Source organism: Glycine max, chromosome 10 (assembly GCF_000004515.6).
Source record: "Glycine max cultivar Williams 82 chromosome 10, Glycine_max_v4.0, whole genome shotgun sequence".
Lineage (NCBI taxonomy): Eukaryota > Viridiplantae > Streptophyta > Magnoliopsida > Fabales > Fabaceae > Glycine > Glycine max.
Window position 1 is genome coordinate 5,881,568 of NC_038246.2, and position 63,597 is coordinate 5,945,164.

At 31.5% G+C, this 63,597-nt stretch overlaps 5 protein-coding genes and 1 long non-coding RNA gene across 7 annotated transcripts; 1 reads left to right on the forward strand and 5 right to left on the reverse strand.

Moving 5' to 3' along the window:
• Positions 1-6,543: 6,543 nt before the first annotated feature.
• Positions 6,544-14,456, reverse strand: LOC100796691 (myosin-11). 2 transcript variants are annotated; one of them, XM_041005660.1, is made up of 9 exons: positions 13,574-14,456; positions 12,457-12,654; positions 12,216-12,338; positions 11,859-11,896; positions 11,606-11,774; positions 7,978-11,064; positions 7,782-7,904; positions 7,466-7,602; positions 6,544-7,094 (listed from the first exon to the last, which is right to left on the reverse strand). In XM_041005660.1, the coding sequence occupies exons 1-9, from the start codon at positions 13,652-13,654 to the stop codon at positions 6,863-6,865; spliced, it is 4,188 nt and encodes a 1,395-aa protein (XP_040861594.1). In that variant the 5' UTR covers positions 13,655-14,456; the 3' UTR covers positions 6,544-6,862. The 2 variants fall into 2 exon arrangements, with proteins under 2 accessions (XP_040861594.1, XP_040861595.1); XM_041005661.1 differs by having other exon boundaries at positions 7,782-7,901; positions 13,574-14,455.
• A 4,104-nt stretch (positions 14,457-18,560) lies between these two features.
• LOC100797221 (carotene epsilon-monooxygenase, chloroplastic) lies at positions 18,561-25,188 on the reverse strand. Its single transcript, XM_003536977.5, has 9 exons — positions 24,623-25,188; positions 23,271-23,567; positions 22,965-23,162; positions 22,059-22,160; positions 21,143-21,283; positions 20,654-20,761; positions 19,753-19,835; positions 19,312-19,474; positions 18,561-18,812 (listed from the first exon to the last, which is right to left on the reverse strand). The coding sequence occupies exons 1-9, from the start codon at positions 25,106-25,108 to the stop codon at positions 18,777-18,779; spliced, it is 1,614 nt and encodes a 537-aa protein (XP_003537025.1). The 5' UTR covers positions 25,109-25,188; the 3' UTR covers positions 18,561-18,776.
• Positions 25,189-28,556: 3,368 nt separating this feature from the next.
• Positions 28,557-32,025, reverse strand: LOC100805175 (probable 2-oxoglutarate-dependent dioxygenase SLC1). Its single transcript, XM_003535185.4, has 5 exons — positions 31,881-32,025; positions 31,282-31,593; positions 30,767-31,014; positions 29,674-30,034; positions 28,557-29,046 (listed from the first exon to the last, which is right to left on the reverse strand). Exons 2-5 carry the CDS (start codon positions 31,567-31,569, stop codon positions 28,795-28,797), a joined length of 1,149 nt encoding a protein of 382 aa, XP_003535233.1. The 5' UTR covers positions 31,570-31,593; positions 31,881-32,025; the 3' UTR covers positions 28,557-28,794.
• A 19,275-nt stretch (positions 32,026-51,300) lies between these two features.
• On the reverse strand, positions 51,301-53,240 carry LOC100500225 (nucleobase-cation symporter1 family protein). The gene has a single exon (NM_001248031.2). The coding sequence runs from the start codon at positions 53,227-53,229 to the stop codon at positions 51,514-51,516; it is 1,716 nt and encodes a 571-aa protein (NP_001234960.2). The 5' UTR covers positions 53,230-53,240; the 3' UTR covers positions 51,301-51,513.
• Positions 53,241-54,610: 1,370 nt separating this feature from the next.
• Positions 54,611-56,578, forward strand: LOC121172866 (uncharacterized). Its single transcript, XR_005886595.1, has 2 exons — positions 54,611-54,821; positions 56,338-56,578. It is a non-coding gene; the product is annotated as an uncharacterized lncRNA (long non-coding RNA).
• Positions 56,579-61,042: 4,464 nt separating this feature from the next.
• LOC100809455 (protein RGF1 INDUCIBLE TRANSCRIPTION FACTOR 1) lies at positions 61,043-63,194 on the reverse strand. Its single transcript, XM_003535190.4, has 4 exons — positions 62,817-63,194; positions 62,510-62,689; positions 62,072-62,287; positions 61,043-61,607 (listed from the first exon to the last, which is right to left on the reverse strand). The coding sequence occupies exons 1-4, from the start codon at positions 62,817-62,819 to the stop codon at positions 61,380-61,382; spliced, it is 627 nt and encodes a 208-aa protein (XP_003535238.1). The 5' UTR covers positions 62,820-63,194; the 3' UTR covers positions 61,043-61,379.
• Positions 63,195-63,597: the final 403 nt, after the last annotated feature.

The window sequence follows — 63,597 nt, forward strand, 5'->3', positions numbered from 1 at the left end:
AGGACGTTACAAGTAGCATTAAAGCTCTTCTAACATTATATTTTTCCCCCAAAGTTATCCTTAATATTAATGAGACAAATTTTATTCTCTTTTCAAATATTACTATTAGTTTTAATTCCTTTAATAATTAGTTTTCATCAATATATTTATTGCTTTAATTTTTGTTAGCATGTAAATAGTTAAAGTAAGGTGATCAAAATAGTTTTTCTGCAAGACAAAGTGCTTTGTTTGACAAAATTAACTCAAAGTTGGAAAGTTAGTCACAAGCTGAAAAACTAACGGGTAACTAGAAATTGAAAAACTACCTTATAAAATTAGAGGTGTTCGGTAAAACTAGTTGTTCAGAAGTAGCTGCAAAATGTAAAATGATAAAAAAAATAATAAAATCATGATTTATTTTAAAAAAGTAACAAGGAAAATAAATAAATATATCGAGAATAAAAATGCAAGAACATATAAAAAGTCAGAAGCTAGAAGTTAGAAGTTAGAAGCTAACGTTTTAAAAACATCACTTCAAATGCTAGAAGCTACTAATAAAAACCTGTTTACCAAACATCTAAATAAGCTTTTAGCTAATAAAAAAATTAAAAACTAGCTAAAATATCTTGCAAACCACATTCAAAATTAAACTTTCAAATAGCACAAGACATTAATGTATTTCATTTACTATTTATTGAAATCCGAAAAATATCTCATAATTAAGGGTATTTTTATATAAAAAAAAATTAATACATGCAACATTATGAATTGATTCTTATGAAATATGTTAGACTTGTACGATTGGAAACATTTTGATGAAAGAATTATGTTAAAAAAATGAAACTATAGAATTGATGAGATTTTTTTTCTTTTTTGTGTGTGTACAATAACAACAATGTGATTCAAACAATGCTATTCAAGCTTAGGACCTCGTGCAAACTATTTTCATCCTCTATCACTAAGTTATTCCTAATGAGTTCTGACGATAAATTCATTTTAAATTGTAGTATGAAGCTAATTCTCTTTTATGCAGTAAAAATGCTCGATATCCCAATGCGAGCTTATATATTGTTCAATCTGCTGGCAGTTTATTGCATGGAGGAAGTACATTGTTATAGCAGTGTGTTAAGTGGAATTTGTATGAAGGTCAACCCGTTCATGATGCACAAATAATTCTGTCATGCGGTTTGGTGAATTATAGACCACTTCAATTGGGGAGCATTGCAGTTTGAGTGGGATGTGGGTTTTGATCGTGCTGCTATCAAAACAGATCACGAATTATTTGTATCTGATTTTTTTTTCCTTGGTTTTTAGGTACTTCTTGTGCTGATCCAATGGATTATATAGTAAAATTTCTTTTGCTTCTCAAAAATAAAAAATAAAAAAATGTACTATGAATTTACTTTTTAAATAAATATTTTTAAACATAAATAATTTCCTTTTAAATGGATTATTAACAATTTTTTTTAAAAAAAAATGAAGTTCATAAACATTAACCAAACAAGACCTTAGTATGAGTATTATTGTACTTAGTCTTCTTGAGTAATTATCCAGTTTGGAAAAGAGATTCACTAACGAAGTGTTTGATAAGAGAGAAGTTTTTGGTTTCTAGGGAATTGTAGGTTAGGAAACTTTTCAAAAAACAATGTTTTTCAAAGAATGATTTTTAATAAGTTCTTGTGAAAATTTTCGGGGAAGCCCATATCTTATTTTCCCAAGTAATTTTTTTATTTAAATCTTACTCTTAATTAAATTATTTAACGTGATATAAATATTGTTTAACTCTTTAATCCCTTAAAAAATTATTTTAAGATTGCAATGATCAACAAAATAAATTTCCTTAAAAACATGATTATCAGGATTTATGATTTTCAAAAATAAAAAAACTCTGTCAAAAGTCTCCTAAAATTGTCTAATCAGATTTTGATGAAGACTAATCATGGTAAAATCAGTGAATACTATACCCAAATAGCATGATAATGAGAAAAAACACACACCAACCAGTGTAAATTTGTTAGGTTTGCGAGGAGTCAGGTGTAGTTAAAATGGAGTCATATGCTAGGGCCGTGTGGCTCTGAATATTTTACCATTAATTTGAACAGATATATTAGGTAACTACATATTTGGCTTTCAGCCGTTCTGAGTCAGACTTTTATATAGCTATTCTTTTATTGTATGAGTGAGATTTCGCATTCTTAGTGACAACAGCATCATCAATTATTATTTGCCTTGCCCTCTTTCTGATAAAAAGTTTGATTAGTTTATTTGCTTGCGTAATGTTTCCTTTCGCTGGAGGATTTGGTCTTTTGAAGAGCACTTTGAGACCAGTCTTTATGTAATTAATTTGGGGGTTAAAATAGATTTCCTCATCGCATGTCTTAATACATGAAAAACATCTATTGAAGAAAGTTTATAAGTGTAAGAGTGTAATAGCTACTACTTTTGTGGAAAAGTCTAACAAGAAAGTGATGTTTTGAACAATGAAGGAATTTTTTAGTAAATCAAACAACTGTTTTTTTTTTTAAAGAAACACAACAGCAGGAATTGGGAAAAAGCATATGCGCCGGTTAGCATCAGTGGATGCTTTGAACAACCAAAAGAGAAGAATATTATTTGATGCCAAAGTGAAACAGAATGATGCTTCTACCTGAATTGCTGTTGGATTTTTCTTTTTCTAGTTTTGGGATCCGATTGATAGGAAAAGTAGTTTGAAAGCATAGAATATATTGGAAATGAGGGCCTAAACAGTCCACCAATGTAGTCAGTGGGAGACATCATGGACAAATTTATAAGGTTTCTATTGTTATTTGTTATGCAGAATAAAAATGCAACTATGACAACTGAATGCAGCAGAAAATTTCTTCTATAATGTTTTGATTGAAAAAGTGTGATAATTATTTGATTGATTTGTTAGTCAAAAAAATTAATTAGGTACATGGCTAATTAAGTTTTACTGAGGAAACCAACGAGTGTTCAAATGGTGATAAATAGGTGTAAGATTTGACTTAGTAAGTGACAGGATTGTTCATTATGACACATTCTATCTCGACATATAATGAAAGCAAATATGAAGTAACAAGAGTAATTTAAAAAGATTTATTTTACAACACAAATAAAACTTCTCAACGGAATAAAAGGTTTACGTTCACAATTTAACAAGTTAAACTTATCGTTAAGAATATAAAAATAAGTTTTGATTCCAAACAGACCGTACCTGTATTACAACTAAAATTCCAATGAGAAACATAAAAGTAAATCATGTTCAACTACATATCTCTAAATAGCGTATGATAAAAACAACATAAAATCCTAAGTCCTGATGTTACATCCTATTAGAGCATAGTATTCCAGCATCCTCTAGCATAAGATTCTCCATAGTCATCAACCTAACCATCTACTCTCAAGAATACAAGGTTTAAAATCATCACAAGATCCAAACATAAACAACATTAAGAGAGTGAGTTATCACATTCCTAAACATATAGAGATAAACCAAAGCACATATGTATAATATAAGTATAACAAGCTCAACTTAGCACAATTCACATTATTTTACCACTCATTGCGTAACATCATTTGTCCTAAGGATTTAATCTCAAAATCAGATTTCACACTTTCACATTAATCACATGTTCAAAACAACACATCTCAAGTACAATACAACATCTCACACTCACACTATTCATTATCCACCATCACGTAACAAGTCATAATAATCATTATTCAAACATTATGCAACAAATACACTAAGACTCAATCTTATATACAGTATGATACCATGTCAGTAAAAAATCTCGTTGGACACCTAGGAGTACATGACAAAATAGACCACACACTGATAAGTTAGGTCACTTTCACTAGGTAAAATCATAGGGAGACAAGCCAGGGTCACGCTATTTTGCGAGAATGTTCCAATCATGTGAGATCGACACAGGCTTAAAAGAGCTCTCAAACCAGGTGTATTTACCCCCAAGGCCTAGACTCCGAAGAGTTTGTCAAGGTCTCTCCTACCTGATTCAGATCCAATCCAAAAAATATTTTAACACAGAATCTATCTATGAACTATACAAAACACACAACTTCTTAATTGTTCTCAAAATAACTTCAACTCATCGGATTCCCAAAATGGATTCCATCACAATACTCGTCATGCATTAACTCATCGCCCTTGAAGTGTATTACAGTCGTGTGATTGTACACTTCATAGCTTATAACTCAATGTACACAAAAATTCAATACACATGTATCTTACAATTCAACACATACTCAATTTATCATATACATCAAATCTCAATCACAATGTTATAATCTAAACACAACATGTTATCCCACCTCATGAAGCATATAAACATCACACAATATTAATATTTACATGACACAAAACATGTATATATTAAATCGAACTATATTATTTTCAATTAAAAAGAATTAATAAATAATTAAACTAAAAATGCATTGAAAGTATTTATCATTGAATCTTAATATATTAATTTCCTTCAATTTAATTTTATTATTTGAACTATTAATTACTAATTTATTTTAACAATTCATACACATATATATGTGTTATAATCATCAACATGTAATAAGCTTATGAGACCAAAACATGATAAAAAATGTTTCCAACAATCTAATTCTCACGCTAATCTAGTAAATCCTATCCAAAGCATAAACGAATTATATAGAAATGTTTCTCACAACACATGGGAAGTAAAACCCCTCAAATAATTTCACATAATATCAAAGGAATCAAAATCATAGGTTCAAAAACACGAAAACATAAGTATCACTCAATTTTATCAACCAATTCGTATTAGGACATCAATTGGTCCGCCAAACATAACAATCTCGTGATCATAATCATAAAGGTAGAATTACAATACAATAAGCATCCTAAAATAAATCTCAATTTGATCCTCTAATGATCTCTACACATGTTTATTCTAACCCCAATTACGAAAAATTCATCTCTTACCTCTAAGCGAGTTCACGTGTATAGTCTGATAGCAATAGCGACCTCTCTAGCGGTTTTCTAAGATTTTTCAAGTTTTTCCTCTGGTTGTTCTGCTATGGTTTCCAAGCGTTAGAGAGAATGAGAAGGAATTGGAGCCTCAAATTCATTGTCTTTGTGTGAATGACATATATCTCTCTCTATATATATTATTTCATAAATCCCAACGGTAAAGATGTACGAAGATGAGTTCCGAAAGTGGTGTCCAAATTTTAGAACGATCCAATGGTTAACACGAGTCTGAGATCGTAGTTTTAATAGAACATGTTTGGGTATATGTGGGAAAAAGTGAGGGTTTTGAAAGAGGAGGAAGGGAGAATGAATTTGAGTTAGAAAAACTAACTCAATGTGTTTCTATTTATGACTAGGATACTCTGAGTCTATTATTTATTATATTTTTATTTTATTTTATTATTTTATAAAAATTAACTCTATTTTTCTCTTTCATTAAATAAATAACCAATTAAAATATCCCTTTATTTTCTAAAACATCATTTTACTCTATTTATTTTCTAATACTATGAAACCCTTATTTTAATTAACAATTTTTTTTCTCTCGTTTATTTAATTTCTAAAAACTCTTAATTTTTAAATAAAATTCTTTTTATTTATTTTATGAAAAAACGGAGTGTTACATTCAATAGTATTCACCAACAATATTCAAGGACAAGTTGTAATTTGTGATTCAATTTGATTAGGCTCTCTTTTGATCAATATTTTCCTCTTTGCAATTGCCTAGTTCATCCCAGGTTTCAAATGATTTGTTGTGTTAGCTCTTATGTTTGTATTGTTTGTTCCAAAGATACTAATGAAATTTTATCTATCTTTGGCAATGTGTTTGTTACTTCATGTGTGTTTGGATTAGCATATGTGATCCATGTTTGATCAAATTTTTATGTCAAAATGAACCAAAAGCAACTAAAAGTTACTTCTGTGGTGCTTCTAAAGTGGGTCAGGATCATGGATATCAAACTCTCGAGTTAAGTCGCTAACTCTTACGAGTTTACAAATCCACCTACCCTCTGTGAGTTGACTCGTATGTAAACTCTTTTTTTAATAGAATCTAGGTAGACTCGACAACGAATTAGCAAATTATAAAAATTAGATCAAAATATAAATTATTTTGGATTATTTTCTGTCTGTTTAGTGTTAACATACCTTTATTTAGTGTATTGTTTCCGAATAAAAAATCTCACATTTAATAACATCAAACCCTCGATAGGAATGATCTACCACTAACATCTACAAGTTATTATCTAATAGTGATACATTACTAGATTTTGTTATTTAAATATTATGAAATTTATAATTTACTATTTTGTTTTATGATGTTATTGAAATATTTAATTAGTATGTTATTTATAGATATTTTGTTATTATTTTTATATGAAGTGAATTTTTACGAATTTACGAGTTAAGCCCAGGAGTTGAGTATATAGAGCTCTCATGATTCAGTTTGATAACAAGGTATTTCTAAATTCTAATTCCATGCTCTCGGTTGTTAGTGGGGCGCTCTGTTAGTCACGTGGCACTATGGAAGAGACATTTGTTTATTTTGTGTGCACCTTTTCTCTGTATTTAATAATAGCAGCACATATAACAGCCCAAATAATGAATGGCTGCGAGTTTGAAACTATGTAATCACAATAATATCACTTGCTAAGTGTAATTCTTAACTTCAAAATTTCTATATTTACAAGTACAATCGACTATTATAGTTTTATTACTATTCTCCTATTCAATGAATGAGTCATTCCCAAATCATGCATCCTATGGTGGTGGATTGAAAACTCTGACACTTCAAATTCGTGAAAGGTTACCCGATATTGGCAGCCTCAAATTCGATAAAGGGTCATCGAACTGATCATAATTCTACGAAAGCCATCCTTTTTTCCTGGTTGCCTTGAGCTTCATCACAAGTTCTTCACGCTCAGCTTCCACCTCAGCATATTTAAGGCTCATGTGGAAGTAGCGCTCCTGAATATCTCTTAACTCTGCCTCTAGCATAGATTTTGTACGTTCAAATTTTTCTTTAGTCACTAGTTCCTCAGCCATTGGTTTTACTGGGCCATTTGCTTGGTTGTTTCGGTCTTGAGATGGCGACCTGCAGGATAAATATACAAGGAGTTATGTAACACAAATTACTTCATATGAGCAATAAGGCACGTGCAAAAAAAAAAAGGCTTCCAAAATTAGCAGCAGAGTAACTACTACATCTTTGATATTAATCTGTAAAGCAACCAATGTGATGAACATATTCAATTTTGAAACATATTGTCTTTCAAGACATTGGAATTATCCTTTCAAATGATTTAAAATAACCCACCTCGTGGGAAGACAACTTTTGTTGTTATTGGATTGTTCACAATAGAAGAGAAAGCTTCAAACTAATAAAAGAATCAGCATAAGGGGGTTATATAAACAGATTAAAAGCCTTTTCCTTTTAGCTTTGAAGGTACAGTATGTTCCTCTAACCTGTCGAACTGAACTTCATAAATGTTCTTGACTTCTTTTTCTTTTGCTAGTTCATTCTCAACCAATTGAGTCTTTGGTAGTGGATCTACTTCAACAGCATGAACATTTTCATCAAGAAGTCCAAGTTCAGTTTCTACCTATTTAAGAAAAAGGAGACATGAAACAGAAACATTGTAAAGTAAGGTGTCATTTCCAGTTAGACTACATTTATTTTATATTATCACTTTGCACCACACAAATTGTAATTATAAAATATACTTTGTAACATTTGACACGGAGGTAAATTACAATATAGTCCATATTCAAAACATATTACCTCACTCTGATGTTTGATGCTGTAACCAGGGTCCTGCTGATCTTTCATGACTTCTCTGTCATTCTTTAATGACTTTCTCCTATTACTGCGATATTGAATGGTATTTTTCACCACAGGGTTCTGCTAAATCATAGAAAGAAAATTACTAGTATTGTCATCACAATGTTCCATGCCATTAATGAAAAAGAGCACTAACTTTTGAGGCCTTCAGATCATCGTGAACAGGTAAACTTTTCCTGTTTAACTTTGAAACTTGATTTCTCTTTTGTTCCTTGATCAGCTTCAATTCTTCTTCAAGGACTTGGGCTTTTGTCTGGAACTCAGCTTTTTCTTGTTCAAGCAGTTGTATGGTCTGTTGATGCTGCCTGTTTATTCTTTTGCTGTGACTGAGTTCAGTATCCTGGACACATCTTGTTTCTTTTGCCTTCAAGTCATTCTCCAACTGCAGAAGTTTTTCTTCCAGGGACGCTCTAGTTTTCTTGCAGTCCTCCAATTCAGACGCAGCCTGCTCCAAGGCTAATATCTTTAGTCCAGATGATATCTTCTCTGCCTTCAGATCTTCACATAGTTCAGATGTTAGGCACAATGAGGCTTCCAGTCTCTCTTTCTCGGAATTAGAAGCATCGAGCTCATTCTTTAGAGCTATAATCTCATTTTCAAATTGATGGGTCTGCTGCAACTGAACCTTTAAAATTCCAGATTCATCCATGACTTGTTGTCTTTCATATTCAGTGACTGTTAGCTTTAATTCAAGGGCATTTATAGTACTTTTGAATTTTAGCTCTCTTGATTTGTAGTCTTCCACCAGCTTCAACAACTTTTCATGTTCAGTCATCAGCATTTCCATTTTAATTTTGTATTCGGCAAGCTGTGTTGTTAGGTCTTCCAGCTTTTGTTCATATTGAGACTGTATCATATCAACCTCTTTCTTAGCCAAACTCACTTTAGATTGAGCTTCTTCAAAAGCAGATTCCAGTTTGGCTTTATCAGCACGTAATGTGGATACTTCAAGCATAGCATTGGAAGCTATTCTCTCTTTCTCATCATGCGCTGCTGAAAGTTTCAGACTGAGTTTCTCAACTTCTAATTCAAGGTTCTGAGTTTCTACCATCATCTCCATTTGCATCTGATTCAACAAGACTTGAGCCTGCTCCATATGTTTCCGATTTTCATAAAAAAAACCATCTAAATCTGAAGTTAGATGCTTTTCTTTTGATGCAATATCTTCCAGCTTTAAATCAAATTTCTTTTCCAAGAGTTCCACTCCTTCAGAGCACTTGGAAAATCTTTCATCTGATTCCCTCAACCTGGCTTCCATATGGGAGCAATATCCCTCTAGCTTCAAGTTTTGCTGCTTCAAATCTCCATTTAGCTTCTCGAAAGAACTGCATTCTTCTGCAAGATCCTCAATGGTAATTTGTAACTTCTGATTTGCTCCTCTTAGATATTCACATTCTTCTTGTGCTTCTGACCAGTGAATTTTTGCCACCATTAATTTTTGTTTCAAGTCTTCTGTTGAAGAATCTATCTCAGACTGCATCTCCATAATCTTCTCTTGAAGTCTTGCAGCTTGTGATCTAGAGTTCTCTAGTTCTGATAAACGAAACTCTTGTTCATTTGTCAAATCTCTCAACTGAGCTTCTAAAACAGAAACACGAATTGACAATTGTTGTTTTTCCTGTTCTATGTCTAATATGTGAAGCTCCAGTTCATGCTTATTTTCTTTTATCAAGGTATCCATGTGTTTCTCTAGTTGACTTTTTTCCTGTTCAAGATGATAAACATTGGCTTCCAACTCACTTAGCAGCTTCTGCAGAACCCCAATTTCCTTTTCTTTATGTGATAAATTAGCCTCAAGATTTCCTATCACAGATGTTTTATTAGTCAGTTCCTTATTCAAATCTGTGATTCGGACTTCTAGAGCTAATTTTGAAGTCTCAAGCTCTTGAATAGAAAAATGATCATCATTACTAATCTTGATGTCCTTTTTCGCCTGGACCATGCCTTCTGAATGGAATATTCGAAATAAATTGTTGCTTACCTCAGACCCCAAGCTAGTAGAAGATTGATCTTTGAGCTTGTCTGACAAAAGGTCTTCAGATGCACCACCATCTTTCGAATTTTTCTTTGCTTCTTTTAGCTTGAAAACGAGCTCAAGGTTTTCGTCTGTCAGCTCATTGCAGTCCATCTCAAGTTCCCGAACTTTCTCTTTCAGTGCTTCGATTTCTCTCAAAAGATCTGTATCACCTAAATTTCTGGACACAGTCTCCACATTATTACAACTTTCGGGGACAGAATCAAATAGCTTTGCTTTCAAACTTGAAATTTCTTTATCTTTAGCAGATAATTTGCTTTCATATTCCATTTCAATATCTGAAAGTGTTCTGTTGTTTTGAATCTTCGCATGTTCAGTGCCTCGCATTTTATCCTCTAAGGTCCCTTCCAGCTCTTGCACCTTGACCAGCAGACTTTTCTTCGATTCCTCCAATTGTTCTAGTTGTTGCATTAAGTGTTTGTTTCCTTCTATACTTTGTTGGAAAGATTTATCTAGATCACTGAATTTTAAGGGTAATGATGAAAGGTTTTCTATCTCAACTTTCTGCTGTTCTATGGTCTCTTCCAGCTCCTGGAGAACAGAAACAAGCTCTATATTTGCTTCTTGGCTTTTCTTCAGTTGCAAAGACAAGTTGGCATTGGATTCTTTTTCGAACTTCAGTTCCTCTTTTAGAGCATTTTCAATTTCTGGAATACCTTCAACTTGAGACACTGAATCTTCCAATGCTTTCTGTCTCACTACTGGATCCTCAAATGACAATTTTAACTGTTCAACTTCTTTTTTCAAACCATCGCGCTCTACCTGTGTCGCTGAAAGGTCCATTTCTATACCAGCCAGTTTTTTGGATTGATCTGAGAATTCTGTCCTCAACATGTCTAAATCACCCATTAGCTTTCGGGCGTTCATCTCCCACATCTTTGCTTCTGCCCGTAGCTCTTCACTTGTGTCCCCTGCAGCTTCCAGACGGTTATTAGAAGCATTGGTCTTCTTAGAAGATAATGCACCAATGTGTTGCATATTCTGGGAATTAAATGATGAATTATTTGGCTGAGAAGTATCATTCACAGGGTAATTGTGATGGGATACACTTTTCTGGGAACTGGTTGAATCTTGTCTTGCAGTCGGGCTCTGCCCATCACTGATAGATGGGGAGATATTTCCCCTTCCTGTGGAACCCTCAGTTGAGTTATGGCTGCAGTTTGATACAGATCCAGAGAAGCTTGTTGCCTGCAGCCAAGGTGCAAGTGCAGTGTGTTATTAGTTTCATGATTAAGGCAGGCCAACAGTAAATTACGACACAACTCGAACATAAGAAAGCTAATGGCTCTACTGCATAAAGAAATTCTTTTGCTTCCTGGACCGTGATAGAAGACAACTCTGTACAATGAATGACTTTTAAAGTACCCTCTAGGATGAAAAAGCAGTTACCATCTAGCAAAAATCTCTCTAAATTAGTAGAACTATTTTTTGCAAACTTAAAGGACAGAAAAAGCCAGTTAAAATTGGAATTGGTGGAGATGATGCAATGTCTTTTGTGCAAAACTTTCCGTGTATAAACCTCATGAATGTGTTCCTGATAAATCAGGACCCTAAATCTAAACAAACAGTTAAACTAGAGAATTATCTGAGTCTGGAAAGTTCATCCTGATAATTGATTAAAGGCGCACAAAGAGAATTATTATTTACCGATATGCATATGTGGGAAGAAATCTATAACCATTTATGCAACAGAACAGATATGATTATAGGGAAAAAGTTGTACATTTACCATTGTCTCAATTTCTCCGGGGGATAAGATAGAGTCGAAATCTTCAACAGAGGAAGATTCAACACTCTGTACATTTGAACAATCTGATTCATTGGACTTGACAGACAGATCATAATTACTTTCATTGATGGCCTTCAAATGGAATTTTGTCTCACTTGATTCTTGATCCCTGGAAAAAGTGTAGGAGATAAATACTTACTAGAATAATTGACATAATAATACAAAAAGACTACCCTCCAAATCCAATACAAACCTGAGTTTCGTTCTTGGTGTAAGGCACTGCACAGTTACCTGCAAAATGCATAACCACTGAATTCCCAACTCTAAATTCAATGATATTTTTCTGCAATATCATTATTTTGTTAATTCAAAACGACAATTATATATTTTTAAGCATCAAAATTCAAAAGGAAATATTTGTTAATTCAATTCCAGTCAGCAAAATATTTCATATATCCAGTGCTATATTTTCCCTCTATTTGAGAAAAATCAACTTTGAATCTAATCCAAAATGACACATGACCATCCATGAAAGCAAAATAGCAATCCCTTCTCACTTTCTAAAGCCAGTCAGTCACAAGTAAGATATTACTTCAGTTATATGACTTACATGCAAAACTGTCCCATGGTTGCACTTATTCAGTGGGATTGAAAGTGGAATAGCAGCACCAGAACTCATATAGCTGGTCAAACTAACAGTGGCCTCTCCCAGGATGCCAGATCTTGATGACCCCTGTTAAGTGATACAGATTATTAATTCAGTAATCGAAACTGAGAAACTTCATGCTAATAAAGATAAAGGAACAGAAGAATAACAAAACGGTTGTGCGTAGCAGCAATAGTGATGATACCATGGCAACAATAAGCTTGAGGTCACAATCATCAATCTCCTTGGAAGAATTATCTCTCGAAATCGATATAGATTCTGAAAAGTTATCTGACCATTGACAACCTCCATTACGCACTGACACTTTGCTCGACTTTGCAATAGTTTTACCATTTTCTACTGAGACAACAGAAACAAACAGCTTGTCCCACCCTTTGGGTACCTACTAACATTAGAATCAGCATTCATTATTGACTGAACCTGCGTTATTTTATAGCCTCGTATTGAAACTTTAGAAAATTTAAAGCATTTGTATGTCAAATTCTGAAAAGAAATTTTGCCACGATTCACGAATTTTTGTAATGTTATAACAGATTAACAGTACCGTCTGGTCTTTAACTCTTAAACGCAAATAATTTTACGATTTGGCTCTTTATTAAAACATACATGTATCGTTGTTCTGCATTCCACGAGAACAAAACAGAAACCACAAAGCTATTGCACCTAGCTATTCATATCAATTAACAAGACAAATGCTAGTAAGACAATCTCTACTATACTTTTGGTTATTAGCTGAAATTATTGCAAATTACAAAATTACGTGAATTTCTCTTCTTATTTAGTGAGTTTAATTTGTAATTTTGTATTCTCTAACAAATTTTAACCAATGATAGAGAATATGTTAGGAGCAAGGTTTTAGAAAACAGTCCTGTGATTTGGGCAGCAACATAAAGGTTTTTGTAACTGTGCGCGAGTGATCCCAACTTAGACCGCATCGACCGCATTTGATCGCGAACAAATGCGACGAAACTCCAACGCTCGTCTCAAACAATATAATACGAAGCACTTCATATAATATAAATTTCTAATTTAAAAGAAAACAACTTCACTATACCAATGCTCGTTAATTCATTTCCATATTAGGATCTAAGTTTTCCAGCTGCATTGCACAAACGAATTATCATTGCGGATCAACAATTCTAAAGACGAAGCAGATCAAGCAACACGGAACCACATACACTCATACAGACACTATACTACACCAGTCAAATTGATCAACGTAAAACGAAACGAAAACGAGAGAGATATTGAGATAAAAACACGAGAAACCGAATTAGAGAAAGAGTGAAGAAGAAATAAACCTGAAGCGCCTTGAGATGAGAGATTCTGAACTCGATTTTGTCCCCTGACTTCTCCGCCCTGTGCTTATGCAACCTAAACATTCTCTTTCTCTTTCTCTTTCTCTTCTCACTGCGTTTTTTTCTCAATCACTCATTCTCAGCAATTACTAAAAATGACGTTTTTCATGATTTTCATGAGCTTCTCCGCAACCACTGTCACCAACTGGCGAAAGAGACGAATATAGAGAGAGAGAGAGAGCGTTAGCTCAGTGGTCATTGTTTCGAAGGGTGTTATTTTATTGTTCCTTCAAACAAAACCATCGAGCATTGAGAGAAACGGAAAAAGGCGCAACAAAAAAAATAAAAGAAAGTAAAAACAGAAGCGCTATTGGTATTTATTTATGCGTGCATAACATCATGCAGTGTAGCGAAACAGAAAGAAACGGTTATGACCCAATCCCCTTTTTATTTTTCTCTGTTTAATGATGGGAAGGGAAAGTCATCGAAAAGTTCTGTTTGATGACGTGGCACACGGTGGTTGGCCAAGAACCTGAAAGGCGTTGCTTTCACAACTGGGAGAGGTTGCAACTTACTATATTATTACTGCTGCAACCACCACCCTAAGCACTGAACTGAAGCAATATCAAACAAAAATGAACAACCTGTTCCCCAAGGATGCCAGGATAGGAATAGAATAATTTGATAAACTAAAAATTTAGGAGAGAGAGAGGTATCGGGATTCATTAATTAAGGATAGATCAGACCTCAATGCTCAAAGATCATTTGTAGTAGGAGTGTTTATCAATTATCTATCAGCAATGTCCTCACACTGATAACCGAAAGTTGAATTCATGTTTTTGTAAGATATGAATTTATTTTTTATGAATCAGATCCATCTTTGTTAGCATCAAAGCCTTGTTCTGGTACTTATATTAGTTGAATATAAAAATTATCATAGTATATAATTATATTTTAAAAGTGCACTAAAAAGACATCATATTTATTGTTGAAAAATCATTTTCAAAAATAGTAAACCTAGAAGAATGAATACTATTGTCCGAAAGAGACTTTTCCTCGTTCACGTCGTGATTTCGTGTGTGTGATATACATGGGGATTGGAACTTTTTTCGTGTATGTGTTTTGGTGGGGGAGGGGGAGGGAATTGGAAAAGAAGGAGGGTGAATATTTTGATACAAGGTCAATTTGAGTTTGGTATTTGATACAAGTAGTTAATGATTCAAAATTAAGTCTTATCCTCTTTATGGATGTAATATATAGAGGTGTAATTCTTTTATTTTTAAGAACTAGTTGAGTAATTATAACGGGATAAAATTAAGTAACTATGACTAATTAATCGGATGTATTAATTAAGTAGCTACAATTAACTAAAACTAGTTGTGGTTTAAACTTATAGAGTAATTTTTTGAGTGAGTCTTTGTTGGTAGTTGCATCTCATGCCATGCCAATGTCATTGACACTTTGTTCGATGGTATTAGAGTGTCTTCCGGTTTTATGAAAATATTTTAATACAACTTAGGTTATACAAAGGATATGAAATGTTTTTGGGGCAACATATTCAACCTGCGCCTGTTACCATAGATTAATTTAATTTAACAAGTAACTAAGGTATTATTTGTTTCATTGAAAGAAAAAAAAATCTACCTCTTTCATTTATGTAAGTTTTTGTCTTTTCATATTTGTTTGGGGTTGTTGATAGTTAAATAGGAGTTTTCCCAACACTTCCAATGAAAAATTAGGATGTATTTTGCATTTAAAATATACAACAATAAGGAATCTAAATTTGTGTATCCAAATGGACATTCTTGAAGTAAAAAATTATTCTTTAAGACCCATATCTATCATCAACTCTTTGATAAATGGAACTCTAGAGAGCGAATTCGTTTTATACTGGCTTAAGCTAGGCTTAACATTTCTAGTTTATATGTGGTGCTATTAGGTAGATACTTCAATTTATAATATTAAAGAGATATGAATTTAGACATACTCGAAAAAGGAGATTTTATTTAAAATAATTTCATATCTCTCTATCTTTATGTTTGAAAATAAAAATTATGTCATACATTTTTATCCTAAGAAGGTTCCTGATATGATAAAAAGATAATTTCTAAATAATCACATGACTAATTACAATAACTAACTAATCACCTGATATCTTGATACGTAGAATCTTATTCTCATTCTATGAACAACTTCCACATTTATAAAATAATATCACGGAGATAATAAAGAATATAATAATATTTCACTAAAATATTTATTTGATTAAATTAAATTCTCTAATCTAATTATCAAATAAATTATTTTCTTTTACAAAGATTGAAACATTTGTTTGTTTGTAATCTCGTAAGTTTAATACTAAACTGTAGTAAATTAATCAAAAACCAATGGAGGAATAATGCAATACTCCTTAACGTTCGTATAAGATAGGCGTCTAGCAACACTTCTTTACGTTCGAATAGCGTGAAATAATATTTTTTACCTTCAAGAACCAATAGAATAATAATATAATATTTTCTTCCATCATTACCATTCAAGATCAACTCTAGGATATAATATTACTGTCAAACACTAATAAGTTAACACATTATATTTAATCAATGAATGATTTAAGAAACTCTTTTCTTCTTTCATTCAATTGTCTTGGTTAAGGTCTTAATTCTATCATAGAGTTCAAACTCATTACCTATAGAATTAATGGATTTCTTCTTGATTAATCATTAATTCTACAAGTATTTAATCATATTCAATATTCATTCAACTAGTGTCCTAAGTCATTAGGTGTCCGAAATTAAAATATAAGAAAATAACTTATTAATTACTATGATAAGCTAAAAGTCAAATGAAACTATTATATTTCTTCTTGAGAACTTCCTATTAACATATCAAGATAATATTAATTATTAAAAATTCTCAATTGAGTGAATTCAATGATAACATTCACATATACATCATCTATATATACAATTTAATAAATGAGATCTATTGATTTTTAACCAATAAAGATCGTTACATATATATCGATTTATCTAGATTATTGATGTTCTATTTATAATAATTTTACAATTAAAAATAATTTAGATTAAAATTATAAGAGACATATTTCTCATTTTCATAATCTCTATTATGATAATAAATCTTTAATTTTAATTAATGACTTTATCAAATCAACCATTTTTATCAAATATTATAAAAAATAATAAAAAATTAACAACAATTTATTATTAAAATTAGAATTAATTATATGATATATTAAATCTTACACAAATATAATTATTCCCAATAGTCACATCTATCGGAAAATGTTAATCATCACTTATCGGCCCCAAGGGATGTGTAAAAGTTGCTGCTTGTAAGAAAAGAATTTCTCCATTCCCTTTCCATCAATACACGTTATAGAAGACTAGGGTGTTAATTATGGTAAGTTTTGGCCATATATTATTTTATGTGGTAGGTTTGCATTGGGTCCTATTGTTAGTTTAGCCATGGTACACTTACTAGTTACTAGTCACCAACTCTTCTCATAAGTCAATAATAGAGAACTTTTTTATTCTCCTAACTTTTAACTATTATTAAAATACAGTTTCAAATTTTAAATACGTTTGTTGAGTTCAGCGTACTATTATATGTTCACTTCACTCATGGGAGAAGAAAGAGGGGCCTACGAGCTCAGCAAATGAACATGACATGCCAAAATGAAGTGAAACGCAAGGCAATTATGGATGACGGGTACATTTAGAAGTGGTGAGGAGATGATTGAAGAAAAAATGTGATCTGATGGCAACAAAATAAAATAGTAATGTAATAATTTAGATCCAACAAATGGTCAAGTCATTCATTCAAGCCCAATTGTTAATTTTGAAAATGTCTCGGAAACTAATTTGTCGTTAAATAATGATGAACATTTAGAAAGCTTCGTTGTCTAAATATGAGATTCATTCAATGACAAATCAGTTTGTAAAATGTGGTTAGAACTTAGAAATATTATTTATGATATTTTTTTGCTGAATACATATTAATTATGAATTATAACATAACATTTTCGTTTAAAATTTAAAATTAAATTTAAATATGAAATTATTCAAATTTAATTAGTGTTTCAAATTTGAGTCCTAAATATATAATTATGTTAAATATTCATAGGAAGAATTTCATCATTCATAATGGTCCTATCCAACTTAAACAAGATTATCTCATAGTAAAAATATTTGTGATCTATATAAAAAAGTAAATGTTTTTATGTCTGTTGGGTATATCAAAAAACCAAAAAATAGGGAAGCTAAGCAGCACTATCTTTGCATGTTTATCATTTTCTTATTTAAAAATTTGTTTGAACTAAAATAAGAAAAATTATCAAAATAAAAAAGAAGAAAGTTAACTACAAAGAAAGTAGGTACTAAAGAGTACAAGAAATTGACTCCTCTAGTGGATTATGATTTATTCAAACTTAAAAAAAATGGTTGTAGAGTTTAATATACATGTATTAGGGAAAATTTACATCACCAGCCAAATAAAAAAAATTATATAACTTTTAAGTTAGTTGTTATAAAAATTAACAAATTTATTAAATATGATCATTTGCAATTTGATGTCTGTGAAAAAATGACCATATAAGAATATGTATTATTTGTTCATTATTTTATAGGTTTTTTAGGAGTTTAATTTTCATGATTTGCCCATGTAAATATTTTCATATTGTTAATTGATTGAAAATCACCTTAAATATGTCTTTTAGAGTTTTTTTTAAAATAATATTCTTATTATACATATATACATAATTACATTAAAAGAAAAAATATATCTTTAAAAAAAATAAGAAAAAGACACATTATTTTTAAGAAAGAATAACAAGTAATTAGATCATTTGTAATTCCTTGTAAATGTACTCTTCTATATTATTTTTTGAAGGAATGGGCTCGGTTCTAATAAAGATTGATGGATGGCAAAACCCGCAATGAAAATGGAAACATGGTTTCATAACCCGGACTTGTGTCTACACTAGTTCTTCACTTTGCAATTCATTCAATTAAACTTCTTTACAACATTTAGAAAACATGAATAAATGATTTGACTACGGAAAATAATTGTTATCAAATACATATTTACTGATACCTTGTGGTATAATAGCTAGCTAAAAATCGAAAGAATTTGATAGGCTGATAGTTATAGACAATTTTGCAGCTTATGCAAAGATGAACAAATGTTACTATTTCAACCGTCGGCTCAGTTTCATGTACAAGCCCTGCAAAAAAAAAATTCTATTAGGACACAGTAGAAAATACTGGTTAAATGTGAGTAGGACACAGTGAAAAATCTTCCTCTTAACAAAAATAAAGGAAAAAATATGAAGCTCGTGAAAACTTAAATAATTTAGGAGTCATTTGGCATTTTGGCTAGCAAATTTTTTTTTCTTTTAATTATAAAAATGTTACCTTGTTTTTATTTGTCTTCTGTTTTCAAAAGTTTGTACTGTTTAACTGTTTAAACAAACTTCAATTTTGAAAACAGGCAACTAAGTGAAAACAAGTGATATTTAAGCAATTAAAAGTAAAAACAGAAAATAAAATAAAACATTTTCTCGAATTGAATGGCCACTTGACATTTCCTTTTACTCTCATTCCCCTCTTGCAAACACTGAGATTTGCAAAACATAGAAATAAGTCACTTATAGAAAACTCGTTGTTCCTGCCTGAATACCTATTCGGTATACTCATCACAAAGAAACAATTATATAATCTTACATTTGTTGTATGTATTGTTGCTCCTGTAGTCATACTGACATTCTGATCAGGAACTAGTTCGAAGTTCATGTGCTGTAGAAAGATTGCAAGAGCAACTATAGCTTCCATTAAAGCAAACTGATCACCAACACATTTGCGGGGACCTCCACTGAATGGAATGAATCTGTAGCACGTTTTGACTCAAAATCTAAGCAAACTATTATATAGAAACAAGAATATTCCACAGAAGAAAGAACCAGAATGAACCATCCCTTCTCTCCACACAAGAAAAAACTAAGTGATAGGACTTACTGATGCAGTTTAGTAGGAAAATATGACTCAATAGGGAGAAGGGAAATAAAGAACCACCAGCATGTAGGGCACACGTAACTTACTACCACAGTGGTGTAACTTGTCACTTTTGTGGAGTGCAAGAATTATTACTGTAACAATAATACACACCTGAAATCTGTATTTGTTTCATTTGGAACTGGACCATCCAAATCAAATCTTTCTGGTGCAAACTCTTCAGCCCTATCCCAGACCTTGCAAAATTATGAAATTTATAGAATATATAAAAAAAGTGAATTTAGACGGCGAAAAATAACATTCTGACAGTGCAACAACTTGCATATCAGATTTAATCTACCAAAATAACAAATAAAAATAAAAATATACATCAACTGCAAGATAGAAATAACTTGTGTTTATCATCACAGCAAATTGCTTTTAATGATACTATTATTTCTATACTGAAAACAGAGACAGAAACAGAGGATAACTTTTTGATGCCCTAGAATCAAACTTGTTTTGTTATCCAAAGTATTGTTTTTCTTTCTTTTTCTCCCCCCATCCATCAAAATAGAAAGGGAAAAACAAGAAAATGAAAGCTTCTTTTTGAAATGGAACAGAACAGGTTCTAACCATTTTAAATTACTGTATTAAATAAAAAATTGAAGGCTCTATGCAGTCTTCACAGGTCTCGTAACCCTGATTGCAAAAGACATAGCCTTAAGATGTGGTTACTGTAACAAAACAGACAGTTGACCGTGGCACAATTCAACTACTTCAAGGAGCGGTCATAAAAAAATGAAGGTTAACAAAAGCAGAACAGTAGAGAGGCATTCGTTTAAGAGGTTTTATCACACAATAGGCCATAGTAAATAAAACTTTTAGGCAGCATATGAAACAAGGGATCTCCTCTGCTGATTACTCAGCTACCCAGTACTGAACAAGACTGTGATTTAAAATTCCATGACCATATTTTATAACAAAGTATACAGATTAAATTCAAAGAGAGAGTGAGAAGCTGCATTTGACCCACAAAAGAAAGCTTTTCACATTTGAAAACACCAAGTAATACCTCAGAAGAACGATGTATGTTGTATACAGAGATCATAATATCTTGACCAGCATTGAGTTTGTAACCACCTGGAAGCTCATCCGGGACTTGAGCTCTTCTTATCAATACCTTAAGGATGCATAATGTTATATAAGAACAGAAGTTGTAACATTAGCGAAAGATATTTGACAATGCCAGTTCCAATAAAGCATATTTGAGAGAGTAAGACTATAGCTGTGAACTTAAACTGTTCAGAGATATAATAAAGATCATTTAAATAAGTGTTTACTAACTAACTTAGAATTTATTAATTTTTTGTTTGATACTGATGAGAATTAAAAACATGGAATTAAGCTTGTATGTTAATGTTACCATGCTAACTAATTTTCATAACAAGCATAAACTATCACAGGTCTAGACCTGTCATACACAAAAGATGATACAAATATTTTCCATCTCAAATATATGTTCTTACTATAAATCATTATACTGAGAAACATTGCAACCTACGGGAGGATGTGGATAGAGACGGAGTGACTCAATAATGCAGCGTGTCAAGAACTTAAGATTTTTAATATCTTCATAGGTAGGTCGCCTTCCCTGTAAAACTCTGTCTACCTCTTCTTGTGCTTTTGCCAATGAGGAAGAATCCTACATAAATAGAGCTCATAATTTGAGGGGCAATATCACGGTGGAGCTCTTGCATTTTCCTAAATACTAACAATAGTACGTTATGAGACATTTCTATAAACATACTAAATTGAGTAAATTCAAAACAACAATCAATAAATGTTCAGTCCTTAAATAATGCTGGAAGCATAAAAATAATTAGATGGTTATTAGGTCCTTGAACAATGTTATTGATATTAACATCTGTAGTAGATTACATTAACACCTCCCAAAGTTTCATTAAATTTCTCCCCATAACCCCTTCCTTTACCCCTACACTAACCCTGCTTAATTGTTTGAAAAACATTACATTGACATCCAATATATACATTACATTGACACCCCCTGTTACTTAAGAAACACAATACATCGCATACTCCTATAAGGAAGGTTGTTATAAATATTAAAAACTAAAAAGTAAGAGGTTGAGTGCAATCTCAAGAAATCCCATGGGGTGTCAGTGTAATTTGGTCTAATATCTTTGAACTAGGTTAAACTGGTTTTATAATTACCAAGTTTCCACATTAACAGCTAGATTAATTGGATAACTAATTTGAGGTTCAAAAGGAAAACCAGAAACAATGCAGCAGGAGGATCATGAAAATCATGCAATAATCAATTCTCACATTACCCCATGAAAAACATACAACAGCAACTCATTGATACTGATGAGAATGAGAAAGAAGCTTTGCAGTCGACTCATAAAGTTGGCGTAACAAAGATGTTACACAAGGAAAGAAATATAGTCAAATGATACCTTGCTTAGAAGATAAAGTGTCCAGGTCAGCACTGAACCGGTGGTCTCATGACCAGCAACTAATAGTGACAAAAGATCATCCCTTAATTGCACACTGGAAACCTACACGTAGAACCATCTAATAAAAATAAAAATGGAGAACAGAGATCCAAAGAAAAAAGTTCTTCGTACTATAAAAGTAGATTATACATGGTTGTGATGATCAATGACCAATAAAAAGAACAGAAAGTGTCATCATCAAGTGATATGGCAAGTAATAAGAAGTGGTGGCAGCATAGACCTTCATATTTGGGACTTAGGAGTGCAAATAAATTATGCTGATAAACTCAAATGATTGAACAGTAAGCGCAAACTACACATGAAAACCCATAATTTATCTCCTTATGGAATATGTCCAAACCATAAGTCTAGAAATCAGAAATATTATGGTTCAAAACTTTTCAGAAAGTAGCATAATGAACAAGAAAAATATGGCAAGACATGAACATTCTTAAGTAAATAACAAAGAATTACAGGATGACATTTGCTTGACTGTGTTATGATCAATCAACATTACTACCTTGACAAGAGTGTTCAGTATTGGCATACAATCATTAATGCTCCCATAAAATTATGAGTAAATAGTTTATACACTAACAATGAATAGTTTTTACATTCTTATTCAATCACAAACTATTATGGATGGTAAATTTATTGACTTTTACAATAACTACATTAAAAGTCATACCAACAATGATTTTTTATTGATTGACAGTGTACAAACAGTGCATAGAAATTTATATTTCATTTAATTCACATCAAATCTCTATCTGTATTATTATACATTTAGAACATACAGCAACCCTCACAAGAACACTGTTAAAAACACAGTAAATGTCAGCAATAAAATACAGGCATACAACAAACCTCTTCTCTGCTGGCAAGCAAGAACCGAAGGATACTAGGGTCACTGTCATTCACATATTCCTCGACATCAATTCTTTCACCCTCAGATTCTACAATCTCTCTACACTTTTCAATAAGATCTTCAACAGTTTTCCTGATAATGCTAACAGCCTCTTCAGCCTTTATTTGTCTCGGAATTATCTTACAAAGAAATTTAAACTACAACAACAAAGAGAAAAAAAAAATATGTATATACACATGTACGCATGACATCACAAACAAGGAAAGAAAATCCATGTCATGAATGTAAGATTGGAAAAAACATGCCTTCCAATACGGTAAAAGATCAGTTGATCGAGCCTCTGCCTCTTTTAATGCAGTGTAAACAGCCTCAATAACAGGACTGTCCATGTTGAGCGAGTCAAAGTTATAATTAAAAACAGATAAACCAATAACATCAAGAGTCAACTGCGAAAACTTTGCCTCCATGTTAACAGCAGTTCCATTAAGTGCATCAGGTTGTAGCTTCTCCACTAATCTCTCAGCACATCTACAAAACACCCTATCCACTATAACAGACAAGTACCGTTTATGAAGAGATGGAACCACAGCCCTGCGCCTTGCCTAGTATAGATCACAAAACAGTTGTAACAAAGAACCTGTCGCCCAAAATAATCTATAAAATCATGTCAAGAAGAACAATTAATACTAATTTAACCATATATGAGTAAATAGTTTATATCTACTCCTATACTATGAATTACAATATATAACTTGGAGAGTGAAAACCTCATTTTTCCCTCTCTATTATACATTTTGAATATTATCTTTTCTCTCCTTTGGATGTGCATTTCATGTATTACTTCCACAATTAGTAAAAAAAAAATCTCTCAAAATATTCTCCCATTATTTTAATCTATATACTTGATCGTATTTATTACCTCTTCTGTTACTTTCAATCTAATTTCTTTTATCTTTATTTTTAAATTGAATTTCAATAGTTTATTTTCCATCTAACTTCTTTTATCTATATGTCGATAGTTAAAAATAATCTTACATCGCAGTTTAAATTTTTCATTGTAAATTTAAAATATAATTTATAAATTCAAAGATATTTATTTATTATGAATTTTAATTATAATATAATTTATATATTCAAATTATTTATTCATTATAAGTAGAGTAAATAATATATCTGCACATGCTCATCTAATCAACAAAATTTGTCATATGCTCATCTAATCAACAAAATTTGTTATATATGATACGATTGTTAACTTTAGCCTGAACTATCTTTAAAGGTCTTGTCAATGATAATTTCTCATTAATTGATTGACATTATTTTTTGCACATAGAAATCAAACTCATAAAAACCAATATTTATCTTATGTATAAGTCACTAGAACCATCCAGATTTAGTCATCGATAAAGCTGATATATTCCGTATCAATAATATGATAACCAAAAAAAACAAGTCACTAGCTAAATATTACTACTAGTTATAAACATTGACACCAGGAGAAAGGGGTTTCAAGAAAGAAAATGAAGGTATTGCCACCAGCACCTCATTGCTACATTGCTATAATAAAAAGTTAACTTCAGAGTTTTCCCATTCTCACAATTCAAAAACACTCTCACAAACACAATTGAAGCAATATTTGAAAAAGCGAGAGCATTACCGTCCAGAGAGGACCTTCGGCGATGGCGAAACCGGACCCAAACAGGAACTCGGAGACCTCGGCAACAAGACCCTTGGCGTATTTGCCGTAGTTCCTGAGCACGTGCTTGGCGATGGCGGGGTCGCTAACGACGACGAAGTTTCGGGGGCCGGCGGCGAGGCGGTAGATGGGGCCGTAGTCCTGCATCCACTTGAAGAGAGGGAGGAAGAGCGCGCCGCCGAGGAGATCAGAGACGTCGTCGAGCTTGGCGGAGGCGAGGGGAATGCCGGAGTCGTCGTTGCCGGCGGCGAGGGAGCGGGAGAGGGAGGTGAGCCAGTCGGGGCTGAACCAAGAGCTGGGCTTGGAGGTGCCGGTGCCGGTGTCGGGGGGTTTGTTGATGGAGGATTTGACGGAGAAGCGATAAGGTTTTGGAGTGGGAGAGGAAACGGTGGGTCTGCGGGGAAGGAAGAGAGAGAGAGGTGTGAGATGGGAGAGTGAGGAAGACATTGTTTCAAGGAAGGATTAGCTTGTGGGAGTTTGGCAGTTAAACAGTGCGCCACGCTACAATACAAGGGTGACTCAACTACTACTCTTTGTCTCATTATTTTTTTTTTACTTTATCCATTCCTTAACAAAAAAAATTAACTTTTCGATCTTAAACAAGATGGTACGGGTGTTTCTTAATGTATTATATTAAAGATTAATTTTTTGTGTGTGTGTAATTATTACTATTTTCAACCCATATACTAATTCATTCATTTTGCGTGATTATCACTAATTACAAAAAGAATCAATTATGAATTGATCCACTATGTATGAAGAATTGGTGAAAGATCAACACCGGTGGATGCACAAATTTTTTTAGTGAAGATTTCAGTCAGAGATATGCAGGACTTACAATACAAACACTCTGGCTTTAAAGTCAAAGGCTGTAGAAAGATGTGTAAAATAAACAGCTTTTATTTGTAGGCATGAAATTCATGCTTTATATAATACTTGTTGACATTAAGATTTATTCAAATTAGACATGTATTTCCTCCTACTTTCCGTACTACAAAACCCTTCTAACTTTTTCATTCCTGTTATAGATGCATCCTCTCCGTTAAATGGTAGTAATTCCGTTTTTAAAAAAAGACACATGATTTGTAGGTAGTTATTTAAAAAATAAAAACCCAAAAATGGCCTTTTCTTCTTCAGAAAAAAAAAATACACATCCTCAAGATTAAGAAAGAAAGAAAAATCCACGGAAAAAATAAAAAATTCTTATCTATAACTATTAACAAAAACAATTAGTTTCTTTGGTGTAAACATTTTATTAAATGATTTTATTCTTAAATTACTTTGTAAATTTCAACTTTATTCTAACTTAGATTAACTATTAAATTTTTGTATTCTATCATTTTATTTTTTATTAGCTATATTTAATTTCTATTTTTTTATTATTTAAAATTTTTGGAGAGGTACATTCCCCTGGTACAAGAACAAAGAAGAGGGAAAAAAATATCAAACAAAAATCAACACTAGAAATCAATATCAAAAATCAAGATTGGGAACAAAAGTATTAGAAAAAAATACACATCCTTAGATTAAGAACACAAATGCTAAACTCAAACTACACAAACACGCACGCACAATGGTCGAGGAGGGTGGTGTGCAATGCGGGACACTCTATTGGAGAAACATTGTTTCGCGACATCGTATTATTTGACTGGGTGAAGGCGTTTTGCCCATGGTCTTCAAAGGCGTAATTAGAGTCGCATGACGACACTGACGGAGGCCTCGTTGGGGACGATGTTGAGGCAGACACGTGGCGGAAGGCATAAACGTTGTAGTCTGAGGAAGAAAGAAGTTGGGGAAGTGTGAGAGAAGAGAAGAGTAGGCTGTCAGCACTAGGGTGGAAGTGAGGAGCGAGAGTCTGTGAAATTCCATCAAAATTAACTAGGAACAAATTTCACAAATCATCACTCATTCATATGTGAAATTCGATCACCACTAACTTAGAATAAATTTCACGAGTTATCACTTATTCATAGGTGAAATCCAACATACTTAACCTCTTTGTACTTTGTGCTTGAGGCTAGAGAGTTGTGTACCCTCTGGGTTCGGTTTCAATCTGATCCAACACATATTTAGTCTCTTTGTACTTTGTGCTTGAGGCTCGGGATTGTATATCCTCCGAGTTAGATTTTGATTTGATCCAACATATACTTAGCCTTTTTGCACTTTGTACTTGAGGCTCAAGGATTGTGTACCTTTTGGGGTCAAGTTCGATTTGATCCAACACATACTTAACCTCTTTGCACTTTGTGCTTGAGGCTTGAAGGTTGTGTATCATCCGGGGACCTAGTTTGATCCGATCACCCTCTAGGGTCCTAGTCAGATTCAATCACTCTTTAGATCCTAACCCAATCTAATCACACTCTAGATCATAGTCTGATTTGATCGTCCTTCATGATGTGTACTAAGCACACCATAAGGTTGACATGGATATAATCACCAACTGGAATCCTTGGGACATGAAGTAACATTTTGATAGGCCATAATGCCTCAACCCATGAATATCAGAGGGGGAGGGGTGTGCAAGCAACTGATAGGATAAAAGACCATCACTTTGACCTAAGACAAGTTGGTTATCTATTACACTTTGCTTGAATGTTATGGAATAGGTTGTCTCTATGAGGCTCAAAATCTATACCTGAATAGATCCCATTCTTCATATTCTAGATCATTTTTAGCATTTTACTATGGTTATGATTTATGAAATCATAATCTTGTGATCCACTGGGTATGGACCATTTGGCAGTTGATTAGCTATTTTAGATAGTCATAACTCGTCCTGAGGTACTGAGATTCATTTAAGGAAATGATATCTTGCAACAAATATTTTTGCATACGCACGAGTCAAAGATCAAATTCATGACCATATGCTTAAAAAAAATAAGATTATCTACCAACCATGTCATACCATATTGGTGTTACTCTCATTTGATTTATGCCCCATATGCTTACACAATTGGGCTAAAATTTAATGAATCCTAACCTTGTCCAACTAATTTTGGGTCAGTCATGAATCTAAGTGTCTATTTATTTTGTAGCTCCCAATATGAATCCTACACCTCCCAAAAAATCTCAATGGTAAAAAATACCCTTAGGAGAGAACAAAGTTAGGATTGGGATAATAATGAAGGATGGTGGTGGCTAGGCTTGGCGACAAGGTGGTGTACAATGGCGCGGAGGTGCAAATGTGGCACACGTTGGCAAGATGGCTTGACAACAAGAGTTTGAGTTTGAAGAAGGGAATGGGGTCTTACCGCCTATTTCGGAGCGACTATTCTAAAATAGAATACGTTTCCAAAATAGCTATTTTAAAATACAAAAACCTACATTCCTGGAATATGAAAAACTATATTTCAAAAGCATATGCTATTTAGGAATCGCAATTCCAAAATGGGGGTGCATGCTAAAGGGCTTTTTTTGTCAGTTTAATTCTTTTTGGAGATGCAGAATACAAAATGGGAGGTGCAGGATATAAATGCCCTTATGTACTATCTGATCGGTTGGCCCAAATCAGCTATCAGCCCAAGTAATTTCTACAATCTTAATAAGCTGGTCCAAAATGATCCTTAAATCTAATGGGGTCCAATTATGCTCCATAACAGAGAGCATCCATTTTATGACAGTGCGAATGCGAAGCAAATCTCCCAAGATCTAAATATTAAATATTGCCTACTTTTACATAATTAAAGTACCATGCATTCGTCGTTATCGAATTATTTTCCTTTTACGTAGCCAATTACTTTTATCACACTGTCCAAAATTTCAGAGCTAGGACATGCTAGCATCTTTGCTCACGAGACTTATCACGTACAAACATATTACATATAATAATAACAAGTTAATAATAATACAGAAAAACAGGGCGAGACTGCAAGTCTAGGATCAGTGACAATCTAAGTGGTCCAACCAAATCAAGATTAATAATATATATGTTACACACATAATTTTCCCCTAATAATCAATTAATTATTGTGTGTCAGATCAATATCCTAAGAGATCAGTCTTTTACTCTCGACCACAGAATATCTGAGTTCACCCAAAATTATTGTAGGTCATGACACTTCACTTCAATTTATATAATTTTTTGCATTGGATGAAAAAAAAATTCATTTATTTTTCTTCTTCTAGACTTCTAGTCATGTAGAAGACAATTTCCTAGAGTCCAGGAATTCCTTTCTCTTTGGCTCTCTGGTGGAAACGTATGCAAGAAAAGTATCAAAATTCGTGTCTGCGTAACGTTTGGGGTTGGCTTCGTCAATGAGTTTGGGTGACGGTCTTACGGTGCAGTTGAAAGGAAGGCTATGCAGCGAAGCCACAGATGTCCTTTTCTTCATTGCATTAACAATAACCCTATGTAACACGCTCTTGTATTTCCCGTTGCTGTATATCTGATTAATAAGTTCACACAACAAAAAGGAAAAAATCAGCATTAAATGGGACCTACAAATATATGATTTTTTATTTATTCAAATTTGCATGTAAGGACAAAACTTAAACGTAGTTATGTGCCTTTTGTGTTGTTTTAGTAATTTGGATAATAAAAGTTTATGTTATAGATCAATATAAATTAAGGCAAAACTCTAATTTTAATACATGAAAAAATAAAATATTAATAATACACATTTTTAAACACATTTTTCATTATTTAATTAATTGTAAGTAAAATTTTAACCAATAATAAAAAATATACCATAAGATGATTGTGTTTACCAAGTGTGTTGCTAGCCATTATATGAAAAAATAGAACACTAGAATACCAACATATGCATGCGAATGAGAAATGTTAATAAATAATAACATATATATATTCTCTAACAAATTCTCCTCATCACATATTTTATTATTAATTAAAATTTATTAAAAATCACATTATTTGATGATTTTTTGTATTGTAAGTGAAGGGTAAGTTAGTAAGAGAATAATAGATAATGTGTTACTAACACTCCTAATTAGCGAAGTTAATGATAAAAAAAGTGTGATACAAGAATGTGTAATGAAGAAAAGAATTTGTATACCTCTAGGTGATCACCAACATTGACAACGAAAGCGTTATTGATAGGTTTGACAGTGAGCCATTGACCTTGGAATTGGATTTGCAAACCCTCCACCTGGTCTTGGAGGAGGAGTGTGAGGAATCCATAATCAGAATGAGGGGGCATCCCCAAGGTTAGGTCTGGTTCAGGGCATGGTGGGTAGAAATTGACCACCATCATCTGGCTCCCATCTTCCAAGTCCTTCAGAATATTATTGTCATTTCCTTCTGTCTCCTCTTCTTGCTTCTTGACTTCTACTTTGATTCCTAGGCTCTCTTGGATAGCTTCCATCAACATCAGAAATAAGTATTTTGTTTCTTCTGAGTAGGTAGCCACCACTTTCCTACATTGCAATTAATGAAAAATTATAAATAAAAAGCTAAGTTTATCCTTATGCTACCCTATTACTTTTTTTCTCCCTTTTTTACAACGATGAAATTAAGGTCGAACTTAAAATCTTACATAACTTTATCTAAACCTCTTAGTACTGGGCCAGTCCTAATGGTTATTCTAGCCTATTATTGCTTACGTACAATTAACTACATGTAATAATTTAGTTTATACAAAGTTTAAAAAAGTGGTTTCTTCCAAGTACAATGGCGATTGCATCATTTATCGATCTATAATATTTTATAGCATTAAAGATCATAACGAAACTACAACCACATAATTGTGACTACGACCACAATTTAAAACATCAAATTTATATTCCAACAAGAAATGAATCTCTCAATATTTTAATTAACCGAAAAATGCTTAAGAGAAGGGAGATTGTTTCATTTCAAGGCAAGATCATGTCACGAGCCTTTTTTAGAGTCTTGGACCTTTTAATCATATTGTTTAATCCTACCAGTTGCATCAATCTCGTTGGCATGAAGTTATTAATTTGTGTATGCAGAAAGCTGCCACTAATCAAATTGACAAGCAACTCAATCTGTGATAAATGGATATTAGAACTTCATTTTAAAAATGTTGTCCAGGCAGAGAGAGAGAGAGGGGAGGAAAGTGAATAGATTAATCATTAATTAATATTTAATTAAAGTTTTATCTAATTAACTAAGTTCATAGTACACACCTAAAGTCTAAGGGGGAAGCAGGCCAATGAGGGAGGAAATCAGGCAAGGGATGGCAGAGGAGTTTCAAGAAGTCCCTCCAACAGAACACACTATCTTTGGTTTGGCTGAAGCTTGTTCCATATCTAACCGGTGCATGCATATCAGTTGTCATGTGTTTGGCTCTTTCCTCAAAAGGAAGATCGAAGAACCTGCCACTCACATCCCTCATGCTGCTTATAACATCATCTGATATGCCATGGTTTACCAGCTGCACCAATCAAACCAAAAAGAATCTTCAATCACGTATTCACATCATCAATTCTATGATAACTAATATTGTCCTCATGATGCTATTTCTTAGCTAGCAACTTAATTGTGCCTCCATCCAAGATTCCAAATGAAGGGTCCAAATTGTTTGAACTCCAAATTTTTATTTATGCATATAGCTCAACATGTGTATATTAATTAGGTACAAGGTTTCTCTATGATCATTAAGTTTAGGAAAATTATGTGACCAAGTTGGTAGCTAGCTCACCTGAAAAAATCCGTAGCGTTCACAAGCATTGGCTAGAGATTGAAGGACTTGGGGCCTTCTTGGACCAATCAATTCAGAAAAATCAATGATGGGTAGCTGAAGGTTTTGCTTGGCAACATTTGAATTTTCTGAATTTGTAGCTGGTCGATCAGAAGGAGGAAGTATGTACTTTTTAGGTATTGTGTGAAGGCCATTCTCAACAAGCTGTTTCACTCCTTTCTGATATTGATTTCCTGGTGTATCACTCTCACCCTTCTCACCACTTCCTACCACCATTGCTGGAGACATGTGTGCTTCTCACTATAAAATGTCCTGCACATGCAAGTAAAGTAAGAACAAGTGCATACCAAGGTGATAAAAAAAAAGTGCATACCAAGAAAGATAGAAAAAAAAAAGTGTACTATGCTTAAATTTATATAATAGTCTAGTAAATGCACATATGTTGAGGGATATCAAAATGTGCTCTTCCACATGATTTGAGAAATTAGAAAGCAGAGCTTATTAATTAGATATATATATATATATATATATATATATATATATATATATATATATATATATATATATATATATATATATATATATTCATTCCCAATTACCTGGATTGAGAAATATATAAAGAAAAAGAATCTTGGGGACTATAAGGAGAAAACCAAAGTTTGGATGGATGATAATGTTGTGTTCATTTTGATGTGTTTATATAGTGTGATGAGAAGAGAAGTGTGGGGTAGGGAACAGTGGCAAGTTTTGGAGAAAACCGGCTTTCAGGTTTGTGAACACACACAGTGGACAAATTCTAATATTAACAAATTCGTTGACAAAAGTTGAGTCAGATCATGGGGGGAAGGAGTAGGGTCGCCACAGTTACATCGACTTGGTGCTGAAAACTAGTATTATTTCAAGTTTTCAACTGTTTATACATTAATTGTGCCTTTCATAGGACCTACCTATATATATCTCTCTATACGCATTCCATGGTACTATTTTGATCGCTGACTTTTGTGTTGCAAATAAAAAAAAATCTTTTTAGGTTTTGACATAGGTTTGTGACTTATCCCTCCATATTCTTGAACTCTTTTCAGTTCAAGAAACCTTACTACCGACTGTAAGGATCTATGTATTGCCACACGGAGTTATTCCAACTTAAAAGGTCTAAATTTTAAATATATAACTATGAATATTAGGAAGAATAATTTTATCATATATAATGATGGTACCCGACTTGAAAAGCATATACCTCCCATGAAAAATTTAATATGTTTTTGTAAAAAACATACTTCAGAATTTTTTAAGGCTATCCTGAGAACTATAAGAAACAAATGACAATTTTTTTTCTTTTGATAAAAGACAGAAATTTTCTTTAAACACAAATCTGATTTTTTTTTTCAGGAATTGAATTATTATTTATTTACACATTCAGAAATTGAAATATAATTAAAAAAAAAAAGAATAGTTTGGGATTGAAGCAAAGTAATATATTTTGAATATGACTCAACTACTCATTTATAAGGATCATGAGCAAATATGACTTTTTAAATCAGAGAACACTACCTTTTAAAAGAACAAAAGCGGTGTATGGCATATCAACAAAGAACAATTCTCTTCCTCTCTCTCTCTCTCTCTCTCTCTCTCTATATATATATATATATATATATATATATATATATATATATATATATATATATATATATATATATATATATATATATATATATATAAAGTTTTTTTTAATCAGCAAACAATAATAAGAATATTACAATAAATTGTAAATATGATTTATCTCAACCTATGAGGGGCTTGCTTTTGGAACAGGATTTCCTGCACTTGACTATTGACTGCTGGTTCTATGCTCATAATATGATATATGGCCCAATTTACCTTATTTATTAGTTTTTTCATGTGTATGTGAATAAATTTTACCCTATCTCTGGTTAATGAGAAAAAGTGGAAAAATAATAAATAAATACATATAACGAAATATTTTATTTTTTTATTGAAGGAAAAAAAAAAGATTGAATTCTATAAATAAAATTATTTTTTTTAATTCAAATTTCAATTTTTTTCTTTTCTTTTTATGATTTTCTTTCCTTCCAACGACGGTAATGGTAGTAATCCTTCTTGCATTCTTTCTGAGTCTCTGTGCCAAGTGGGAAATCCAATTCCCTTACTTTTACGGATTGGAGAACAACAAACGATTTGAGTAAGATTGTTCTTTTTTTCTTTTTTTGTTATATATATATGTTGACTAGTTATCTTATTTTGTTTAATTTATAACTCAAACATATACATATTTTAAATTAATATGGATTCAAGATATGAATATTCTAATTTTAATTAAATTAGAAATTCATATATAATCCTTTTAATAACATTATTACTTCATATTTTGTTTTAATGATATTATCCTACTTCTTTTTACTTATTAGATAAACTTCTCTTAAATTTATTTATTTATTTATTTGTATTGATTAATTTTTTTTTGTAAAACAATGATGACAATAATATCTTTCATACTTGCTTGCATAGATACGAGGATGGATCCCAAAAATAAGGCATGGACTGAAAATAAATAAAACCTAATATGCAAACCATATGATTATTGTTGAATTAAGAAAATTTTATAGATAATGAAAATTAAACACAAATTATCTGGATAAATAAATTGTTATTACTCATATAAATGGAATGAAACAAACCTTATACTATTACGTGAATCGTCAATATTTATGGGTAAGTGATTACAAATATAATAGGTCATTCAAGCAGTATAATGCAGTACATGTACTAATTAATAATATACTATTTTTCCGTATCAATAAAATTATCCATCACTCTTTTTTTTAGCAGGAATTTTCCATCACTTTATGCATCTTACTTTTAGAGGACGTTTGTTTGGGAATGTGAAGATAAAAATACATATTCACATGTTTGTGAAATAGTTAGTAAAAAATATTTATAGAAATAATGCATTTTCAGATATTCATATTATATATGTTTTTTTATCTTCACATTCCCGTGTAATGTGTAAAGGTGTGTGAATCTTATATTCTCATGAAAATATTTAAAATAATTTGTCATTTTTTTCTATTCTACTTCATTTATCTATGTATTTAATATTTTGTTTTTAAATTAAAATAAATTTTAAAAAATTTCTAGAAATTAAAAATATTTACCAAACATCTTTGATGCAAATAATATTCCCAATAAGAATATTTCCAAAAAAATTATTCCAAAAAATATAATTAAATATGTGAAACAAACATTCTCTTATAGTAGATCCAACAATATTTTTGATTCTTTGCTAATAATTTAATTTTTTATCAAATAAGTGGCGTAACAATAAAGGCAAAACTATTAATATGCGGTTCTTTTAATAGCAATTTGGTACAAAATTAGAGTGATAAATTATTATATATAATAAATTATATATGAAAATAGTGTTTTATATAATTTTTATCTTTAAATATATTTTTAATCTCTACAAAATGAGTGAGTTTTGATTTTGGTCTCTTTAATTTTTATTTTCAATTATTCATCTCTTTTATTTTCTTTCAAACCACTAATATTTTTCATTAGGAACAATTATGTTCGAATCAAGTAGAATCATTATGAGCAACACAATTCTTCCTTCAAATATTTAACTAACGCATCTAGGACTTGAACTCGAGACCATTGATGAAGCTTAAACAATCCAATGTCAATTCATTTACAGGCTTGATGATAATTTTTCATCTCTTTAAATCTTGAAATCACTATTTTTTATCCATGTAAATGGGTGAATTTTGGTTTTGGTCACTAAAATATTAATCTTTGATTTCATCGCTTCAAAATATGAAACCACTATTTTTGCTTCCTAATATTCATTTTCAGATAAAGAAGTAATATTTATTTTAAGAATTACGAAAAAAAATTAGAGATGTCAAATGTTGATATAATGCATTAATATTTGGGATGATCACTTAATCTTCTATTTAACATATATAAGCGGTTAATAAATGTCAATGATAATAGGGACTAAAAATAACGATTTCATAATTTTTTAGAGATGAAAATATTTCTTTTACAATAACCAAAATAAAAGTTCATTTATTTCGAAGGAGTAAAAATATCTTTAAATGCAATTTTTTTAAAGATATTTTTTCCGAGAAGCCTTGAATCCACTCCTATTTACGCATATGCATAAAATCTTACTTGCCAAAGGACTTCAACTCTTGAACTTTATCAAATACTTTTGATAACCAAAATGGAAATATGTGCTATAATTGAGGAATTTCACATCATGATAAATTTATGAAAGGCGTCGTGTCATCTTTTTAGTCCTTGTCTTTGAAAAAAAAAAAGAATCCATAAATAAAATAGTTAGTGATTTGAATCCAATTTTCCTCATAGGTTGGCTTTAGAAAAATATTTCAAAATGATTTTTAGAAGCTTAAAGACTATATATTACAAATACAATCAATCAATTTATTCAGCTTTTCTTTCTAGACAAGTTTTTCGGCGTTGCTGCAATAAATGATATAGTTGATTTGTGCAAAAAGTTTGAAAAAGACTGTTTGATTCTAAAGGTGATTTTTGGAAAGGTATATGACTTGGTAAACTTCCTGCCCGCAGTGATAAGGTTTTGTGGAAAATAAAAATATTGAATCAAAATCATACTTCTTTTTTTGTCTTTCTCCTTGGTAATTTTTAAACCAATTTATAGTGACATTTCCTGTAATTTACGTGAATTACACAACGTATTCCTGTGTTTGAAAATATTTCTTTGACACTTCTCTTATAATGGTGATAAGTTAGTTTAGTTTTAAAAGTTGAAACCTAAAATTATCCTTGACTATACAATTACATACACACTCCATGTGTTTTACTGTTTTATGTGTTTTTCAATCTACATTTTAGATTTGGATTATCTATCTACATTGACATTGTTTTTAAGAATACAGATTTGACACCACGACTCCACCATAGATTTCGTCAACATTCCTCACCTTTGTGCGGAGCTCCGACAAGTGCGTCCCAGTGATGATGGAGGCTTTCATTTTCGTTGTGCTCACATGCAAGGCTCTGTTTTTAATTTATTCATTCTGCAAGTGAGGGTTTCATTTTCGATTTACATAATTGGTTTGGAAGATTGATTTGTAGATTTGGTGAAGAAAGAAAAAAGAAAGGGAAAAGAGAAAAATAAAGAGGGAGGCAAAACATTGTCGCCAAAAATTACCTTCCGATATGGTGCACGATAGTCTACGACAATGATGGACATGAAAGGAGGAAAGTGAAAAGTATGCTAAAGGTGTTGCGTTTTTAACAAAAAAAATATAACATAGGGGAGTTTTGTTAAAAAAAAAACAAAGATCACGTGTTAGTCATGTGAACTCTAAACTAGATGGTTTACACAATTTGGTGTAACATCTTAAACGTCGACAAAAACGGGGAGTGATCGTTGATGTAAAAGAGATGAGGCACAAATAATAGGTGATTATTGGCAAGCTTCCAGGGGGGGCGATACTTGAATGAATCAGGTATACACTGGGGGGGGGGGGGGGCGATACTTGAATGAATCAGGTATACACTCTCGAATGAGAAAGATATAAAGGCGGTGCAAGTATAAACCTGTTTAGTTCGTGATGACTTAAAGAAGTAAATTAGTACTACCTATACTAACAAGATGTATATATTTTTTGGTAACTCATTACTTTAAAATTCTACAGTTAAACGTGTTTGACTTGAAACAATTTTAGGATGGATGAATTTTTGGGAAGTTTCTCAAAAAGCTTGTGAGTGAAATCAAAGCACGTTAAAAAGTCTTGTGTTAATTTATTGGGACTATCATTGATCCTGAAAGCAATCAAGTGTTGAATTTGAGACCCAATGGGAGCCACTGTAGCAGGAACACAAAAGTTAGAGATTTTCTATAGGTTGAAAAAAAGGAAGGATGTCTCTTGTAATTCGAGTAAAACATAGGGGGTACCACTATAATTTTCTCAAACTATTTTCCTATTGGGAAAGTTAAAAATCCATAAAGGTTTCAAGGAGACTCGTTATCTTCTTTTCTATGTTGTTGAAGGTCTTATTAGTTTAGTTAGAGATGTCACAACATTGTGGAAATATTATATAATTGCTCCTAAGTAAAAGACACCACTACATAGAGGAGAATCTACATCGATTTTGGGAGGGATTCTACATTGGTTCCAAAATCAATATATTGCTTGTCCTCAAGCAAAAACAAAAATGAGAGCAGACTCTGAATGCTCCAACACTTTCAATAGCTGCAATTTTTCAAATTTTCTTAGCTGAGCCTTCTTGCATTTGTCATGATCTTGCAATAGAAGCATAAACAAACATTGAGATAGAATTGGTTAGTAGAAAAAATCAATTAGGTCGGCTTGCCTCACTTTTCCTCACAAGGCTTTAGTGTTTCTCTCTGCGCACAAGTGTCTTGGGTGAGTGTTTAAATTTCTACAACCTGCAATTAATGTTCCCAGTTTTGCACTTCATCTCAGTTAAAGTTATCCTAGTTATACTTGGTGGATCACTAAGGACTTTTATTAGCTTGTAATGTGGCCTAGCTAATCAAAGAAATTATGGTTTTTCTGGGATTTTAAGAATTAGTGTTATAAGAGAGCATTTATCCTAGAAAAACTTCCACTTATTCAACCTAGGGTTATTTGTTTTTTCAGCCTCAATTTATTGTTCTAACAACACTTATGACACCTATTTATTTTTTGCCCTTATTATTCTTCTCTTTTTCTTTTCCAAGATTTATCTCCTTTTTCTCATTTTTTTAGGAAAAAAACTTTGGGCTTACAAGCTTTTTTGAGGGTGTTTTATTGTGTGTTGTTTTACCTTCCTAAGATAATTTTTACCTTAACCCTCCCCCAAATTAGGGGCATATCATGATTAAAACCCTTATGCTCTCTTAAACCCTAAAAGAAAGGTAGGAGATAATTAAAGTAGGCTTATGGATTTTACAAAAAAAAAAACATGATTATCATTTTTAGCTCAAATAAGGTGTGTAACGACCTGCCTCGTCGCTACAAAATCACCACTCTAAATCACCACTCTAAACCGCGAGAAAGGTAGGAGATAATTAAAGTAGGCTTATGGAAAGTAAATTTGTTCATACAAATACTTAAATCTGTGATTTGCATCCTCAATTCAAAAAAAAATTATGTAACCAGCTACGGAGGAGTTGATTAACAAAACACAACTCTCTCCCAAAATAATCTCAACGTCATCACATCGGCTCGGCGGCTCCACAAAAGAATCTCACTTTTCGTACTCTACTACTGTCATTCTGCTCCCACGAATAAAGGTTTGCGATCATCATAAGTACTAACCACACGGTACAAAAATTGCGAGGGGTGAGTTTATTATAAAAGAAGTTAATACAAAAATCAAATAATCATAATTAGTAAGAAAACATTATCAAATACCATAAGCATACACAAACATCCATTAGTCCAACATACACTCAACAAGTAGTCATCATCCATCCACACGACACTCTCACTTAGGAAAGCTAGGCAGTAAGTGTCGCCCCCCTGGTGATAAGCCTGAGTCTCAAGAGAGTTCCAAACTGAGTGACATGCCTCCAAGTACAAGTATTCCTCCTCATGAGAAACTACAAGTACTTACTGACAAAGTTTATATTATTTCCATGTCATATGAAGTATGAAACATGAGCATCATCAATGCATTGACTATGGATAATTAAATATTTTAAGCCATCCCCCTCCAGAGATGCTTAAAATTCTTTAACCACTCTATTTCCCCCACCAGGGATATCCAACAAGGTCACTGCATCCCCTATGTGTACACACAACATACAACGTATGAAACATGGACACCATCAATGCACTGACTGTGGATAATTAAAGATTCTAAGTCATCCTCTTAGCTAGAGACTCCATGAAACTCATGTATTTTGGAAGCACCTTCCACATCATCGCAAGAGAAGTGTTGGTGATCAAGGAAAGAATGACACTTAAGGCTTTCTTATGTTCTCCATGCATTTTTTCCTTGACAATCAGTTGATGAGGAAGGGTATTGACTTGGATAATACTTTCTTGTTGAATTTCTACTTGTGAGTACTTCTCCCATTGTTTTGTTTTCTCCTCACTTTTCTCTTCATCTTTTTCTTTTGAATCATGCTCTTCTACAAGGCTTTCCTTATGAGCTTCAACCTCTACAAAGTTTTCTTCTCTTCTGACCATAAATTTAGTCACTTCTTTTGCTAGCTTACCAATTTGAATTTCTAGACTTTTAAATGCTTGTTGAGTAGATTCAATGACTTCCTTGAATTGCATCAACAAATTATCCAAATTAGAAGTTCTTTCTTCTTCATATTGATTGTAGGGTTGTAACTCTTGCTCCCACTGATAATTTTCCATGGAGTAGCTCTTACCAACCTGAGTTTCCTGATTTTGCATTGAGTTTTGATTGGTTGTAGAGCTAGGATGGTATGTCGTGAATTCTGTGGACACACTCTCAAGATTAGGAGTTCTTTCTTCTTAATATTGATTATAAGGGTGTAACTCCTATCCCCACCAAGAATTTTTCATGGATTAGAGATGACAGTTGTCATTGAAATGCTTTCCTCCACAAAAATCACAATTTGCCGGTGGTGGGTGATTGACTCTTGATCGTGTGCTGTAAAGATACTCAATCCATCTTTTGAAAATATCTTTCATCTTTAAAATATCTCCCATGGATCAAGTTCTTCTCAGGTTCCACCCTACAAGCATAGACTCACAAGAAAAAGTTTTTTTAAAAGAAAGAAAGTAAAATAAAATATAAAATAAGAAGTGAAAACTAATTACTTTAAAATTGGAATATGCAAATAATCAAGTATGAAAAACAAAGTCCCCGACAACAGCGCCAAAAACTTGTTAACTCGCTGACAGGTGTACCAAATTTGTCACAAGTAGTAAAGTACTCGGAAGTCTGAGTATTGAATCTACAGAGACTTTGTTTGTACTTAGATTAATGCAAATCCAATTTACAAGCAAGGGATAATAAATTTAAAATAAAAGATAAAGAAAGATAATAGAAGATAAAAAAAATAAAAGATTTAAATTAAAAGATGATAAAGATTAAAAATAGAAGATAAAAAAAGTAAAAGATAAAAAAATTAAAGATTAAGATAAAGAAGAAAAAATAAGATAAAGAAAAGAAAAGATAAGATGATTAAAAGATAAGTTATTAGAATGTGGTAATGTTGTTAGGACCTAGCATGTCCTCTGTGCCTAGGATGTATGATTTTATGATTTTTCTTTATCAATTCAGGTGATTTTATCCTACCCACATCTATTCATTTACTTGCCCCTGATTCTTCAAGATGAAAAAGTCTATTTTATTTATCTATCTCCCAAATCCCTTTGAAAAGATTTAACAAATAAAATGCATGAAGTATGAATTATAGATGTTTGCAAATATGCATGGGCATAAAATTATCATTCTATGTCTAGTAATGACTTTCTTATGAAATCTTTTCTTTTTGTTCTTCTATTAGAAGTTACCATCTTTTGAGCATCTAACCCTTAAAACTGATGCACACATACTTTCTTTAAATCTTATTTAGAAGTTACCCTCTTCTGAGCACCTAACCCCTAAAAGAATGAAAAGATGAATAATGCATGAAAAGATAAACATAAAAGATAATAGGATAAGAAAAACCTGGTATTGCATTGATAATAGGCCTGCCATGCCCTAACTAGGAGTTTAGCCACTCATGGCCATTGAGGGCTTTACACTGAATGAGGTATAAGAACTGATGGAATAAGAGGGGTGAAAGAAAGAAATGGAGATAAAAAGAAGGATTTCCCCAGGCTTAAGATGTATTCATTAGGAAGCTCTGAGTCTCCGGGGGTGTGTGTGGTGTCATGGTGATCTTTTCTGCTTGACTCGACTCCTTTTTTATAGTCGTTGTGGTGGACTTGAACCTAATGCTAAAAATCTTCCTTTTTGATATTTTCTCGATATTTTCCTCTTTTAATCTATCTTTTTCATATTTGCAAGCCATAAATAATAAAAATATCAATTCCTATCATTTAAGCAAAAAATAACTGCTAAATAAATATTTTTAAAAATATTTCAATATATTTTTATTATAAAAAATAGCTCATATTCAGCCGTTATCAATATTAATTGTAAGGGTGTGACTTCTGTTCCACCAAGAATTTTTCATGGAGTAGAGATGACAATTGTCATTGAAATGCTCTCCTCCACAAAAATCACAATTTACCGGTGGTGGGTGATTGACCCTTGATCGTGTGCTATCAAAATACTCAGTCCACCTCTTAAAAAGATCTTTCATCTTTAAAATATCTTCCATGGATCAAGTTCTTCTTAGGTTTTACCCTGCAAGCATAGACTTACAAGAATTTTTTTTTAATATAAGAGTGAATAAAGAAAAATTGAAAATAGTTTTTTTTTTTTGAAAAAAAAAGTTAAAGGATAAAATTGATTGCTTTAGAACTGGAATATGCAGACAACCAAGTACGCAAAACAAAATTCCCGACAATGACGCCAAAAATTTGTTAACGGTTTGGAAAGTGTACCAAATTTGTCACAACTAGTAAATTACTCGGAAGTCCGATGTCGATTTCTATAGGGACTTTGTTTGTACTTAAATTGATGCAAACTCAATTTACAAGCAAGAAATAAGAAATGTAAAATAATAGGTAAAGAAAGATAGTAGATAAGATAAAAATTTAAAGATAAAAAAGATTTAAATTAAAAGATGACAAAGATAAAGATAAAAATAGAAGATAAAAAAAGATAAGATAAGAAAAGTAAAAGATTAGAAAAATAAAAGATTAAGATGAAGATAAAGAAAGATAAATTCAAAATGTGATAATGTTGAGACCTAGCCTGCCTTATTTGGCTAAGATGTATTATTTTAGATTTTTTTTCTAAAGATGATGTAAGGATGATGTATTATTCAAAATGTCGAGCACCTAATACCTAAAGATGATGTAAGAATGAATAATACATGAAATTAGAATAAGAAAGGATAATAGGAAAGAAAAGAGAACACCTGTTTGCAAATATAGCTTGTCAGACCCTAACTAAGGGTTTGGTCTCTCATAAACATAAGGGGTCTTATACTTGAAAATGGTATAGAAATTGATGGAGGAGAATGGATGGAAAAAGGACATAAAAAAAAAAGGATTTCTAATATACTCAAACTTAGGATGTATTTATTAGAGAGCTCTAAGTTTCCAGGATGGTGTCTTTTCTCCTTGGTTGGACTCCCTTATTATAGTTGTTGGAGTGGACTTGAGCTTCATGCTAAAAATCTCCTTATTCATATTTTTTATATTTTCTGGATCTTTTTTGCTTTTAATCCTTCATTTTCATATCTGCAAGCTATAAAAAAAAAATACTAATTCCTAACATTTAAACCAAAAATAATTGTTAAATAAATATTTTTAAAGATATTTTTAATATATTTTTATTATAAAAAAATAACTCATATTTAACAGGTATCAATATGTGTCATAAAAAGTATTCATTTTCTACATTGAGTTCAAAATCGATGAAAAAAAAATCACTTTTTACATTGATTTCTATCCTAATCAATGCTGAAAGTAATCACTTTGTACATTGCTTAAAGCATTAATAATGTAGAAGCTAAGTATTTTTTTTTTCTTTACTATTCTTTCTATTTTATGTTCATCTTAACCTATATATAATCATACATAGTATGCCAATTTTAGGTTTCTACCAATGATGTCAGGTTTATGTTCATATATATACATCATATATCATAAAATCAAAATCAAAATCACGATAAATAAAATTATAAATCATAAATTCACAAGAGACACACAAAAATATTTTTAACATGAAAAATCTTTCAACACGATAAAAAATCTCAAGTCGTCCTGATCAAAGAAATAACTCTATTATTATTAATAAAGGATATAAAAAAGTTTCCAACAATTACAAAAAGAATACATACAATGATTCAAAGTAAACCAATCACAAAGCTTATAAAATGAGAAACAAGAACATAGAATATTTATTCACAAATCTCTCGCTAAATTATGAGGGAATTGAATAGAAAAATTCCCTCCCTAGACCCTCTCTAAATCACAAGAGATTAGAGAGAAAATTATTCTGTCGTGAAATTTTCGGTAATTAACAAGGGACCAGCGGCTAACTTTTGCTTACTCATAATTCCCTTGCAAAAGTGGTTCATTATTTTAGCGAGGAGTTAATTCCCTCGCAAAAGCTTCATATATGAACAAGTGCCCTCTCTCTGCAAACCTGCGAAAGATGATTCAACCTTTGAAAGAAAAGAATCACATATGTTGAACATGTTGTCCAAAAATCTATCTCATCTAATGATGCACAAATCTTCAGTTGCAATTCGAATTTTTGCTATTTGGTGGGTATGTGAACTGCACTATGACTTTTCTTCTTCTTTTTCCTTTCTTTGTTTGCTGCTGTAAATTTGCTAAAGTCCCTATTATAAAACAAACTAAATGATTTGCAACAGAAAAAGATGGATTTAACTTTAAAAACCTAGAAAGAACTTTTAGGATAAATAAAAACAACCTTGTACCGCGAGAAATGTTTATGCTTGAAAGAGAATTGGAAGACAAACTATTAAAGACCCTAAATGATACTTAACACACAAAAAAAATACCCAATTTTAGGTCTAAAAGAGTCTAAAATCAATTCCATGGTCATCAATGCACAACATTTTATTGTGTGTCATTTAATCATAACAAATTGACAACAAAAGATTGAAGTTTGATCTTTAGTTTGAGCATAAAATTGCAACTAAATCTATCATTTTATCTTTAAAATGTGTTGTTCTAGTAAGAAAAGAATGAGTTGAATGTCAAATAGAAACCCAAATGTCTCAGGATTAAAAAAATAGTGAGTCAATCTTTTTTTTTTTGTGACAAACTTGATTTATTTTTGGGCCAGTCACGTTTTACTACTTCTAATTATAGAGGGAAACACTGAATTACGTTGCGCACTTTATACTTACCTAATGAGCTGGTGGTCCTTAATCTAATTAACTACGCGCCATGTGAAATGGGTTTATTATGTTTGAGGTGATGATGTCACTGTCTAAGTTAACACCAGCTCAGCAATACGTTGATGACTCCTTTTGCTTGAATAATCTAATGAGGAATACACAAGAGAAAGTGGGAATGTATATAATTAATATATATTTGAAATCAATTCAACTAATACATGCACCAAACCACCCCCTACTTATATATAAAATTCGATTAAATATCAAGCTTGATTAAAGTCAAATGCTATCAACACACAATTTGCTACTTCTCTTGTAAGAAAAATTTCAGTCAACTACATTTATTTATAAAAAAAAACTATATATATATGAAATTAATCAATTTTTAATTTGGAAGAAACGATTCCTTTCCCGTGCCTTAGTTACTTTCCTAGCAATACCTGTTGAAGGTCGTAGGTTTTAGCCACAACAAAATTTCTGGTTTTGGCAACGTATTCTTAACAATTTGCAAGTTGCACATGAGATTTGTCGTCATTAATTTAGATTTAACAATTATTATCTGATTTTTCAATATCGGTTTGGTAATTGTCAACCCATCTTCTACAATTCCAAGCCACATTTATGTCAAACAAGAGTAATCATTTTGGAAAGATGTAATCCTACAAAGAAAACCCCTAACATATATAAAAAATATTTATTGCTACTACTACTAATAATAATAATAATAAAAATAATAATAATAATTAGTAAAAATAAGATTCTCTCACTTTCCCTCTATATCTCCAAATCCCCATCTGTCCCTACCAGGTCTGCTCCATTATCAATTTCGTTGCAACATAATTCAGGGTTGTGTAGCGTGACTTAGTTCATTTTCGTGCATCAATTTATATACTACGATTAATTATTTCAGTATTTCTGAATTATCATTCCCAATGACTCGGAAAAATCAACGAAGTGCATGGAATACGTAGTTCGTTCTGCGCAACAAAACTATGTTCTGGTTTTGCATGACACTTTGCAATTTGCAAGTGGCTTTATCCACGTCAAATATTATATTATGGAGTTTCCTATCGTTGATTATTATATCTTTGATATATAAGATTATCTTTTCATTGCCTAAGCGAGGAGAAGTTGCCAAGTTTGCCTGGGAGTTGAGAGGATGACAAGCACGAACTCCACACAGAAGATAGGATATATTAAAACTTCACAATGATTTTGTTAACATTTTCACAAGATATAAGATTTACATGTGGGCCAGGCATACTTTCCTTGGCTTAAATTATAATTATAATTATAACTATAATTAATAACATAGCTTATACATGCAATGCATTCCAGCTGTTTGAGATTTACATGTCGTATACGTAGCCGTAGGTTATATTATACTTATATACACTTATCAAATAAGAGTTATGTTATCAGTATAATAAATTTTATAATATTATTTTTTTATCTCTTTTTATTATATTAATTATTTTATCTCATTTTCTCCTTCTTATTCCTCTCTTTTGTTGTATAAACATATTTTTTTCATGAAAAAGAAGAATATGCTTGAATATGCGTGTCAACAAATTAATATACTATTAGATGAGGCCCAGAAATAATCAAATGAATAATGTTCTTAGTAGTAGGTGACATAAACTATATAATAAACGACCTAGGAGGAGGCCGGAGGTAATTCAATTATAATTAATTGAAAGCCTGAATGTAATCCCTCAAGCTAGTTTGGCTCTATATCTATTAGCTGGATACCATATTATGTATGAGTGTATAAAGATTTTTCTAGCATCGAACTATATATATTAGGTAGCTATACCGTTTATATATTGGTGCATAATATTATGAGTGGATAAAGATTTTTCTGGCGTCGATCTATATATATTAGCTAGCTACCATTTTTATTGGTGCTTGATATTAATCTTTTTGGATAAATATTTTCTTTTGCCTCGACCTATATCTTTTTTTGATATATAAAAATTTAGGAAAGAGAATACGCCTTATATGAAGATAGGAAAAGCCTCGACACTTTTTTTTTTGTCAACAAAAGTCTCCACACTTTTTTTAACGAGAAATTTGTATTTACCTCAATTAAAAAAGAGAGTAAAAGTTCAAACTAGCATAACAATAAAACGAACACGTGAGTATCCGTTTAACTCTGTCTCGATTTTAATGGGAAAAATCTACTTTGATTAAAGTTAGGAATTGATTTGGATTATTTAGAAAAACGGGGTCTAGTATGTCACTCCCACCTTGTTTTTGCCCCATCCCTCTATGAATATATCTCTATATATATATTTTATATATAATTTTATTATTATACATAATATATATGTAATTATTAATTATATAATTATTTTCATATTTTTTTATTATTTTAGTAATTAAATATATAATATTATAATTATAATACTAATTAAATGAAAAAACTAAATATTATACATTTAACTAAACTATAATTCATTTCATAAATATCTTTACGTTATGGATTCTTTATATATATATATATATATATATATATATATATATATATATATATATATTTTGTTTGAATTAAAATATAATTAATAATTAATGATTTAATTTATAAACAAATACATTTTTAAAAAATATGATATGACCTTTCCGTGAATTTTTTTAAAACCCTTACAATCTAATAAAAATGAGGTTGATTTTTTTTTCCGTCTTTTATAAACTCAAATCCGACCCTATCCCATCTTTTATAAACTCAAATCCAAACCTATCCCACCTTTTATGAAAATGGGAATAATCAAACCTACATAATCTATTAAATACAAAATTTTATCTTACTCCATTGGACTAATCCTTGGAGTTCAAATTCCTCTATATTTTGGAGTTATTTTGAGTTTTCACCGATAAATGTCAAATCAATGATGATGAACTTAGTCAAGAAAGAAAACTTGCTCGATTTTTTTTTTCATGAGATTTAAATCAAGCTGTTATTTAAACGAAATTAATTTTCTTACCATTAAAGTATATCAAGTGTCGGTGCAAATAGGTAAATTTAATAGTAACATAATATAGGTGATAAAAGTATAAAATTGTGAGAAAATAAATTTTGTAGAGACAACATAAAATAATTTTATACTTACATCTAACTATAAATAAAGATGTATGATGATATAATATGTTTGTTGACTTTTATAATAATTATTTTAAAAGTCATACTAATGATGATTTCCAAATGGTTAACAATATAAATTTTTACATTGACATTATATGATCATTAAACTCTTACACTATTTATATAATTTTATTTAATAATTGAAATTCTTTTTTTGACAGATAATAATTTAAATTTTTAAAAACTATTTCATGACATTATGTCAAAATTTTTATTATGGTTTAAAATTTCAATCTTTGTCATTGCCATTTTCATTTTTTCTAAATAAAAAGTTTCTTCAAACAAAACAAATAAACCAATGTCATAACTTTGAAATTGGTCCTTAAAAATAACTTTAAAATTGGTTCATAAAAGGTTAAATTATTATTTTGTTCTTTTATATTTAAGTTTTTTTTTCTAGTTTGATCCTTTAAGTTTCAAAATTTTCATTTTAGTCCTTACATTCAAAAATATTAGATATGTCAACGGAAAAGTGTATTGTATATGTTAACATTGATTAAGATGATGATGTAACAAGTTAATTGAAATAAGGCCATTTTAAATGGTTCTAATTTGGTCTTTTATGTTTTTTGAATGATTTTATTTTGATCTATCAAGTATGTGAAATGGTACATTTTGATCGTACAAGTTACATATGGATGATGTAAGAGTATAGTGTATGTACCAAAATTGTTTTCAATTAGATGTGTTGGATGCAATAATATATTTATTATTTTTAGTTTTTTAGCATTATTAATTGACTTATGTGTAGGTGAAAATCATTTTGAAGCTAGATACATTAGTTATATACATACCTGCACATAAGTAAATCAATTGTTAATGCTAAGAAAATTTAAAATAATAAATACATTACAACATTCAACACAAAAACAAACTTAGTGAACCGATGTTGTGTGTTGTGTTGCAGCATAATCAATCTCTAATGTCTTCTTAATCCTAAGTAAGACACTATCTTTTCAAGTAGGATATTTAATTTTGGCAACCCTCCACAATATTTGCTTCAACATCAAACTATGAAAGTGTTACCTAAAATTATTGTACACACACATGTACCCACTAAGACAAAACCAATGCCACTATTTTTGTAAGAATGTTATTAATTGCATTCACTAACCTTGACATCATATGCAACTATTAAGATCAAAATGTATTATTTTGCAAACTTAATGGATTAAAATGAAATCATTTTAAAAACTTAAAATATCAAAATGAAATTATTTTAAAAAAACATAAAGAATTAAAATGAAATTATTTAAAATGATGTCATTTCAATTAATATGTTACATTATTATTTTAATCAGCATTAACAGACACACGTTGTATTTTTTGTTAATATATTTAACGTTTCTACTTAAAATGATCAAAATAAAATTATTTAAAAATATAAAAGATCAAAATGATACTTTTAAAATTTAAAAGAATCAAAATAAAAAACACTAAAATATAAAACAACAAAATAATAATTTAACCTTTATAAAACAAACACGTCTAATTAACTAACGGGGCCAAATCGGTGCCCTTGTTTAAGGCAAAAGTACTGTTTGCTCACCAATATGCTTGCCCTTCCAAATTCCAATTAGACCAAAGGGGGAGGTGTGCTTCACGATTCCAGTTCCAAAGTTTGGTCAATGTCATAATATGTGTTCCCTAAAACATAAATTATTATTGCTAATCACTAATTATTTAGCTTTGTCTTTCGTCTTATGTGCCCGATTCTTTGCATGGTGTTGTTTCTATCTTGGCCCACCTCATCTTAATATTGTATGAACAATTACAAACAGTACTTCATAATATTTTAAGTTCTGCCATGCATACTATCAAGTCTTCACTGGTTTTCTGTTAGCTATTTCATTATCATTATTATTTCTTCTGAGCACCAAATTAAGTCTTTTCTTATTAACAATTTAATATGACTGGGGAGAGTTGATCATTTCCGTAAAAAAGCGTACAATTAATTGAAAGTGGAAACTACAATTCCTTATCCATATAACTCTTTTATAGTAAAATTCTATTTAACATTATATGGCTAGAAAGAAAAGTAAAAATGTTGCAACCAAATTTATAAGAGAAAAAACATGATAAGATAATTTTTATATAATCATTCAATCATAAATTACATATATAATAAATATTTATTAATTTTTACAATAATTATTTTAAAGTCATAAAAATTACAAATGATAATATATTTCACATAGTAATTCATAGCCATTAAACTTATTTTATAATGTTGAGAAGTAATATTTTAGTGTTGAATCTAATTTTAAACACGTATACAATACATCTAGTAGTGCTTTTTAATTGACTATTCGATGCTTAGCACCTACACTTATTCCTTAACTTCTATTAGTCTTTCTGGCGGCAAGCAAATATGGAGTATTCTATTTTCCCACGCTTTTAGAATTTCAGGTGCTTAGTGCCAATGTTTGTTCTTCATCCTTCTTTCCTTTAACACTCAAGTGCTTAGAAGCTTTTATACTTCAATTTCTTTTTCCCTTGCATGAATAAAGTACACAATCCTTGAGCCATTATAGTTCTCAATTTCGTTTAAATCCTTGGTTCACTAAGGCACACAATTTTTATTTCTAATTATTCTCATTATATATTTCAATTTCAATCAATTCTGATTAATGTCCTCCTAAAAATACCTATAGAAATTCATGAAGATTGTTTGACAATGGCAACTAGTGGATGTAAATAATCTGGTAGGTTGGCGAAAGAAGGGAAGCGATGAGCACGTTCAAATGAGAGTCCAGCCCAATTGCATTTTAGCCCAATCAGTGTAGGTTTCGACCCAAAACCAAATTTCGATGCAAGTAAAGTAACGTAATTGACGGTAGTTTTGCTTTTGTGGTGAACGTGTTAATGAAAAGTGAAATGGTTTTTCTTTGAAAATCATCGTGTCATAAGGGTTAATTCATAATATAACTCCTTAGTTTTTTTTTTTTTTTTTATATTGTAGCCTTATTAAAATTTTAATTTTTCTTATTCACCACCAAAAAGTTAATTTTTCTTAATTCTTTAGTCTTATGAAGCCTATAAAACGATAAGCCTATAATTCAAATCCGAACATTATACAGAAAGTTGACTTCACCTTTATTCTTACTATTATCACTGATAACTAAGATATTTTTTGCTTTTATGTAATATGTGTTTGAGAAGTCATTTTAATTAGATTTTTTTATTAGTTAAAAAGTTTAGTTGATTGTCTGATAAATAGATTTTTTTAATAGTTTTTAGCGTTTAACATTTTTTTAAACATTAACTTCTAGTTATTAATATTTTATATTTTTTTCTTTTTTATCCTTAAATATTTATTATATTTTTTTTAATCTTTTCTATTCAAGTTAATTTTTTTTAAGTTCATATTTTTTCGCTACTTTATAATGTTTATCACACACTTATGCTTCAATAAGATGGCTGGAAATAACTTTTCGGTTTCGAGCTTTTCATTAGCTTTTCAGCTTTCAGTTTGTAGTTTGACTTTATAGCTATGTTTTGTCAAACATAACCTTAGTTATGGGTGTTATTAGTTTTCAAGTTTGAAAATCATTTGTAAAACTTTTTAAGTTGCCCTTCTATGAAACAGAGAGCTGATATAGCACCATAAGTCCATAACTATATTATGACATATTCCAACTATTGTGATATATTTTAGAATGCCTATACCCTATCCATTCTTTTCATTTTTGGGGTCAATTATGAAATCTCATGTATAATTTTTTATTAACAAGGACTACAAAAGCACATAACTCTAGATGAATACTATCATTAGTTGCAGTAACAGCAATAGTTTTTATTTTTCCTTTACAACTGAATTGAAAACAGGTTTTGATATCTATAGGGAAGAGGACCTTGTATATCTAATCTGTCAAGAGTTATATTATATTACAGACATTAGTATTGATATGATCCCATCATTGAAAGAAAAAAAAAATGTACAAGCCAGCTCATAATTACCAGTAAAACAACTCTCATCATGGAACATTTTTCAACCAAAGAATAATGTCTAAATAAACTTTCTTCATTGGCTATATCTCAATGTACAACATTCATACATAGGGTGAGATGGTCCATTCCACAAGCTCCTCTATATTTACTTTGCAGTAGGCAAAAGGGGGTCTCTAGCAGCAGAGTTACCAGGTTTCCCTCTCAAATTTGATAGAACCAAATACAAGAATCCTGCAGAAAAGAAGCTTACAAACCATGCATTGTTGTAGATCACAACAAAAGTGTTAGGAACTGAAGTTGCAATTCCAACTTTCTGCAAGAAACCAGGAACCACAGGTAAAACTCCAACAACTAGTGCCAGAATAGCAGCCACATTAAACCCTCTTGAATACCTATATGCCCCATAAGGACTCCTAGAGTACAAGTCACTAACATTCAAATTTGTTTTCTGTACAATATAGTAATCAGCTAGAACAATCCCTGCAATAGGACCCATCAAAGCAGAATATCCAACTAGCCAAGTATAAACAAAGCTCTCACTTGACTTCAAAAGCCTCCAAGGCTGAAATGCAATCCCAAGTAGTGCAGTTAGAAGTGCTCCTCTTCTAAAGGTGAACCATTTAGGACTTAGATTCACAAGAGCATTTGCTGGTGCCACAACATTGGCAGCAATATTGGTGGTGATAATTGCAAGGCTTATACCAAGGATTGCAACGATCTTAGTTGTGAGGCCACCAATTTGACCAAGAAGCAGAATTGGGTCAGAAATAACTTGACCAAATATCACTTTTGTGGATGAAGTAACAGCTAGACCAACAAATGTGAATGCCCCCATAAAGATGGGAAGTCCAATTTGACCAATAACTTGATCCTTCTGGCTCTTAGCATATCTAGTGAAATCAGGAATGTTAATAGCCACAGTGGCCCAAAAGCTTATATTGGCAGTAAGAGAAGGAAAAAAAACAGACCAGAATTCTGAAGTAGAAAGCCTAGAAGACAAAGAGAGCATGTGACCAATTCCACCAGCTTTGACACAAGACCAAATAAGAAGACAAGAAGTGAGAGCAACCAATATTGGAGCTGAGTACTTCTCAAGCTTTCGAATGCCATCAATTCCCTTCCAAACAAAGGCCAATTGAGCAACCCAAAAGACCAAAAAGCAAGCAAATTCAAGAGGGGAAGTGCCAAGCCAAGGTAGAGACTGAGACAATGAAGTAGCTTCCTTCATTGCCTTCGGCAAGAGAAGGAAAATTGCCTCTCCACCAATCCAAGACTCAATACCATACCAACCACAACCAATAAGTGCCCTTATAAGGGTAGGAACATGAGCACCATTGATCCCAAAAGAGGATCTAACAAGTACTGGGAATGATATGCCATAACGTGTTCCTGCATGGCCAGTGAGAACCAAAGGAACCAAGAGGATCATGTTTGCTGCCACCACAGTTGCTATGCCCTGCCACCATGCCATGCCAAGGTCAACGAGGCTTCCAGCAAGGTAATAAGAAGGGACGCCAACAACTAATCCAACCCATAAACTTGCTATTTCGAAGCCTGAAAATGTCCTTTGACTTGGTGTTGTTGGCTTGAGGTCTTCATTGGTGAGTGTTGGATCATCAGACTCAAGCTCAAAATCTGGTGGTGATGTGTAGCTGGAAGAATTGGAACATTTCATTGGAAAGTGTTTGGTTAAGGAATGGTTGTATGAGGTGGGAAAGGCTTTGTTCAGTTTTGTTTGGAAGGAAAAATGGGTGAAAGAGTAAGACAAGGTTGGAGTTTTTTTGGAGGGTGGGGTGAGAAAAGGAGTACTGGGGTGAGTAGGAACATGGAGTGTTAGACTTAGACATTTTGATACTACCATGTTCTTTGTTTGTGGAATTGTTGTGGTTGTGAAGTCTTAAGGTGGTTTTTTGTAGAATGTAATGGTTTGTGATGGAGATGGATGATGAGTGGTGGGCAATGGCTAAAGGTCACTCTTTTATTTATTCTATTTTTTTTTATTGTGAACGAAATGAATTTGAAGATAGAGGGCAATAAGAATGAGCAATCACCAGCACTCATTAACACAAATGGTAATGATAAGAGAGAAAAAAAATGAATGAGCTGGGTCAATGAATTGCCGTGGATGGATGAGCTAAAAAATGACATCTGGTTATATTATTGATTATTATCTCAAATTGTTGAGCCGATTATTTGTTATGGAGATTATAATCTACTATAATAATGCCGAAAACAATATTTTATTATTCTACACATGGTTTATAAATAAATAAAAGCATTTGCTGATTTGAATTATTGATTTCCTGTTTGCTTAAGATCTTGCCACCGCTAAAACAAATAAGCGGCTAAATGGCAACTAAGAGAACAAAGTTTTAGAAATTACTGTATGAGTTTCTGGTATGAAACACCAAAACAAAAATTATGGGCTCATATTTGAATAGGGTAATGATGATTATTACACTTCCAGCTTCGTTATAAGTTTTGCACATTCTTCGTGTTACAAGAAATTGAAAAGGTTAAAATTAGGTGAGAGGGGAATAATTTAAAAATTGTCAGAGGATGATTTAGTGAACGATTTTAGAATAAATTTAAATCGATTGGGTCTTTGTTGTTTATTTAAATACAATTTATGTTATTCTTTATTAAATTTTACATCAGTCTTTTATTCAATCAACTGCTTATTTGACCACATATCAATCTACACAATACATATCACATGTTTGTTTCAAGCAAACCTTTTTGTTACAGTATATGTTTGAAGCAAACCTTTCAAGTTATCAAAAAGTTACTTTTTTTATTAAAAAAATCTAACTATTCCAAAATAAAAGAGTATATTTTTAAATATAAAATATAAAATCACATTCATGATCGAAAGATTAATAATTTAGATTTTAATAACTTCATTATATATTATCTGTGTAAATATAATTTGTCATAATTTAAATCATTATTTTTTTATCAATAACTCTATTTTTACCCTTTAAAATACACTTCACCTTTCCCTTGAAAATTTAGAATAAAATCCTTTTGAATCTTTTAACAAATCAAAGCAAACGCGTGTATAATTGGAACTTCCATTATTATTTGAGTCTATTTTTCAGAACAATAATTGTTGCGTGCATAATTGAAAGCTCCATCATTATTTTATAATCAATAATCATACAAACCGAATCGCGTGAATAATTGAAACCGCCATTATATATTCGGGCTGGTACGTTATGGTTAAGGCAATTGAATTCTGATCTCTCTTATTGCATCATGCACCTCCTAGTTTTCTTAAAACCCCACCCTACTTCTATCTTCTTCGGATCCTCTTCCCCTTCTTCCTCTTTGTCTTCTTCACCAACTCAACTCTTCTTCCAGGAATGTCATTCCTATTTTGAACAGGCGTTCTGTAAGGGTATAAACTCTTATGGGATGACGGAAGGAAAAATATTATAGAACACCTTTTGAGTAAGTAAAAATAGTGCTTCCAGACTAATTCTTCTGAAAGATACAAAATGCACTTTCTGAAAGGTTATTCTAGATTATAACTTTTGTTATCAAAATGGTTCTTCCATAAGCTAAATAATACTTTCTAAAACATCCTTTCCAGAAGATACAAAATACACTTCTAAAAAGGTTATTCTGGATTACAATTGTTGCTTCCGGAATGGCTTTCCGTAAACATAATAATGATTTCCAGAACCTTTTTCTTGAAATATTCAAAATAAATTTTCAGAAAAACTGCTCTGAATTTAAAAAAGTTGCTTCCAAAATGATGTTTTTTTAAGCAAAAATGCTTCCGGAATGAAGGTAATTCTGAATGCAGCTTTTACGGAAAGGTAATTTTGAAAGCATTTAACTATATTTTTAAAAATTTTAAAATATGACTTTTCTTAATTTACTTCCTGTTAATTTTTTTAATCATTATAATTAATTTTAAAATATGTAAATTTAAAGACTTATTTAATAGATCTGAACTGATAACACTGTCTGGTTTAAACGACTTGCTACCATCCTAATTCCCACTATTATTCTGGTTTGAACACGACACATGCAAGTTTTGTTTTAAGCGCAACTGATATTGCATATAGAATGAATAATTGTTACCTACTCAGTTTGATTGTGGAGAAAAATTTAGGGAGAGTATCTTATCCTTCATTTTTACTGCCAACAAACAGAACCCAGATTTATTGAAATTCCACCGTTTGAAAATGAAATCTAAACCAACCATTACTTACTTCCCTACAACATGTACACTCTAGATGCAACATTATTTTCATGTTTAACCACAGCCTTAAGCAATTCTGGAGTTAGCAAATTCCAGAAATGTTCACACACTTCACACATATATATGTAATTAACATGCTATGTATATATCCAAAGAGATGAACATTGTTGAAAATTTAATGGAAGCCCCACTCGCAACCATAGGCCATTATATATGTTAGATTGTTACCCCTATTGCTATATATCTATATATGCATTTGACATAAACCACTCCCAAACAAATTGTTCACGAAAAAAACATGATTGAGAGGAGAGAATCCATTAAAAATAATCAATCAGATTCTTTGACGAAAATTAATTATATCAGTAAAATTAGTGATCAAGGTTTAAATATTGGTCACGGTTGCGTTGCGATTTTGCATTTGTTGGTATCACAACAACTTATGAATAAATGCAGCCGATGCGATCTCAATTACGATCGTGTTGCGGTGATGAACTGTTAAAAAACCTTCATATTACGGTCTAAATCACAGTTGTATACTCGTGTATCATTTTTAAAATCTTACCAGTGATAGATACTATGTATTAATAAAATGTTAATTAAAAAAATGACCAATTTTCATTTACACAACCTAGATAAGTGATGATCACCATCAACTAGTGGGTAATGATTTGACTGTTTTCTCCCTCAAAATTTCAGCATCCCACCTGGGTTGCTTCGAAACACTGATCTGTTTATGTCGTGTTGCTCATGGAGCACAAGCAGGTTGCTATGGACATGCACCTGAAGAAGTCCTGGTCTACTGCATATGGACCCATTTCATGGTCATAACAGTGCATCGTGGATACAATTGCAACTTTACAAATAGATCAGAAACAAAGTTCCATAGGATGAGTCATTGTATGTATAACTGTAAAGCATGATCAGTAAGGCATTTTATCACATGCAAGCTTTTAAATTGTAATTATGGCCATGATATATACCTACATTTATGGTACGGTCATTGCTTTAAATGGTGCTGGTTAGTGGCTATGATCAACTTTTGAAATGTTAAAATTATCTTATCCGGATCGTATTTTAATTTATTTTAAAATTTAATTAACTGGCATGGTCGTGGAAAAAAGTTGTTTCTTCGGATATATTAACATTTTTAAAATTATCTTTCTTGGGTTGTGATATCACCTCAACCTATAGTTTAATTAGATGAGTTTGTTAAATCTTGAGAAATTTGTACACACTATTAGATTAATCATCCACAACAATGACAAATTTTACATTTTAGATTCCATTTTTTTGGTAAATTGTGATAAGTTCCGTTTATAAGATTGTCATCTTGACCTACTCTAATTATATGATACCATTTTACTTAAATTTTATTTTATTTATTATATTATCAAGATTAATTTTTTTATATAATATAATTTTTTACAGGAACGGTCCAATGGTAAGTGAGACCTAAAATAAAATTTAAGAGATATATTTTACTTTAATTGTGATAGTTATATAATAGGTTTTTTTTGTTAATATAGATGAACTTATCAGCATATGAGGCATCTTTGTTTTATAAAAACTAATAATACTAATTTTTTTTGTCAACCTAAAGTTTAAAGTTTAGTTGTTTTATCCTTAAACTAATCATGATCTCTTAACTCTTTTCATAACAAAAAAGGTGATGAAACAAGCGATAGAATTATTATAACTAAAGCTAGAATAGGCCATTGTCATCAAAACTTCCACTCAAGTCAAACAAGAATAGAAGATGAAAGATGAATTCATAAAAGGTATACAAAATGATCTCTAACCCAAGGGTACGGGGCTCTATCATAAAGAGCAATTATGCAGAGACGGCGGAGTGAAACAAAATGGATGTCACTATTTCTAAAAAGAAGGAAATGTAAGAAACCCTTAAGCTTTGTTCTTGTTCTAGTCAATCTTAAGCTCTAGACGGTCTCAAAGTACATCATTGCTTGGCCCATTTGTCTTTTTTCATTGTGGGAAGGTATATACATGTGAAGGGTGGGGGGATGTCTCTAACTTAGTATGGTGTATCAAGGGTTAATTAACATATTAGAGATTGATTGACATATTTAGTTGGTAAGAATTTAGGCTTGGTGTCCATGTGACATGATTGATATACCTATAAGCTTAGTGTCCAATAATTGTGGACTCGAATCTAGAACTCAACCTGAAATCTAGGAGGATATGCAAGCCTCAGGTTCAAGTCTGAGAGGTGAATAAAACTTAAAGATAAAAAGAAGAAAATAGATCATAATTAACATATAACTTAGCCTAAAATTGAGAGGATACACAATCTTCCCTTAACGAGTCAAAGGCGTGTGCAATGCTTAAAAAACTAAATTCATGTTACTACATTATACTTCCATGACAATTAGTCATCCATTTGATGAGCACACGACTTGGAATATAAGTTTTAGTAATAGGTCAACTTACAACGATTCTTCGTCATCTATCTTTAGATGACCTTGAAATGATGTTTATGTTGACTGGATATTCTCAGTTTGACCTCTTATTAGGCACAATATTTGTCATTTGCATTCGTTAAACATTAACTTAATTTGCCTTCAACTATGCAATATACATTATTCATTTCTCATTGGATCATGAAGTGATGTGATTGCGATCACATTTTATTAGGCTTAGCAAAGTCCCTAGGGTCATAGTTGTAAAGATCAAACCTTAAAAACTAGCTAGTAACTTCAAATTGGGATCTACCTCATTATTTGGAACAAGGAGACTAAGACACACTTGATGCTAAATGTTCCAACTAACATTGAGTTCTAGTCGATCACATAGCTCGACATTGTCTAACTTATTTTTTTGTTTTGTATTTTTTTATTGTGAGATGGTCTATATTTAGAGGTATATCTTTAACCCGATGGTGACATATCAAGGGTTAATTGACATATTATGGATTGATTGATTTATTAGGGGTTAATTGACATATTTCACGAGTAAGAGTTTAGGCTTGATGTATGTGATCTTGGTGTGTAATAATTAGACGTAAAATTCAACTCAAAATCAACAGTTTCAAAATATAAAAAGAAGAAAAATCAAGATTTTTTTTGAAAAAATCAAATGTCATACCAACATATTGATTTGAGTGAAATTGGACTTAGTCTAATAAAAAAAAGTCTTAAGTTTAAATTTTGTGGATGGTAAAAAATATGATTGGGATGAGAGATTTAACCAATAGTGACTAGTTAGGTTTTTTGACAAAATTTAATTATATCATCGAAATTGATGGATATTCCACAATAACATGATGAAAGAAAATAATCAAAACCCACTCATTTTAAAGAGACAATTTTTTTTATAAACAATTTTGTTTTTATAGATTTGGTGATATCTAATAAATGAATAACAATGTTACGGAGCCTTTCATTTATTTGATTGGTTATACATTCATTGCATTCCTACTCCGAAGTTACTTTGAAAACGCCTTACTAAAGTACTACTAGCTCCAAATACACAAGTACATATATTAATTAGAATAAACCGTACATGAAAAGGAAAATCAATATTCCCATGAAATGGGTTCAATGACAGCTAAATGTAATAATAAGGACTAGTCTTGGGATATCTACTATGTCAAGAAAATGAATACTGTAGTCGGCATAACATGCGTAGGAAATTCCCCATTTTATGCTACTCTTTCTGAGACATTGTGACAAAATAAAACACCTAAATGTCTCTCGAGAGTTTGGACATCTTACACTATTTTTTTTTTAAAAAAAATTATAGTGTCCAATGATCATTCTTTTCTTGTCAATTTTTTGTTACACGTTAATTCCATGATCATTTTCAATACATATATTGCAGGTGGATGTTCCGGAAAAGGAGATGAAACAAGTTAATTTGAACTTAATTGTTATGATGGTTTAGTGTACAGGTTGAGTAAAAGAACGACGGGCTTGGGGAACTGAAAAGACTAAGAAATGGTGACGTCACATTTAATATCCTAAAGTTATAGGTGTACTTTAAATAGGAAATTACATCGTTTACAATGAGGAATTTCAAACAATTTATAATTTAATAAAATATACTGTACATTTTGAACAATATATTATGAAAATGAGAAAATCCATTATATTAATTGTCTCTTAATAGGAAATTAAATAAAAAATTACAATTTAAAATGTATTCCTCACTTTAAATTATACAAATTCCTTAGTTACCATCCAGTAAATCAGTCAGTGGGGCCTGTTGTAATTTAGTTGATAATTTTAAACTATTCAGCAAAAAAAAAAAAAGTTAGTAATTTTAAATTTGAATCTTAAAAACAATAACATTAAAACTCAGTAAAAATGTCATTCTTAATTATATTTCCCAACTCGAGTTTAATGGGTGGATTAAATCCAAAAAAAAATACTAATTCCATGAATTTAATGCTAAATAGACAAGGTTAAAGTTAAAATAAAAATATAATAATATGTTAAGGTTAATTTCTACATATCAAAATAAACCAGTCTCTAACTGTCTTTATGCAAAGAAAAAAGTGTAGTTAAAGTTTATTTTTTCTTAGGAGAAAAATGTAGTTAAAGTTAAATATATGGCCAAAGTTAAATCATGTAGTAGTAATACTGTAACAACAAAATCCGTACTGATTGAAGAACATTATGTTATTAAAAACTTAAAATATCTTAATTAACGTACCTAGTCTATGTTAAATTTGGAAGACACGCGTTTTCAGAATCGATAACTTTGAGTAGCGATCAATTCAATATCTGCTCTACCTAATTGGCTTAGCTCATGGAATTAATTATGTAGTAGAGAGAAAAGGACACTACCTAATTATAAAAACAACGAATGGTTCACATTTGTTACCCTTTCCATTTTCATAATTTCCATGACGATAAATCCATCAAGAAAATGAAAAAAATATCGATATGGGATAAAGAGAAAGACAGAAACTACAGAAATTACAAGAATAAGAATAGAAGGGAGTAGAAAAGAGGGAAATCGAAAGAGACAGAGAGAACCCAAATCATTGAGCTCTCAAAAATTGGTAAGGATAAGTTGTAATTCGATTTGTCCCAAGAACAATACATACAAATATTAATGAATACATATACAAATATTGTTGTAAATTAAATAGTATTATGACTATAATAATTTGTATTTTTTAATTAAGTGATTTAAAGTATTTTTTAATTAATTGATTTAAGATTTAAGTTATGATTGATTCTTCAATATGTAATAAATTATGTTCAAAAGAAAATATTTAATTTGTGTTTATTCATAATCTCCCCGAAGACAACTTTTCATTAATGGTGAGAAAAAATAATTAAATAGTAGTATATGATATGAGGCATATAAACGGTGTGATTAACTTCATGTAAACGGCCCATGTGGATGGTGGGGCATAGAAAACTATGAAACATTGAAACGGACTCCACAAAGTCTTGCTTTTTAATTTCTTAATGACATGTACACTCGAAAGTATTAAATATTAAACAAACATGCATTATTGATTCTTCACAAGGGATAATTTGTTGTTTTGGGACCCAAACCCCAAAAGAAGGAACTTTCCTATATACCCTTTTCCTCTTTTTTGCTTTTACCACTTCATGGACATTGGACAAATGACACCCTCCACCAAAGCCTACCATTTTTCTTTTTCTCTTTACTGAAAAAAAAAATAGATTATACAACCGACCAGATTCCCCCCCAAAGAGGGGTTAATTGATTCAAAAGAAGAAGAAGAAATGGTAAACGGGGGTTGAATATTGAGTATATGTACCACCAATTTTTTAGGGTAAAAAAGAAAAAAAAAATGATTAGGAGCCAAAAGGTGCCCTATGAGGAATCCCTTTTCTTCTCCTTGCGTTTGAAGCAGGTGGAGAAGGTGTGGCCGGGTACATGTCTTGTTGTGAGCCTTCACGCAATTCTTCTTCTTGATGATGTCTTGAAGAAACCGATCTCCTTGACATACCCTCCATTGTTGATGCCTCATTTTTAGCATCCAAAGTAAAACTTGCATCCCCATTTCTCTTTATTCCTACAAGCTAATTCAGTCATTGCCAACAACAAAAATATAATTAATACCAAGATAACTATCAAATTAAATTAGTCCAATCATACATTACATACATTCATTATTTAATTAAATTAAACACATTATACGCCATGCTGATTCCCGTCTATTATTCAATAATTATCATTATATAAATAAAACAGTAAGATTAATTATTATTATTATTATAAATGTATCAAATTAAAATGTCAATGGATAAATATGCATATCACAATGATGATTAATGGCGGTGGGAATATAATTATGATGTTGATGGGCTTTCAAATGTAGGTGACGGTGTACGGGTGGTGGGTGTTATACCCATATGACGAGGGTGAATGGGGATAGTGAATTATGCTCATTTTGATAATGATATATATGGATGAATGAACAATGATGTGTTGTGAGAGGGAAATTAAAATTATAAAAATCAATTAATTAAGATAAATGTCTCACCTTACACCCCAAAGAACAGAAGCGAAATGGGTCCAAGAGGCTTCTTCCACAAATCTCACAAATGTGAGCTACTCCTTTTCCAGACTTTGGTTGAGGCCTCTCATTCAGAAACAAAACTCTGGCACTGTTGATCACATATGTTTGAACTCCACTAATGTCCAACACTTTCTGAATTTCCGCCACCCTCACTACATCGTGATACGAAGATCTCCGTATCTAATCAACAGCATTAACACAATCAATCAACTTTATATAGATTGTGCAATAACACCATAAATTTCAATCATTGTTATTATCATCATTCATGATTCAACCCCCCCCATTTTCCCAAAAGAGATTTGACTTTGACAATGTCATGAAATGGCAATGAGAAATTAAATGTGAATAATTTAAAAAGTAAATTGTGTATATGGTCCAATTAGTTAATTAAAAATTAACCTGAATGACTTGGTGATCCTTGTGTTTTGAGGAACGGCAATAGAAGCAAAACGCATTCTCATTGCAGTCGAGACAAAACATGTTACATTCGCTCCTCGCGGCATCTCCGTGAATCCGACACACATTGAAGAAGGATGTGTTTAGGAGTGGCTCAAGCCATGGTGGCACCAACATTGTGCCCTGCTCAAACCAAAAAAATTGATAATAAACAAACAAAATGGGCATTTAATTCTAAATCATATAGAAACCATAGGCTATAATACTACATAGTATATATTATATAAATTATATGTTTGTATGCGCATACCATGGTTGAATTGATGGATAGTTAATGGAATGTGCCTCAATGGGTGAGTGAGGAAGGCATTGGGATTCACTTCTGAAAACGAGGATGGTGGAATAAGAGAGAGATAGAGAGAGAAGGAGAGAGAGAGAGAGAGAGAGAGAGAGAGAGAGAGTAAACGGGGTTGAACTAAGAATTCAACAAGACAGAAGAAGCTAAGACTATAGGGACAAAGGGGGTGAATAAAGAACTAGGGGTGGGAATAGAGGGTGGAGATTGAAAGAGGTGGCTGAGGAGTGATATGAGCCGTTGGATGGGAATGAGGTGAAGTGTCTTGTGCTTACGCTACTTTGGATCTTGTTTGCGTCTCTACGTTGGAAGTGGCACAAGGTTGGGTCGGCTACGCATCAGCATCACCTTCTTTCTCCTCAATAGCTGTATCTCTCAAATTCATCCACGATCGGGGAAACCATTGTCCACGTGGCGTTCTAACCACGGTCCATCGTAGATTGGTGGGGCCCACTTTCCCATGCCATGGCATCACCACCTACTAGTATATAGTTCTTCAAAATTACCACATTAAATTTTATAACATCCTCTAATTTTTTAATAGGATCTTATTAAGGTAAGGAGTGTCTTAAGAGTACTAATTAACAAATATATTCACGGTAAAAATTATAAAGAAGCACATAAAATATTATAGATATCATAGTTTTATGTATTTTAATAAAACATTGACTAAAATATAACTTTATTTTTTCTATTTTTTATATTCTATAATTTTAATCTTTTAATTTTAAAATTG

Coding starts and splice junctions, on each gene's coding strand:
- LOC100500225 (NM_001248031.2), bottom strand. CDS start 53,229: ATGGTAGTATCAAAATGTCTAAGTCTAACACTCCATGTTCCTACTCAC.
- LOC100797221 (XM_003536977.5), bottom strand. CDS start 25,108: ATGTCTTCCTCACTCTCCCATCTCACACCTCTCTCTCTCTTCCTTCCC. Junction 23,568..24,622: donor CCGAAGGTCCTCTCTGGACG/GTAATGCTCTCG, acceptor GATCTATACTAG/GCAAGGCGCAGGGCTGTGGT. Junction 23,163..23,270: donor ATCTTTTACCGTATTGGAAG/GCATGTTTTTTC, acceptor TTGTTGTTGTAG/TTTAAATTTCTTTGTAAGAT.
- LOC100805175 (XM_003535185.4), bottom strand. CDS start 31,569: ATGTCTCCAGCAATGGTGGTAGGAAGTGGTGAGAAGGGTGAGAGTGAT. Junction 31,015..31,281: donor AACGCTACGGATTTTTTCAG/GTGAGCTAGCTA, acceptor TGATTGGTGCAG/CTGGTAAACCATGGCATATC. Junction 30,035..30,766: donor GCTTCCCCCTTAGACTTTAG/GTGTGTACTATG, acceptor ATTGCAATGTAG/GAAAGTGGTGGCTACCTACT.
- LOC100796691 (XM_041005660.1), bottom strand. CDS start 13,654: ATGTTTAGGTTGCATAAGCACAGGGCGGAGAAGTCAGGGGACAAAATC. Junction 12,339..12,456: donor TCAAGCTTATTGTTGCCATG/GTATCATCACTA, acceptor ATCACTTAACAG/GGGTCATCAAGATCTGGCAT. Junction 11,065..11,605: donor CCGGAGAAATTGAGACAATG/GTAAATGTACAA, acceptor CCTTGGCTGCAG/GCAACAAGCTTCTCTGGATC.
- LOC100809455 (XM_003535190.4), bottom strand. Junction 62,288..62,509: donor AGGATCACCAAGTCATTCAG/GTTAATTTTTAA, acceptor GCTGTTGATTAG/ATACGGAGATCTTCGTATCA. Junction 61,608..62,071: donor TCTGTTCTTTGGGGTGTAAG/GTGAGACATTTA, acceptor TGACTGAATTAG/CTTGTAGGAATAAAGAGAAA.